The sequence below is a fragment of the Cupressus sempervirens genome, chromosome 3 (assembly GCF_028749045.1).
Source record: "Cupressus sempervirens isolate cs-2001-9-10 chromosome 3, ASM2874904v1, whole genome shotgun sequence".
NCBI lineage: Eukaryota > Viridiplantae > Streptophyta > Pinopsida > Cupressales > Cupressaceae > Cupressus > Cupressus sempervirens.
Window position 1 is genome coordinate 1,067,460,216 of NC_143120.1, and position 72,089 is coordinate 1,067,532,304.

Consider the following 72,089-nt stretch of genomic DNA (forward strand, 5'->3'; position numbering starts at 1 on the left):
GTAAACTGCATGCTTTCCCAATCCTTACCAACTTAGGATCATCCTTTGTTCCTAAATTATATGAATCACATTCATCACTCCCCTTTTCTTTAGTGATTCTTTTATTAAACGCAGACTCATCATGATCAAAGATGTGCTCCAACTCGATCATCCCCTTGGGAATAGTATTGGCTTTCAAGTTCAAGATTCCATCTTCATCTTGAGTTGTGATATCCTTAGGTGCATCATCTAGGGTGTCATCTATTTCTTGTCCCTTAAAGTGGTCGCTGCACATAATAAACTCTAGTATATGTTGATCATCCTAAAAAGCTTGGAAGTTTGTGATATTGTCAAGAATAGACAAAGTAGCAACCAATTCAATTGAAAATCATTTCAACTTTGTTCCTTTAACTGGTTGCAATGCACTTGCTGAAATATTAAGGGCGTTGGCTACCATGTTTTCCTCCTTGGAATAGACTTTATGTTCAAATCTTTGAAATGATCTAATAGATCCAATACCCTTTTCCTATAGGCAAGTAATCTCTTGTCATTACAAGAATACAGTGATTTTACTTGTCAGATAACTAATTGAGAATCTCCTTCGACGATGAGAGTTGTAACTCCTTTCTCAAGTGCAAAGAGAAGTCCTCGAATCAATGCTTCATATTCTGCAACATTGTTAGTACATCTAAATTACAATCAATATGTTGTGTAGAAAGTTTTACCTTTTGGACCAACTAGCTCAATACCTACACCAGCTCCTGATTTGTATTTGGAACCGTTGAAGCAAAGTGTCCAATTTGAGCTTTCCTTGGGTTTTTTAACCTTATGCTTATTTTTCCTCAATTTCTCTTTTACCTAATATTTAAAGGATTTTTTCTTAGGAACCCATTGTAATTTTTTGGGAGGTGGACTTGATGATTCTCCGTTGTGAATTCCTGATAGAGGAGGTGTATGTTTTTCTTGTTTGTCTTGAATTTCCCCTATTAGTTCTTTAACTTCTTCCACTTTAGGCAGAGGATGAATGACCATTGAAGTTCATCCCTTGCCTTTTATATACCATCTTCTTCTTTGTACTTTGATAATTTTGGGTGGAGGAGAAGACAAACCTCCGCCATCTGAAGAGGTGTCACTATATGATGCATTCAAATCTTCAATTTCCCCTTCAATCTCTTCAATAGCATTAGATATGTTTGTAGGACTTTGAATTTTTGTACATTCATTTTGTGGGTCATTGACTTTCTTTACTTCAACCATTTGTGTTAATACCTTAGCAACTGCTTCTTGACATGATGAACATTTGAACTCTGAATGGCTAACTTTATGCAATCAACAAAATCCTGGAAGGAGGAGAATATTGGGATCAACTTCTTCTCTTAGACATTGTAAATTAGCCATCATATGGTCTATGAATTGTGTTATGACCTCATCTTTCAGGGTTGAACTCATGGGGTCCATATCTTGATCATATGGTTTTCTAGTTGAAATTGTGTCAAAAACCATCACCTTGTAGGAGCCTAAATCTATTTGTAAGAAAGCTACCTCATTAGGAGCATTGTAATCTATGATCATCTTCTTTAACTTTGGCTCTTCATCTATTTTTATTTGATTGTTCAGACCTTTCCATGGTAACCAAAGCTAAGTGAAATCTGTGGAAAACCATCCCCTTAGACACTTTGTTCATTCTCTACTGATGAGTAATCCATATGTCTCTGGGATATCAACCACATGTATATTGATGATGTCTTGGATTCATGGGTCAACTGTCAATTGTATCTGCACATCCTTTAATGCACCTATGACTTTCACCTATATTTTTTCCAACTATATCACTATCTAGTTGGTAGGTTGAGGGGTGACCCCTAGCTTTTGTGCTATGGATAATGACATGACATTACATGAAGCTCTTGAATCAATAAGGCAATTATGAAGATTCTTCTTGTATATTCTGATATTGAGCAAAAATAGGGGCACCTCTACCTTGTCTATAAACATAGTGGGCAATGCCTCACAACATTAACTTGTTGCAGTACCATCTTTTGAGGGGTAGTATTCACATTGTGGGTAGTCTTTATATGATCCAGGGTCTTATGATCACTTCTCATTGTTGTGGATAGTTTTGCAACATGTCAAACGTGGACATATTGGCCTTTTTTCATTTCAACTCCTCCACCGCACTGTATTTTTTAGTAGACCAAGCAGGATTTTTCAATATTGTTGCTACATTCATTTGGTTCTGATTTTGTTGTCCTCCAGATGGTGGTTTAACTGGTGATAGGTTGTTGCTTACTCTTGGATCAGGAGGAGTTGGTTGTAGTGCTAGAGGAATTCCATTTATCAAAGGTTCCTTCCGACTTCTCAAGTTGTACGTATTCTAATTGTCATTGCGAAAGGCAAACATCTCTTCATGCTAAAGGTCTAGCTCTTGGCTAAATGGGAATGAAAACTCTTCATCAACTAACTATTGTACCTATGGCTTCTGTGTGGAGTCATAGGATTCTAATAGCATAGCATTAAATTGCACAGGAGGTGTATTGTCATTTACTTGAGAGCTTTGAGCCATCTCTTGATTTCCATTATAGTACGAACCATCATTGTTTGATGCATGGTGATCGTCATCATGCTAATTAATATCTGCATACTGAATGTTGTTATTCTTATTATCTATAGGAATACTTCCATTATTTGGATAAGTGTTCCACTATCGATTCTGTCTCTAGAAGCCATTATTTAAATTAGGAGGATTGAAGTTGTTTCCTCTATTATTGTTTCCTGCATTTTTGTTGTTTTCATTGAAGTTTATGTTGTAATTTTGGCCATAATTGTTGTTGTAAGGACTAGTATTGTTTCTTTGGAAGTTGTTGTTCTGTCCTTGTGACAACCTAAGATGAGTCAATTCATTGTTCATTTGTGACATAGTCTTTTTCATCTGACCAAATTCAGAGATAAAGTTATTTTTTGCTTGAGCGGGGACTACTACCTTTTACTCGAAGAAGGCAATTTTTGGAGGTTCATACCCTGGATATGTTAGAGCGGGATTTTGTGGAGCAGGTGCCTGTTGTAATGGAATGGGATTCATAGGTACAAATTGACTAGGCACAATGGGTACTCCGACAGGGTATGTTGGGGTTGTCATAATAGCTTGGGCTAGAAGCATCAATCCTCCTCCATTAGGATTGGCTTGCTTAGTAAAAGTTATTGTTTTTGCGAAGACCTTTCCTAATGTGTCGATATCTACTATAGGAAGCCTTATTAAAAAGCTAGAAGTAAGAGGGTCCATAGCATTTAGATAAATCTGAATAGCTACTTCAACTGGTATAGTATAGGGTGTTTCCAACCTGTGATATGCCATATGAAAGTGATGATTGAAGCACGAAATTGTCTTAGCTGGATCCCTTTTAATTGATATGAATTGTTGATGTATCTCCACTGGGTTGACAAAAGTTTTAAATTGTTCTAGGAAAAAGTTTTCAAAGGTGTCCCAATCTCCAATACATCTCGATGGCAAATTGGCGTACCAATTGTAGGCAACTTCCCCCAAAGAGTAGGGGAATAAATGAAGGACCACATTCTCATTGGCAATCTGCTTTCAGTTGCAAATTTCTTTGAATATTTTAATGTGGTCTTAAGAAATTTATGTTTCTTCATAAATGAATCTTGGGCAAAAATTTTTGGGATTCTTAGGGAGGTCATGGAGTGCACCTCTCAAGTTTATTAATGAGTCTATAGTGTTTGCAAAAAAGGCCATCAGAGGATTTGGCAGACCTAAGGGTGGTTGTTGAGGTGGAACTATTGGAGTATGTGGTGGTTCACTAGGTGGTTGGAGTGGAGGTGGAGTTGAGGAAGATGATGAAAGTTCGAATGAAAGTGATTGAATTTGGGGTATTCCTTTATCACTACGTGGTTTGTGGAAGTGGGTAAGCTCAAGAAACTCGTGTGCACTTGGTAAAGATCTTAACACTCGCTGAAATGGGGATTCTGAATCAAAACCCTCCAGTTTGCTCCAACTCTGGAAAAAGTGCACCTTTGTAGAAGTACACTTTCTATCGAATCAGGCGAACCTCAAAATTTTGTGCACCTGCATAGTTGCAAATCTATGAAGTTGTGGACTTGCAGAGCTATGCACCTACACACCTGAATTTCTCAAAAATTCAAAAAAAAATTTGAACTTGTGGGAAGCACAGATTTTTGCAAAAGTGTAAAATTTTGAAACTTTGGCAAATTTTCCCTCTCTTTTTTAGAATCAATAGTGTGGCCCTCCCTCTAGTGCCACTTTTTTTGAGCTGTCATTATGCACGATGCTAAATGGTAGGAATTCTTGCGAACTCCTCTCTTGAAAAGCTAATTTTGTGAATCAACTCCAAAGTTCTAGGTTGTCTTGCAACCTACTAGAATTCGTTTAGTTGATGATAAATGTGATTGTTCACAAGGAGGCCTTTGTTGGTTCATTTTGATTTTGGATGAGATGAAGAATCTGCACACTGCTTCAAAATAACACACAAAAAGAACTATATTTTTTATTTTTTATATTTTTTTATGAATACAATCTAATAATGCAACAAGTATGAAGCCCTATTCTAACAAGGGGTTTAGTAAAGAAAATAACATGAAATTGAAATCCTAACAGATATAAGCTATAAAAAATAACATGTCTATGAGTTAAGCTTTCAAAGAAATCGGTAGGTAACCAATGAAAGAAGGAGTAGTGCTTCCTCAATTCCACTAATGCAATCATCGGTGAGAAACTTAGTGATCATATGATGTTTCACTCTTCATCAAATCACATGGCCATAGAAAGTGCACTCATGCAAGAAAAAAAGTTATGCAGGCACAATTCAATGATTTCTTCTCAAGCTAGTTACATCAGTGGAATTCGTCAAAGTCGTAGTAAACACTAGAATTAATGAATAGCACAACCAGAAATAAAGCAATAAACCTTTGGTTCAATCACAATTCCATGAACATAAATTCACAAAACAATGACACATTTAAGCAAGAATTACTACACTCCAAATGCAAGCACCAAAAGCATAATTTTATTGCAAAATAATGGCGGCCCCAATTATATATTACAATGGAGTATTTATAAGAAATCGTCTCCTCAATTTGTGTTGAGAGTGAGAGATGTCTTAATGCAATAAAATACTTTTAATTTAATAAAACAAACTAATTATATACAAACTAACAATCTAACTGGTGCTAAGTAGGACTCCATCCATTTTGTATTTATTAATTAGATGCATGAGCCTTTACATGTAAAAAACAAAGAATTTATGAGAGGAGGAAGAATAAGAAAGCCTTTAGTCAAAGTGGAAGCATCTAGAAGTGCAAAAAATGGAAGTTGATCCTTCACTGGGCAGTTTGTTGGAGTTAAAATATCGTCAAAATGCATTTTCAATTCATGGAAAGCTCTATTTTTGCAACTGGCAGTTAACTATCAGCACACCTGTGGACCTGAACACCTCAAAATGGTTCAAAATCTCAAAATTTTACTGATTGTCAAAATTGAAATTCTAGCTTTTGGGATTTGTTCCCCTTCATCCCAAATTTATGTTTGGATGTTTGCCCTTGAATTTCTCTATAATCTCAATAATTTTAGTCACATCTGGTAAATCTAGAGCCTCATATTTATCTTTGGCCTTATGTCTATAGTTGTCTACCTTAATTTGAGTCTCAGCAAAATCCTCGAGTTTGGTATCCAACTCTAATAGGGCTTCCTCTGTTCTAAAAGCCTACTAGATGTCTTCATCATTAGCAACTTCCTCAAAAATATTCTTGAGAATCTCCACTACTACCTCTATAGGCAACAACTTCTCCCATTCCTCATCTTCAAAAATCTCTAAACATGCATCACTATAATGCCTCTCTACTTCCAAAATTTGCTCTCGGGCTTGGTCCTTGAGCCGATGGATCTCTGCATGTAATATTTCCATTACTTTATTACTATCTGCAATCTTCTCTATCCAATCATCAATCAAATCCAACTCTTCCACTGTATACACATCTACCAAAAATCGTGTAGCTTTGCCCCTTTATGGCTTGCAAAACTTGTAAGTCCTTACTCCAAGCCCTTACTTCATCCAGTTTACTAAAATCTTGCTTCAAAATTGCTACCATCTTATTTACATTCTCTTGTGTAGCATGCAGTAATTTAAAATTTCCTTGGATGATCAAAATGCCCTTCTCTTCAAAACTTTCCCACCATTGTTGAAAGGCTTTCAAAAATGGGTCCAAATGCACCTCTCCCCCTTCTTTAAGTATAGTCTTTAAGGTCTCCTTGGGGTGCTCAAGGTCTAGAGGACCAACAACTTTGGCTAAATATCCTCTTAGGATTTCATTTTTCCTTCATAGTGTTCAAAGTTCAACCTCTTCCTATTACATATTCCTAAAAACTTCTTTGATCCTCGTGGTTACCATCAATCTGGCCATATCCAATGTGGGCCTCCCAAGCATGACCTCTTTGATTTCATAATCCTGTGGACCGAGGCTTTCTACATCTATATGAGCAGGAGGGACAAACACTTGTGCCAAAAAATCCTGATACCGGGTACTGTTGACAAATGCCAACAGTCTCGCTTCATGTGATGAAGATTTGGATTTATTCAAAATCTCGGCCAACTCAATAATATCCTCCTCATCTACCCAGAATTGTGGTTTCATGCTCCTCATTATTTCCTTTCTTAGCCACCTTGGAACCCATTCACTTGAAGGCCTACCTTGAGAGGATGAAGGAGTATGTTTAGCTACTTCCTTCCCCTTATCACTCCTCTTGAAAGTTCTTTCTCTTTGTGAGGGCTCTTCTTCTATGGACTCTGTCTTTGTATACCCTATAGTTTGCACATCAGTGTCTTGGGAAGCTAGTTGAGAATATTCTACCATTTTTCCCTCCTTTGACACTTCATTAGTCACCATTTTCTATGGCTCCTCCTCTTGCAAAGGTTCCTTTTGAACCTGTTCTTCTTCAGAATTTAAAGGTAGAGGAGTAACTGAGACTTTATCTACCATTGTGACTTGTTGAGGGAGTAAGATTGAGACCCTATGATTTTGGTGACATTTGCATCTAGTCTTCTTGTTGGGGTTCACCTGTAGGCATATCCCTAATCTTATCCCCAACCAATTCTATTCCCATGGGCATAACATCAAAATTTGACATTTTAAACATGTCATCGCCCTCAACATCCTGCTCATCCACCCACTATTGTACTTCATCTTCTGAAGAAGTTACTTCCAAAGGTTCCTTTGGGGTAGATGGTAGTGTCACCATGGAACTTCTTCTCTTCTCTTATTTCAAGACTCTAGCTAGTCGAGTTCTTCTCTGTGAAGGAACATCTTCCTCCTCATCTTCCTCTACTTCTTCTTCTTCTCCCTCGGGAATAGTTTCAGGGATAGATGGGAAGGGAACCATTCTTTTCATCACTCGTTGCCTGTTCTTCATGTGGATCTTAATCTTTTTTTGTTTCTTGGAGGAAAAAGGGGATGCTAGTTTTTCTTGTGGAGGAGGAATAGAGACCTATTGAATTTCTCCCTTAGTTTGACTAGGCACAACTAGAGGCAATTGTGGATCTGTTTGGACTTGAGTAGCTGCAGTATCCTGTGATCCTTGCACATATGTTTCTTGCTGCTAAGGAGGTGCTTGCACTTCACCCTCTTCTATCTTGTCCCTTTAAGGATAATTCCTCTTTCTTTTTCCCTTTCCTTTCCTCTCCAGAGGATGATAGTATCCAATTGGGTGATCAAGTTGGTATACTATTTTTGGCCTGATAGGAGACTAGGTTGCAAAGGTAGGAATGGTAACTTTCTTTCCTCTACCTTTCTTTGGGAGGGCTTGCACATGAAAAATCATGGTATCAGGTATTGGATCAAGTTGAAATGGTCTCTTGATCCAATCCTTTATCATCCTAATGACATGCCTTGCCCGATGATTAATATCATTGGTCTCTTCACTGTTAACCTCGACGTTCATTATGGGTCTCTCTCTATTTTTGTCTGAGTTGAACAGAGGGTCTAGTGGCTCCCCTAAATCTTGCTTTAGTATCTCCTAAGGGATTTGAACCTTCAAAGAATTTTCATCCAAATATAAAGTCATCCTACAATAGTCCTTAATATAGACATTGTAGTCATTTGTTGCATTCATCCAGTGGTCTTCAATGGCCTCTTCATGGTGGAATTCCTTGCTAGCTAAACTCTCAACTTTCTCAATGTTGTCAAAACAAGACCTAGGAGAATTGTACTCCTCAAGAGGATATTGCTCCCACTCCCATTCAAAAGATGAAATATCCCATTTTTGCTTCACTTGATATGGTCCTATGACCAAGGGCCATGTCCAACATGGTCTTCTATTTTTTGACCCTGTCATATGCAGACTCAAGATCTATCATGCAATCTCCAACAAAACTAGTCTATCACAAGGATATCTAGGGAGCTTTTTCAGGTTGACAGTGACACCAGCTACTTGTAGATATGTGAATGTTTTGAATTGGATTTAGTAGGCCCTAAGAGATGTTATATGTGCTATTGCATCATCAGATAATCTTTTCACATAGTCTCCCGCTATGAATTGGATGATCGCGAATATGAACACATCATTCATGATTTTGTACTCTTTGCTTTCTCCCGAGAGCTTCTTCCTCACTAGTTGAGGGTAGACAATGTATGACCAGGCATTGGGATCTTGCATGTTGCCCCTCTTGTACAGTCCAGAATAATTTGTTGCCCTTGCCACTAGTAGATATACCATGTATGAATTCATATAGAACTTCTTATCCTTGACTACCCCCAATTGTTGACACAAGTTTTCACTTAATATGGTGGCCCAGTCAAGTGGCATCCTTGTCATCTTTATTGTCTCAATGAAATTCACCATGCAAACATTCAGGTGCCCAACTGCCAGTAGACCCATGAGCCTACTCAGAAGAATGATAGAGTATCCAATATCTTCCTTCATATACCCCCTTGTCATATCCACTTTTCCTATTATCCTACCTAGAGGAGTCTTTTCAATAAGATAGGAGGACTAGATGATCACAGTTGCCTCACTTAGGTGTTCCATATACCACCTTTATGCTGCCTCATAAGAAAGTTTGATGAATTGATCTGCCCTAGGGAGATGAAAGACCCTTTCAATGTTGCTAGGTGGGAGGTCAAGCACAACTTCTCCAGTCATGCTCTTCACCACCTTTTCCTCAGGAGCAAAGTGTTGAGCTAGTGTCATGATTAACCCTTAAGACTACACTGATGTTGGGTGTGAAGCTATGTTCACTAACCCTGATTGGATTAATGCAGATACTAAAGCCGATCTCTCTATGGGTTTGTTGAAAATTCTCAAGAATTCTCCCAGATCAGTGTGTCCCAAATCAGTATATTTTATTTCTATGTAATCATCTTAGAACCTTAATTTGGAGGTGACCCCTTGGAACTTGAAAACCATGGGCTTCAATGACATTTTCTCACCAGATGAGGATGCCATTATATCTGCATGCCAAAATGAAGATGTCCATTAGCTCAAAAAGACAAGATTATGAAAATGTTTAATCTTATTCAAAAAAAAACCCAAAAAGTCAAATGCATGAAAAATAAAGAAAAATATGCTATGTCCCCTTTTTTAAAACAAATTTTAAAATATAAGGTGTGCCCCTGCACACCAGATTAGGTGTGCAAGTGCACACCTCCTTTTATTTTTATTTTTGCGTTCTTTAGTTGTCTTATGGGTGCGCACTTGCACACCAAAATCAAGTGTGCAAGGGCACACCCTTTTTCCTTGGTGTGTTTTTTTGCCATTTGGGGGGGTTTTTTTTAGAGGTGCACAACTGAGCACCCCTTTTGATTTTTGCATTTGTTTTTGTGTATTTAGCATGGGTTTTTTTTTAAATTATGCGTTTGTGTTTTAGAGGTGCATTTTTGTACACCAAGTCAAGTGGGCAACTGCGCACCCTTATGTGTTTGTGTCCCTGTGCAAGGAGATGCAGGTGGTGCACTAGACTGAGGAATGCAGGTGTGGTGGAAGGGATTCAATGGAGTTCAAAGTCATCAGAGCTACAAATGAAGTGAGTTTTGAAGGATCACAATGCACAAAAGAAAAGAAAAAATAATGAGAATAAAAGGGGTGGGGGGGTTTATATAGCCCCATCCTCCTTTGGTGGTGTGCTAGTGTGCAGTTGCACATTAGATCAAGTGCACAATTTTTAATTTTCAATTTTATTTTATTTCTTTGTTTTTTGACTTTTTGACTTTGGATGAGGACTTAGAGCCTCAAAATTGGCTCAAATCTGAAAAAAAAGTAAGGGGTTCCCATTCCTATTAGGGAATGGAGCGTGCATTGTGGAACCACAATAATGACCATGTCTAATCTTGAAAGTATTGCTAGTTATATTTGGCTAGGGGCTAGTTTTATCTATAGTGAGGTGGAGGGAGCGTCAAGAGTTGTGGTTACCTTCTAGAACCCAAGTGTAGGCAAAGGGAATTTTATACATTCTTCTAAAAAATTACCTTATTACTGAACATAGGAAAGATGATAAGATTTGGAATGTCATTAATGTGTGTGCTCCAAACTCAAGACAAGGAAGAGGTTGTCTCTAGGAGGAACTATATATTTTCCTGTCCCAAACCAAGATCACTTTTTATATGGGAGATTTTAACTCCCCACTATACCCCTCTGAGAAAGCTGCAAGAGCAACAGATTTTATAGATAGTATGAAGGATTTAGCTTAGTTCATAAATAAAAATGATTCAATGGACATGGAGATGCATGGTGTCAAGTTTACTTGGCTAAAAAATAGGAAGGGGGTTGACCTTATCCAAGTCAAACTGGATAGACTTCTTGTCCTAGCTAGTTGGGAGGGTTTGACTTCTTCTTCTCTCACAGAATTACCTAGGATAGTCTACCATCACACCCCTATCATTTTTAATTGGAAATAGGAGATGCAGGGGGCCCAAGACCTTTTAGATATGAAATAATGTGGAAATCTCATCTTGACTTGTGTGCTTGAGTGGTAAGGTGGTGGGGCATAAGAGTTGAAGGAATTGTAATGTTTAGACTTTCTACCAAACTAGATAATATTAGAAGGAATGTTTGACCATGGCAAAAAAAGTACTTTAGTGATATCTTTAAGATAAAGAAGGAGGTGGAAAGGAAGTTAAAGGAGCTCTAGAAAATGATGGGGGAGGGCTTGGCCTTAGAAGACATGATTCTAGAAGGGGAAAACTGTAGGAGGGTGTGGAATGATACGATGGTTAGAGAGGAGACCTTTTGGAAGAAAAGATCAAGGGTTTTATGGCTCAAACTAGGAGATAGAAATACTCTATTTTTCCATAGATCGGCCTCCATCCACAAAAGTAGAAACACCATATATGTTGTGAATGACCATAATAATACAAAGCTAATAAAAACATAAGAGATTGGTAGTTGGGCTAGCACATATTTCAAAAATTCTTATACAGAGCATAGAACCATGAATGAGGAGGATAGACTATGGTTGATTAATTCCATACACATAGTGATTTTGGAGGAGGAGAATGAGGAATTGACACAACTAGTCATTGAGAAGGAAGTTCACAAAGATGTTTTCTCCATGAAAGCCTATAAGTCCCGGGGCCTTGATAGTTTCCCCCTAACCTTTTTCCAAACATTTTTTGGAAATGATTAAGATTGATCTACTCTGGGCTGTATGTGATTTCTTTAGAACTAGGAAGCTTCGAACGTGACTTAATAAAATGCTTATTGTTCTGATCCACAAAGTCAAGGACTCAGGGGGCTCTATGTAATTTCAAGTCAATTAGCCTATGCAACACTACTAATGAGAATTTTTTCTAAGACAATGACGAATAGATTAAGTTGTTGTTGCACAAATTTATTGGGAACACCCATAACAGGTTTGTCCTAGGTTGTCAGATCCTTGATGCTATTATAACTACTCATGAGGTGCTTCACTCAATGGAGAAGATTGGTAATCCTAGTATGGCATTGAAGTTAGATATATCGAAAGCTTATGATAGGATAAATTGGACTTTTTTGTATGAAATCATGGTGAAAACTAGTTTTAGCCAGGGAGTTAAAAAATTGGTTAAATTGATGATAGAGACTATTAATTATTTAGCGTTGGTGAATGGATCGCCTTAGCAAAACTTTAGTGGGGAGAGAGGCCTAAGACATGGTGACCCTATTTCTCCTTATCTATTCATTATGGTTGCTGAAGTGTTGGGAAGAGTGTTCTTGAGAAAGATGGAAGGAGGGGAGATAAAAGGTATTAAACTTGCTACCTCACTACCAAATAAGGTTATCCAACAGTTTGTGGATGACACTTTCCTAATTGGGGACTCCTTAGTGGTAGAAGCAAAAGCTTGGAAATTTTTCCTAGAGATATATGTTGTCAATGCAGGACAAAAAAATAATTTGGATAAAAGTAAGGTGTTTTTCTTCAACACTATGCCTAATATCTAGAGGAGGATCATAAATATCCTAGGTTGCAATAATGCCTCACTCCCTGATCCATACCTAGGGCTTCCTTTGACTATGAAAGAAGTAAGTAATAATTTTTGGAGTACCATTTTGGAAAAGATGCAAAAATTGATTGGGTGGAAAGGTAAAACCTTGAGTAGTGCAGGTAAGATACAAATTTTGACTTCATCTCTTCAAGGAATCCTAGTTTACTTCCTCTCCTTGTTCAAAATCACCCTGAGTATGGTGGAGAAACTAGAGAAAATCCAAAGAAATTTCCTTTGGTCAAGGGGAGGAGAGAAAAATAGATTAAGCCTGGTGAGTTGGGAAATAATTTTTAGACCTAAAAGTAGAGGAGGTTTAGGAATTAGAAGGATTTCTTATTTGAATAATGTTCTTCTTACTAAGGTGGGGTGGAAACTAATGAAGGATTAGGCTAATTGGTGTAAGATTTTAAAAGCTAAGTATTTGGGAATTTGATTTTTACTCATTGCATTTGGAGAAATGACCTCCCATTGGGATCAAATATTTGAGGTAATATACTAAAAAACAAAAGTTTACTTAGGAAAGGAGCGAGGTGGCTGGTGGGAGATGGCCTCCAAGAGTAGGTGGGGAATAAGGTGTTCAATTTTATTGGTCTAGGGAGGAAGTGGAAAAAGTTAGAACCACAATAGAACTTCTTAGATAGCGAGTAGCTAGTTGAGGAGCTAAATGAGTTCCTCAAAGGCTACATAATCCTAAGAGTGACTCAAAATGATACCTTGATTTGGAAGGTGACCACGATGAGGGATTTTATAGTTAGTTCTAGTTTAGCCATTTGATCTCAAAGGTCAATATTTTCTGGTGGACCTCCATACATGGGAAGATCCTTACCATTGATAATCTAAGGAAAAGAGGTTTCCAATTACCTAACAGATGCTACCTTTGTAAGAGAGTGAAAGAGAATATTCCTCATATGTTCCTAGAGTATAACTATGCTATTAACATATGGGGTAGGTTGTTACAAAAGTTGGATATGGTTTGGGTGTTTGAAAATGGGATGGACCAATTTGGTGAGAGTTGGCAATCCCTGTTCACCCCCCCAACCCCCCCCCCCCCCCCCCCCCCAATGTTTGCTAGGGCATTTAGAAGGAGAGATATAATAGAGCTTTTAGAAATGAAGAGAGAAGTGAGGAGATTGTTACAGATATTATATGCAAGCTTCTAGTGGAAAATATGAAAAACTTCAAGTGGAGGAAACTGACGATCCCCCCCCAACTAGATGGAATAAAGGATAGCCAAAAATTGGAATCTTGAAGAAGGGTTCATGAAGATTGATAATTCCAAGCAACTTGCTAGGGAAAGGACAAGATGGAGATCCTCTAGGGAGAACTGGATTAAGTTTAATTTTGATAGAGCTGCGAGGATGGAGGGATCATCTGGAGGGGGTATAATTAGTGACAATGAGGGTAGAATATTTTTGGCCAATGCTAGATACCTAGGGAAAGTCTCAAAAAATATTGCGAAAGCAATGACTCTATTATGGGGTTTGAAAATGGTAATCAGTGTAGGATGGGAGAATGTGGAGATAGAAGGTGACTCAAAAATTCTAATTAAAACTATGAAAGGCACCATGAATGAAGGTTGGACAATCAAAAGGGTTGTTGAAGATATTAGGAATTTATTAATGATCTTGACAAGATTTGATTTGCACCATATTTTTTGGGAGTGTAATGGGGTGGCAGACGGGATGGCGACGTTAGGACTGAATGTGCAGGGTCTATGATGCTAGAGATAATTTAGAGTCTTACCAAACTTGGTAAGATTTTTAGTGAACAATGACATTAAATCATGACTAAGTTTAGTTGGGGGGATTTTTTGATTAATAATAACAACTCGTTGTCAAGTGGGCTGATGAGGCAAAGTCATTATGGACAAATGGCAAGGTATGATGAAAAGGGTACTTGTGATAATAATTTTGCATGGTTCAAAAGGGAAAGGATATCAAAATATGATACAAATGTATTTCTAATGATTTTCTTATGCATGTCCTCGTACTTGGTGCTGAGTAAAAGTTCAAATTTTAAAGGGTTTGGGTTTATTGGGAATGATGAAAAAGATTGGAGTTGGGGCAATGACAGTCGACACATGACAACTAAGCCAAGATGTGAGGCTGCTATTCATAACAATAAAGGCCTTTATGAATACTGAAAGCCACCCATTTTTTTGCCAAAGTATGACTGCATTGTTAGTAATTGCCTCTGGTTTTCAAAAATAGAGAGATTTCTGGTGAAAGTTGTTGAGATGGGTGGTGATCTTCTATGCATTGAGCCTTTGATGATTGAGGACAATGCTTGTAAATCGCTGGTTTGGTATATGCTTAAAGAGGGAGGGTTTATCCTGTTCATGGAGGTGTTGAATGTATATGATCAAAGTTGTTCTATGTAATTCATTAACTCGTGGGAAGATAAAAAAGGTTTCTATTAATGGTATTTCATTCCATATTTTTGAAGAAATAATCTCTTTGGTAATGGGCCTTGCAATGAAGGGTAGAAAGTGACAGAAGGTAACTAGGGTTGTTGATGAAGTGAGCCTAAATTGTTTATTTCTGGAGGGTGAAGAACCCATTCGTCATAGGGGAGGGTTTATGAGGGAGAAGCTTCCAAAGCCTTGGAATGAAGTCTTCTTGGTGTTGATGAAGTATTTAATGCTTGAAGGGAGGTATGATGTTTGCTACTATTATCATTTTCCTCTTATGAACCATTTCCGTCACCATGATTATATTTCTATTCTATTTACACAATTTGGTTGATACGGTTGTCAGTGTTAAGGAAAAAATGAGGAAGGGGGTAAATTATATTATTCTCCATCAAAGGTTGATGTTCCACCTATATTAATTTCACCTTGCTCTATTACCCCCTAGGATTGTCAAGGTTGATATCCTTGCTCTCCCTAACCCCTGCCCCACCAAATCCCACTTAGAATTACTAGACCTAGAGCCGCTACCCCCCAACCTTCTCCTAGTGGGTCCCCTATGGAGAGGAAGATTCCCCCTGGTAAAAAAGTGAAGTCAGAGAAAGGTAAAGAGAAAGAGGTGGAGGACTCTAAGGATGAGGGGAGAGGTGGTAGGAATCACAAAATCCAATGCAAAAAGGAAGTTGAGGTTTGGGGCCTTGTAAGAGGAGGATTTTGATTTGGAGGAGATGACCCACCCTAAACAAAGATTAAAATAAAAGACTTTGAATTTTGGTGGGGGGAATATGGAGGAGGAGGTGGAGGTTTCAAACTCTTCAATGTCTAGTTCAAGAGCTGTGACTAAAGGTAGGAAAGAGACAACTCATGTTTTGACTTCCATTGTGCTGGGGTGCATAGACCTCATGCAAGATCAGTTCCTTGCCATGGTGGAAAGAGTGTCCTCACCTGCTAGGGTTATAACCAAAGACACTGTTATCACTAAAGCCCCAAATTTTCAAGAAGTCGCTAAGGATTTGGTCGATGGTAATTAGCGTGGAAAGCAAGAGGTACCCAAGGAGGCTTAGAAATTGGCTAGCAAAGAGCTATGGGAGAGAGTGTATGTTAGAGGAAAGAATGAGACTTCTGGCTAAATTCACAATCAAGGTGACACATGCTACAACTACTACATTGCATCTACTAAAGGATAACTAGGAGGGAGATTTGACCAATGAAGATTCCAGAATGTTGTTCGACTTCCTGGCTGAGGACTGGGCCAACATCGTCCTTAAAGGGAAGGATGAGAAGAAGCCCAATTAGGGCCTTTTCCTCTTTGTTTTCTATGTTATTTATTTGTTGGCTCATGAACTCTATTAGTTTGAAGGTGACTATGCTTTTGTTTATAAACTTTTACAGTTTATTTTGTAATGGTATAGGCAATAGTAGTATGATGACTAGTAAATCTCTTATTCTGATATTTTCGGGTGATGTTTTTGTGATTAAAAGCATTAGGGGGTAATTTTGTCTAGTGGTTATTTGCTGGTTGTTGACTAGTTTGTCTATTGTAAGGGCCAACCCCCTTGTTTTGTTTACTTTTTAATTCAAAAACAAACAATACATTGTTCAATTGATCAATCAATCATTTGACAATTGATGCCAAGCATTGGAAACATGACAAATAAAGAATATCTATAGGACAAATCAAACATTGTCTTCACCTTACATGACATTGCCAAAAGAGGACATTTCATTCTAAACCAAAGCAAAAAAATCACCAGTAACTCTCTTGTAGAACATTGACATAATATGACAAAGAAATTTAAGTACACTACTTTCCACTTTATCAATTAAAATAGACAAGACATCTTAGCATTTATCAATTACAATACATAATTACTAACAAATGTTCCAACAAAATGTATGCAAGCAATTGAAAGATGACACCATGGAGAAACAATATTCCACATTGGGAAGATCATGCCAAATACTTCCTTTATAGCTACTCATGCAATATAGTTCTACACATCTTTTCCATTAATATGTTATTGTAGCTACATAGCTATAATTCAACATTGTCCTATTGTCGATATAGTAATAAGCTTATGAAAAATATGTTATTGACAACTTTGCTGATATTTAAATTTGATGTATTCTCTCACACTTCTTTCATTTGTTACTTTTCTTATAACAAAATCAATAAACATAAATAATACACCAACATAAACTAGATGCTATGTGTCCTCATTAAAATAGTTTATACATTCAATTGTATAACAATTTTTTCATCATTCCATATGATATCATCAAAGTGACAAGAAAATTTAGAAAGAAAAATGAAAATTATGAAGTGCAAATGTGATCTCAAATAGTAATGAATGAAATGATATAATTTTCATACATTTAAATTTATTTTCAACAAGAGCTCTTGGTGAGCTGGAGTCCCTTGTCATGAGCCCAAATTAAAAGGATATATGAATATTCAAATAACTTATTATACAATGATAATAACTAAAGAATTTTAAAACATGTATTAAAACACATGCAAAATAGTCACTTTGGCATGACCCCTCTTGATAGTAATTATAAGATTAAAATAGTTTATCTCAATAGATTAAATAGAAGTCAAATATTAAATAGAATAATAATAATAGTAAATCTAATATTATTATAATAAAATATATTAACTGTAATAATAAAATATTTTATTATAGTTACTAAAATAATAATGCAACCACATATATCTTATTAAATAAATAGTTATATAATGTTATAATAAAATAACATCATAATATGATTCTCTATATAATAATACCTTTCAGACCAAGGAAGAATATGATAGAAATATAATATAAAAATACAATATAAAAATTACTATATTATATATTATTTTTAAATTGGTTATACTCCCGCTAGTATTAAAGTCAATGATAATTAATAAATAGCAAACCTTTATGATAGAGAATGACCTCTTATGAAGGGGCACAAACACTGTATAGGTACACCTTTCAAATACACCTATCCAGTTAGAACAATATAAATTGGAAATTGATTGCATCTAAGAAAAAAGGTCATGGGATATATATATATATATGAAGATTGCCGCCACAAATATATTCATGGGAATAATAGAAAACTAGGTCAGAGAATAATATATGATGACTAAGAAGCAAAGAAGGAAAGTAGTGACTATGAAGAATTATGGAGAAGCTAGTATACACATGCAGAATTACTTACAGTCAAACAACAATTATTGTTGGAGATTATTTATTTGTAGCTGTCTATGTATTGAAGAATAAACTTGAAGTTGATACACAAGCTTATAGATGTTGCCTTTGAAGTGCTCATACTTTTCACAACTATGTTGGATGATTGTAGACCCAAAACAAATATTTGTGTGATGATGGAAAAATAATTTGTTAACTGCTTAGAGAGGGCTCATGTGAAAATGAAAGTGGCATGAAACTTTCATGGAGGGAATAAGAATGAAGAGGGGCGTAAGTAATGCAACCACACCGGATGAACGGCGAGGGATGTGATGTAGGTTTGGAATATGTGCAGCATCCATTTTCATTGGAATCTTGAGTATTACTGCTGGTATTTCAACTCATAGGATCAATATTCTTGAAGGCAGGCCTCTAACTCGCATTTCCATGTGATGATTACAAAAATCTCTAAAAACTATTTATTCAATCAAATAGTGATGGTTCATGTTATCAATCTTGGTTTATTCATCAACTAGTAGATTCTAACATATTTCAATAGCTTTGAGCTTTTTAATCAAAAACATATTTGCCCAGAGCAATTATTGAAGTAATTATTTAAGAAAAAGCCATAAATAAATGAATGACCTAAAAAGGATCATTACAAGGGGTATTAGAGCATGATCCTGCCATCCTGTGGGTATATTGATTGGGACAAAAGAAATAATGTCTACGGATTATATCTTCTTCAATGAGACAATCACACTTATGATAAAAATCACGAAAGGACTTCACAAACCAAATAATATTGAAATGGTAATTGCCTACTTGATTCAATCAAGAACTGTGACAAGAATGGTATGTCCTCCAATGGGACAATTAGCTATTGCATATCTCACCAGGAGACTCAACATTCTTAAATATTAATGATAACAGTGTAGAACTATCACATATCACCAGAATATTAAAAATTATAATTGATCATCAGCCATACGAGCTTCGACAGCAGCAATCTTCGAGTGTACTAATGTAATCAAACGATGTCCAACATGTTTTGCCACAGATATCATAGCAAGAACAAAACTTGGATCAAGTCCTGCACCCCCTCGTTTGGTCAGCCCACATACACGGCCCAATTTTTTAATGGATACTGAAACTGTTGAGCTCATTTGAGATTCCTCTTCTAAAGTTGCATCCACTATAAAGGCCTATATTTTCGTCAACTTATACTATACCCACACAATTATTAATAAATCCTACACTTTACAAACCTCAAGAGGGTTCACTTCTAAAGCGAAAAATAATTTAGAGGCTAATATTTGATGAATTTGATATCTACTTTGAGTGCTAGTTATCTAGACTGCACATATAACAACAAATAGATTGGTCAGCTGTCTAGTGCAAAAAGATATTGTAGAGACTCAAACAATCTTGACAATTAGTGTGTAACCTAAGAATTGAATTAGAGAGAAGATGAAAACATGGGCTCTTCTAAGAAAACCAATAAGCAATAAGAAAAATAAGAAATGACAAGAAATATAAGCCATCATATGACCCGCCTCAATGCTACTACAGTGATTCCAATATTGATAATGGTTAAAACTCACACCATGCTAATGTGTATTGAAGCATTAGAACACCATAAGAGGACATGCATTTTATTCGGCAAGTGCAAACCTTCTAGAAAGCTAACTTGGGAGGATACAAGTTTGTTACTGTCATAGATATTGCAACATACTATTGTCACACATTATAAATTATAGCAAACATGGTAGAGAAAAAGGCAAAAAGATATGGAAAAGAATGGAGGAAGCATCACCAAAACTTCATTCTAATGCATCATCATATTTTATATTGTTTCAACTAATGTGAATATACGCCAATAGGATACGAGTTGATCCCTTGTATATTGACATAACTTCCAGCACAAGTTGCCAATAGTATGGGGAGACGGCTGCGTGGATAGAGTTATAAGGAAGGACCAACATTAATAAATGAGCCGTATAAAATGAATAGCATTCTCTCCTAAAATGATAAACTGACCATCTTGGAGGCCAAAGTCTGCAAATTGATGGCAGAAGATTTCACATTTCTAGCAAGACATTAGGTGCAAGCACAAGCCAACATACAAGTAGCAGATGATTGGATGAAGGTTGGAAATAGAGGGTAATACCAAGTGCAACGAAAGTGGAAATCAAAGGTGATGATATGTGAAGCTAGGGAAGTGTAGCCATCACAACCTTAAGCAAATTATCATTTGAATAGTCAATCATGCCCTCCATACCCATGTAGTGAGAGAAGGGGGAGGATTAACACTAATCCTAAATAGTAAGTGACAAAGAACATTATAAGGTATGCCATTGGATAGTTAATTTTATTGTTTTAAAGGTTAAAAACACATGATCAACATAGTATTAAATGGGACAACGTAATGTTACATAACCATTAATGGGATAATGACATTTTTTGTATATATATCCAAGATACGGAATAAAATAAACAAAATAATCACTCGACGTCAACCAATAACATAGATGTTAGGGGTGAACAAAACCAAAGTCTCAGTTACCCATAAATTAAGGAGCCTATAATAATGACAAAAAATAAAATAATCCTGAGATAGTGTCAAGCCCTAAAGACATGGAGTTAGCAAGAGTCACCGAGCCAAATCATGGAGTTTTAAAATACTGATGGATTTGGAAAGTGTCGAGCCATATATATATTATGCCAATAATGGTGTTTAGACCAATAAAGGATTAAATAATTTGTAGTTTGCAAATTATCAATAAGTAGACCATCAATCAAATTTCTGTTAACTATTAACTTTTACATTTTATTTATTTATATATTTGTAAATATGATAGACAATAATACATTAGGGACAAGGAAAAACATACGGCAAAATTACAAATATCTTCCCACAAATAGATACACTACATCATGACACAGTAAAAGGGAAGCAACAACTACTTTAAGCTACGTGGGCACGTATATATTCTTACCTATAGAGACAAAAACGAGTAGATAATAATCCTAAATTTGCATTTTTAGAACATCTCCCTTGTGGATAACTACTCTTAATGTTGCATCTCCGAGCAATGACTCACTTTCACCCTCTATATCTTCAAAGGACTTTTCATTGGATACATGTTCGAGAGATGCAACTTCATCATCACCCTCATCTACTCAGATCATGTATAATCCTCCACAGGTAAGAAACATAAAACTACCAATGGCCATACATACAAATCAAAAGCTTGGAAAAAGATAGAGCATACATTTTAATAATTGTCAAACAGAAGAAATACATAAAGTTGTTCGAGAAAGCTAATAATTAGAATCTTCATCTCTTTCTTTCTGAATAAGGCGACAATAAAGATAAAAGATTTGAAGCCATTAAACTATGTCAATCTTTAATTTGAACAGTAACTGGCACCAACTGTGTCAATAATGAGGAGTATAAAAGCAGGCATACAATGTTAGCATTTTAGTACACATTTGAAAGTATATCTGGTAGTGAGAGAAAGATTCTTATTCATTAGATTAACACTTATTTTCTCATCCACATTATGATCTCTTAAGATAGAGAGCTGGTGGAGGGAGAGGCAGAGTAAATTCGAGCACTTGACGGATATCCTCCAGGGAACCACTTGTAGCTTGTTTCACACACCCTCTGCACCATCAATCTACCATCTCAAGATGATCGTAATAAGGAGAGAGAAAGTTGTCTATGCATTATAAGAAGAAATCTTCCAAATAATTATCTTCTCATCCACATTATGATATCTTAAGATAGGGAGTGGGTGGAGGGAGAGGCAGAGTAAATTTGAGCACATGATGGATATCCTCAAGGGAACCACTTGTAGCTTGTTTCACGTGCCCTTTGCACCGTCAATCTACCATCTCAAGATGATCGTAATAAAGAGAGAGAAAGATTTCTGTGCCAAAAAAAACTATGTTCATTATATTAATCTTCTCATCCACATTATGATATCCTAAGGTAGGGAGTGGGTGGAGGGAGAGGCAGAGTAAATTTGAGCACATGATGGATATCCTCCAGGGAACCGCTTGTAGCTTGTTTCATGCATCCTTTGCACCGTAAATCTACCATCTTATGATGATCGTAATAAGGAGAGAGAGAAAGATTCCTTCCAAAGGATTATGTAAATGAGAAGAAGGATCAACACAAGACTCATCTTTCTTTAGAACTATTATATGCTAATAATTATTTGTGTTGCAGGTCCATGATCAAAAGGCATATTAGGGAAGTATATTTTATACATCATTTCCTTTACTCTACTTCATTGTGAAAATCAACAAAGAATGTATGATGTGTTTGCATCATGTATGCTTTGTGTTTTTATGCATTCATGTGTCTACTTCGTGCTTGCTTCGTGTCTTCTTGCATTAATGTGTATACCTCGTGTCTACTTTGTGTCTTCATGCATTAATGTTTATACATTGTATCTATTTATGTTTCATAATTTTGTTAGCATAATCATTATTTTAATAATCCAAGTAAAATGATCAAGGACTAGGCCATTGATTCAAGATTATAAGTTGAGTAGAAATTAGGAATTGCTTGAGGGAAAGCAATTTGAGGAAGGGCGGACTTGTCATGAGCCCAAATTAAAAGGATATATGAATATTCAAATAACATATTATACAATGATAATAACTAAAGAATTTTAAAACATGTATTAAAACACATGCAAAATAGTCACTTTGGCATGACCCCTCTTGATAGTAATTATAAGATTAAAATAGTTTATCTCAATAGATTAAATAGAAGTCAAATATTAAATAGAATAATAATAATAGTAAATCTAATATTATAATAATAAAATATATTAACTGTAATAATAAAATATTTTATTATAGTTACTAAAATAATAATACAACCACATATATCTCATTAAATAAATAATTATACAATGTTATAATAAAATAACATCATAATATGATTCTCTATATAATAATACCTTTCAGACCAAGGAAGAATATAATAGAAATATAATATAAAAATACAATATAAAAATTACTATATTATATATTATTTTTAAATTGGTTATACTCCCGCTAGTGATTAAAGTCAATGATAATTAATAAATAGCAAACCTTTATGATAGAGACTGACCTCTTATGAAGGGGCATGAACACTGTATAAACACACCTTTCAAATACACCTATCCAGTTAGAACAATATAAATTGGAAATTGATTGCATCTAAGGAAAAAGGTCATGGGATATATATGTATGAAGATTGCCGCCACAAATATATTCATGGGAATAATAGAAAACTAGGTCAGAGAATAATATATGATGACTAAGAAGCAAATAAGGGAAGTAGTGACTAAGAAGAATTAGGGAGAAGCTAGTATACACATGCAAAATTACTTACAGTCAAACAACAATTAATGCTAGAGATTATTTATTTGTAGCTCTCTATGTATTAAAGAAGAAACTTGCGGTTGATACACAAGCTTATAGATGCTGCCTTTGAACTGCTCATACTTTTCACAACTATGTTGGATGATTGTAGACCCAAAACAAATATTTGTGTGATGATGGAAAAAGAATTTGTTAACTACTTAGAGAGGGCTCATGTGAAAGTGAAAGTGGCATGAAACTTTCATGGAGGGAATAAGAATGAAGAGGGGCGTAAGTAATGCAGCTACACCAGATGAACGACGAGGGATGTGATGTAGGTTTGGAATATGTGCAGCATCCATTTTCATTGGAATCTTGAGTATTACTACTGGTATTTCAACTCATAGGATCAATGTTCTTGAAGGCAACCCTCTAACTCACATTGCCAGGTGATGATTATGAAAATCTCTACAAACTATTTATTCAATCAAACAGTGATGGTTTATGTTATCAATCTTGGTTTATTCATAAATTAGTAGATTCTAACATATTTCAATTGCTTTGAGCTTTTTAATCAAAAACATATTTGCCCAGAGCAATTATTGAAGTAATTATTTAAGAAAAAGCCATAAATAAATGAATGACCTAAAAAGGGTCATTACATCCCTACCTTTCAAGAAATGAGAGGAGGGATGAAGTTGGAACGCATAAAGTAGATTTTAAATTTTGAAATAAGTAGTAAGAATTGTTAAAATACATTTTATATATTAATATAGTAATTAAACATGTGCATTGAGTAGTAAAATGCCAAATTAGTTGATATACCATTGTTCAAAAAATTTAAAATAAAATCTAGAAAAATTATAATAATTATAAAAATATACTAATTTCTTGATATTTGAATGCAATTTTATTTTTGCATTTTACTTTATCTTCATTTGCCAATATTTATGTCATTTCATTTTTGTCACTTTTACTTCACACATGTTAATATTGTATTTCTTAAACAATATATAAATGATTAATTAAAAAATAGACACACACAAAACCAACTTTGAAGCATGTTTCAATATGTATTTACAAATAAATATAATTTTTTTCACAAATAGATACATAATATATAAGATCAAAAGAAAAGGAAAAATAGATATTTTTTAAAATAGTATAAATTATGTGAATGAAAAAAATACAAAATATATTCTACAATTTTATTTTTCTTTTTATTTTATGTCTACAAATTCTTACTATCATATTAATGTGAGCATCATTGAAATTGTTACTGGCCATATTAATGGGATTAGTAAAGATGCTAATTTCTTTTGGAATATGTTGTCCTCTAACATTCTTTGGCAGATTTGGAAATGCAGGAATGAGGAAAAATGCCAAGGTAAGCCAAGGGTTCTTACTGAGTTTTTTCGAAAACTCACACATTTTAAAATATTCTTGCAGGTGCAAAACACCATGGTTATTGAAAATGACAAATTAAGCAGATTTCTTAAAGATGGACAGACTTCTTTCTTTGTTCACGATCTTAAGTATGACTATCAGTGGCGAAGGACTATGGATAATCTGCGGATGTTTGAGCACATGTGTTGGAAGCTAATCCAAGCTATTAAGAGGAACCATAATGCCAGGAAGGAGGATATCTATATGTTGTCCCAGATTCAGGAACAAAAAACTATTGTTTCGATGGAAGGCCCGCTCAGTTGGACTGCTTGGGTTGATCTTTATTGTGATATCTTGTACTAGCCTTCTGTTGTTCGGCTTTTGTTGTTCTTTGATGTTCTTTAGCTGATCTTTTGTTACCTTGGCTCTGGTTTGAGGCTTTGCCTTTTTTGTAGTGCTCGAAGTCCTGTGTAACTTTTTTTGATCTCTTTATATCTAATAGCAAAAAAAAAATTACTATGATAAAAAATTAAATGCTTTTAAAATATATCATAATTTTTTTAAAAAATAAAACAAATTGTTAAAACAAACCCTCTTGCTTCTTGCTTATTGCTTAGTAGCATACCTAAAAATTTAATTCATTTTTTTTGAAAAATAAGCTGAGAGGTATCCAATTTCAACATAATTAGTGTAAGTTTATTTGTTTTTTATATACTATCCCTTAATACATAGAAATCTTAAATCTGTCCAAAAAAATACATAGTAATATTAAATTTTAAAACTCTTCTTTAGTTTTATGAGATTGAAAAATTTCAATAAATCAAATTTAGAGAATTATTTACTTCATCACATCCAAACATGAAATATACAAATTAAAGAAAATTGAAGCAATAAAAAAAATCATAGTAATAAAATAAGCAATGGTAATAAATGTTTTGAATTTGTTTTTATTTTATGTCCTAATTAGTAGCATTATCATAAGAAGATTGTAAACCATATTTTGTAAAGTGGAACAAATCCACCTTACATTGAGGAGGAACTAGTTGTAAATAAAAAAACACCAGTTTACATTGAGTTAAACTATCCATTGCATGCAACTTTAAAGATTTTAATTATATTTAGTCTCTCTAACTGTTAAGATTCTATATTTTAATTCTGTGACAAGTAAATGAACACCAATTTTTTTAAAAAATGAAAAATGTTTACATTGAAGATTGCTACAATTGTAGAAAGCCTCTCCGCTTAATAAATGTGTATAAATAATGAAAATTTCTAAATTTTGTTTGTACTAAAAAAGACAATTGGATGGTGATGTGTCTAAAGCAGGAACGACTTAGAAACTTCTTTGAAGAAAATAATTTTTTTATTGAGCCCTACCTTAAATTTTTTCTGATTTTTTACTGACAAAAATAGAAATAAAAGCCCACGAAATTATCTACAGGCCAATAAGAAAATTAAAATTTGTCTATTTAAAAATCAAATCTTGCAAAGATTAAAAAATATTAGTCTTTTCCTTGAAAATTAATTCGGATTGTCGTGGGGGCAAATCGGAACATTAGTTCCTTATTAGTCCCTGCCTTATAGTCACGGAACTAATGTTTTTGTTTTACCCCCCTCAATTTCTTTTTTTCCAACAAGTATCATATGTCTAAAGTTTTAAACTTCATATTTTTAAATTTATTTAACAGATGAAAAAAAGTGTTTTTTGATTGGAGGAGGACTATTTTCCTGGGGTATAAATCCCATTTTCTGAACTGAAAAATCGGAAAAAAAAAATGCAAAGATAAGAATGCAATTAATATTGTTGTCATAATTTGTTTAATATCTTGTACGGCCAGTGTGCTTCCCTTAAATGCCTCACTTTGAAAAACGTGCGTGACTGCCATTCACAACTGAAGATCGTCTTGACTAGACAGGGCATACAAACCTTGAGCTCTGCCCAACGATTTAGAGGTGGGGTTGGGGCCTTCTGTCAAGTGGTCATCAATCACAACTATTGATCCGAAGTAAGTGCGTGAATGACAATAATGATGATTAAACTCCTCCACTGCAAGCTAGGAAGAAAAAGGGCAGTCCAACATGATGCTCGATAATTGCTATAATTGAAGGTGCTTGTTGCAAGCTTTCTTTATCTCAGGGTTTGGTAAAAATCCCAACTTATCCTTGCCTTTAAATTAACATTTTTCGATTCTGCCAAAAGTACTTTGCCATGTATTCAGCGGTCGGATTAAATTTTGCTTCCAGTGCAAAGACTTGTACGCAATGAGTATTGGGCTTGAAAGGAATGGAATTTGGTGGTCTTTGGAGCTGAATTTGAGTTGTTTTTGTGGTTTGATTTCTTGATGCTGTCAGGAGGGAGAAGGGTGTAGAAGTAAGCATAGATAGGAAGGATGGGATCGACGGCGACCCTTGTAAATAAGGCCACTAGTGACCTGCTCCTTACCCCTGATTGGACCATGAACCTTGAAATCTGTGATGTCATTAATACCAATCACGGGTGAGTTGAGATTAAATGATGTTTAGATTGTGTTTGGCTTTTATTTTCTTCAGCTTAAGATATTAAAGCGTTTCGTTTTGGCTTGGTTTTGAGATTTTGATGAGGATTGTTCATTATAGTTGTATTAAATAATATACTTTTAGTTATTTACACAGTTTATTTATGGAAATATTATAAATGTAAGAATTGATTTTTAAGAATTTATAAATATTGATGATTTATTTTGTTTTAATATGTGGATAAAGATTTTAATTTATGTTTTATAATTTATTATGTGGAGAGGTGTAACTAGTGATAATATAGAGTGAAATATAATTTATTAATTTTAAAAGTAAATATCCTTAAAACTAAACTGTTGAGAACGTAAGAATTATTAATTAAAAAAATTCATTTTATTTAGGCGTTTGACCTCTAGCTATTTCGTTTTCAATGCTAATTAATTTAACGGATTCTAAATAATTTGATATAGCTAAAGAAATAATTATAATATTTTATTTATAAATTAGTGTATTGAGATTTAATAAATATCAAATGTATTTGACAAAATAAGTGCATTCTAATGTTTGTTTATTATTAATAGTTGTATATGACTGTGCTCTCTTATGCAAAGAGGTTCTAATTATTATTCTCTTTTAAATACAATGAACAAAGTTTTGGGAGCTTCATACAACTAATGAAGTTTCAATTGTATTAGTATTATTAAATTTGTTCGCTTTAAGGATAATAGTATTCTTGTAGTTGGCTTTATTGTAGTCACCAAAAAATAAAATTAGTTGACCTTATTGTAATCACCAAAAAATAAAATTATTATTAAACTATAGAGAAGTTGCATCAAACACATTACTAACCACTACAAACCCCACTATACTTGCAAAGAGCTCTTGTTCCTCATAAGAATGGACTCCAATAATTTTGTGACCAAACTCAGCCTGGGCATCAACTTCTAGCGACACGCCTCCCAAAAACAATTCTTCCTTTTTTTCTTAATTGTACAATTTTCTGTTTTCATTAAAAAAACGACAAATATATACAGACGCATCATAATTGAATTCATGGAAGAGAACCAGTTGTACGATCACGCTGATTTCGTGTTCAGCCTTTTGCAGTCACATCGCTTCTTTATTTGTGACAGCTGTTGCCACAGATTCCACTCGATTCTTGTTTAAAACTATGATCAGAACCCATCTCTGCATGCATTTTGCAGCATTTGAACAGGTTCAGCTAAAATCTGAAGTCGAATTTTTCCAGGTAAAAATCTTCTATTCATTCGGTTCAATGCACACTTTTATCCTTCCATTTTCACTGAATTCTAAGAATGGCTTTTGTGTATCGACCGTAACTCTACTTCAAATGAATATCCGGTACCCTGTAAATATGAAATTCAGTTTGCAATGTTTGATTATATTTATGTTTTGTTGCACGGACTCAATGTGTGAACGCCCTTTTGGCTTTTTGTCTAGAAATGGGCAGTTTAGGTGCAGTTGCTCAACTCAATTCCGGCACCACAATACCATTGGTTGGTCTTGGAACCGCTTCAGACACACAGAACCACGATGAAATTAAGAGAGCAGTAGCTGCAGCTTTGGAGGTAAGTGTTTTGTTTTCCTCTCTCTTACATGCATGCTTTTTACTTCCTGCAGAGAATTCATTACCATTTTACAGGAACACCTGATAACAGCGTTGTCCATGAAATTCTCTTTTTTCTCCCCTCTGATTTACTGCTTAAACACAGCCTTACAGACTAAATCTGTTAAATAAGTAGACACGTCGAGAACAGATTGTATAAAGTTTGCTCATTTGTGGACATTAGTAACGATTCTTTTCTTGATTAGGATAGTCATTTTTAATTTGTGATTTAAGTAAAAAAATCTTGATAATTCTTTATATGCAACTCCAGGTAGGGTATAGACACTTTGATACGGCCAGTCTTTATGGGTCAGAGATTGCATTGGGGGACGCTCTCAAGGAGGCCTTTCAAAATGGGGTGGTCAAAAGGGATGAGGTTTTTGTCACCACTAAACTGTGGAGCGAAGATTTTGAAGATCCTGTCTCTGCTTTGAAGACGAGTTTAAAGTAGGTGGTTTTTCTATTCCTGGTTTGTTTGTTTTCCTGTGAGATTAGATTCTGTGATAGTGTTGTATTGGGGTTGAGAGCTCGTCAAACCCTTTTCCTGTTCATCATAAAATTAGTAGGTGAATTTCTCATTGTTGTAATGAACAGATTGAACACTCACTTCTTTGGCATACTCAAATGTCAAGGTTGTAGGCTAATGGGTTTACTTGTTCTTGGTAAATGAATCATTTAACATAAAGTCATAATTTGATATTTAAAAGGAAATAAAATTTACCCTACAAATAATTTAGGATCTAATGAATTATAAAATGATTACTAACAATCAGATCTAAATCAATATGAAATGAGACAGTAAATGTAAATGATAAATGAAAGTGGTTTGAAGGGGTTCAACGTGTGAGCTCTATAGTGACTTTTGAATGACAATAAAAGAATTCTGCCTTCTATTGCGCTTGGTGACCGATTCAGCATTCTGGATATGAATCTATGACTGTCAGGCTGGGAAGGTCTTTGCGTGCAATTTAGTCTGTGGACTCCTTGCCTACATGCAGTTTTTCCATTGATAAATGTCCTTCATTTTCTGTTTGTCTCTTCCCATACATGTGTCTGAGTAAAAAAGATTGTTGACAAGGACCTTGGAGATGCTAATTTATCCAAATGGATTCTGATATAGGAGCATAATGGGTGAGTTGACAATCGGCATCAACTAAAAATATTTTCCATTTTGTTTGTTTCAATTTTGACGTTGTAGTTGCAACTTCATTGGATGACATGTATGTAAAATGTGGAAGCAAAGACAAGGCCCACAAACATTTTGATAGCATGCATCTACATGCTATCATCTCATGATGGAGTTTTCTAACAAAGTTTGGTTCGTCATCCAAACATTGGTTGATAGAATGCCTCAAAGAGATATCATCCCACTAATTGCAAGTTTGTAGGATATGAATTGAATGGAATTACTAAAAATTCTTTAGAAACAGCCAAGCAAATCCAATGGTAGGTGTAAAGCCAACCTTAGCCATCCTTAATAAATACGTGTCAAGCTGAAAGCAATGGAGAGAGCTTTAGTAACACAGGGAAGAGGAAAGAAAACAATGGGAACTGAAGGAACACTGAGAGAAAATGAATATCGCTGCATAGACAAAGAATGGCAGTTGGGAGGGGGTAGGTTCAATGAGAATTTGAAAAGACTTAGAGGAGGAATTCAAATTGATGGCAGATTGAAAAATGGGAAGGAGACTGCATGGTGGTGGATAGACCCATTAAATAGAGGGGCTATGAAGTGAAAAATGGGGAGAGGGAGAGGCAACCAAAGAAGGAACGAATTGGATTGGAAGGGGATAGAATAATGTGTGTAGCTGTGTGGAAAGGTGGGAATCAGTGGTTGTGTATAGAAGGAGAAATGATGAAACAAGCTCAAGGGAGGAGAAGGCTTGGTGGTTAGCAAAATGAGTGCAGAGTGAGGTGTAAAGACAGAGATATGGAGGGATTAATGTGTAATCATATAGAGAAAAGGGAATAGCAGATTGGGTGCCAGGACCCACAGGTGAAGTGTGAAGTTGTGTCAACAGATCATCAATCATTAGGTAGCTCACACTTCAGAGTATGAAGCAGTTTTGTCAAAAGGGTCGTTCCAGCCTCCAGGTATGCAAAGTATTGATTGGTTGAGAGCTTGAAGCCACAAAGAAGAGAGTTGTTTTCATTCTTTGACTGATATTGGGAAGAGAGCTGTGGGAGGTGGAGATTCCCATTGAAGGAGAGTTGCAGCTGGAAGGTGAAAAAAGTAAGAGTAGAACACATGAATGAAGAGAAAAGAGAGGAGGAAATAGTCATGATGGATCATTTGTTGGTGAATTAAAGTGATGCAGAATAAATTACCTTGCAGGTTGAGGTAGTGAAAGAAGAGGTAGATCAGAAAGAATAGGTTAATGAAAGTCCGGTATTTGGTCAAGGACTGGAGGACTATAGTGCATTGCTTGGAGAGGAGATTGAGAGAATTCAAGAGTTGTTTAGTGCAGCAGCAGAGAAAGTTGCAGTAAGTGGATGCATAAACCATGCATATTTGTGCAGCTCTGTAATTGTATCTTTGAAAACTAAGATTCTTTGATAGGTTGATCCTCAAATATTTCCCCAATTCTTTCTTCAAACACAATCTCATGTTGTAGTGCCACATTAAATGTTCTGCATCTTTTACTTCCATTTCGACAACTTGCCCATTTATCTTGCATGTCAATTTGTTCATCTCCAAGGCTTGAAATTGGTTGTCTTAGGATGGCTTGAAATTCTTCATTTGAATCCTCTTTTTGTGGCAAGGATGAACATTCATTAAGGATTTCCTTTTCTTGAAGTACATTGAATAACTTTTTCCCTGTTACAATTGACTTGAATTACTTCTCTTGCTTGTTTGATGAATTTTGACATTTCTTTGCATCACTTCCTTCTTGTGCTAAGTCTTCTACTTAAAACCTTGATGGTCTCCCCTCATGGAAACATCTTGTGGCTCTTCATTTTCTATCAATTCTAAACCTTGATCTTCATTTGCGAGAACCTTGCTTGATTGAAGGTCTTCCATTTTGACTTCTACCTCACAGTATTCTTCCTTTGGTGCAACACTTAAGAAATCATCATCTAGGCTCAATCATGGTACCTTCTTGTAACTTAATGTTTTTACTGTCAGATGATTTTGATACCAAACTCATTTTCTTGAGGGATATACTCCATATTTTGTCTGTAATGCATTTCTCGGAAGACTCTGATAATTCAAACTGGCATTTGACTTGATTGATGAATTCTTCACATAGTGAACATGTAAATTCTGAATGGACTGTGTTATGGATCCTACACCAAGAAGGCAATAACATCTCTTGTAGGCATACTCCATCACTTATGTTAAGTTGCTCAATCGTCTTCTTGAATCTTGTGAATGCTTTAGTTCAAACTTCTGGAATACTGAAGTCATTGAGCTCTGCAAATAGCACTGTGATGATGTGAGTTTTGTGATCACTTCAACATGCAGAATAAAGTACTGAAGTATCCTATTCTCTCTTCAACAAAAATCTCATATGCTATAAAATACGGTGATTGTGCGATCAAGTAAGACAACCCCAAGGTAGTCGCTGCAAACTTGCGACTTTGTGTTGGATATATCTCAGTTTTATGATATGATTTATTGGTAATCACAAAGGGAATCATGCTGTTGTTTCATGGACATCAACTTTTCAATGGGAATGTTTTGGCAATTTTGAGCTCTTCAACTACTTCTAATGAAATAAATTGCAAAAAGGAATTGGGTTTAGAAAGCTAAGCCAACTCTAACAATGCAAGAAGTTTAGATGAACTTGACACTGTTACTTGTAATCAATAAGTGCCAAAAGGTATGAACACAGGTTTCACCATGATTCACCAACAATAATATCTTTCATTCATCTACTTAAACAACTTCTACTTCTGATAAGTAGGAGACTTGCTGTGGAAATGATCTCCTACTAATCATTTGATGAACTTAAGGGGCTTTCTAATAAATGGTTCATAAGGCACAACACTTGGTGAAGGTTTTGCAAATGGGGTTGCAAGCAGAGTGAGTTTAACCATGGAGGAAACTCCGTGGTTAAGTGCGCTGGGATGGGTGACCTCCTGGGAAGTCCCGGTGCTTTATCTCTATGAGCATCACCTAGATCCAATGAGTGCTAAGGGTTCCATTTATTCTCATGACAGATGGATTCGTGCTGAATCACTACTCATGAAATATGGGTCAATGAGTTTGACTCAAAAGCTACACAGTTAAATCTTGATAGCAATATCACAACTTCTACTTCTATTCAACATAAAGTAATCCTATTCTAAGTGAGAAGTATGAAACCATGCAATGCTCCAAAATAATACAAGTATCCACAATGAAATCAACAATGAATCCACAATTACTTTGGGCAATATTCAACAACAATTTTTCCAAATGTCTCCTTAATAACTTGAGCATGCCTTATATAGAGATCTCAAGTACAATGAATGACTTAGATGGATCGAAGATCAATAGCCCAGATTAATCTAAGCAACCTTAGTTAGGGTTAGTTACAACTACTACCTACAACCATTAAATGCTGACCTATGAGAAAATCACATTGCCTTTGAATACATATCCATTTGAGGATGGACCAATGAGAAAATCCAATAGAGTAAAATATTAATTTCCTTCCTCACACCACTTGGACTAACTAGAATGGTGGAGATGAAGGTGCACCACCTGAACATGCTTATTTTTCTTTAACTCCACTTCTCCCTCCTTGTTTTGGAAACCTTCCCATTAAGGTGTTCTTGAAGTTGTTTTTATCTTGACATTTTGGCTTTATCTTTCTTCATGACTTTGAACTAGAGCTTGATTTGCATCTTGATTTTCTCATTCAAGGAGATGTGCATCGTTACAATTCAATGGTGAACTAGAGCTTGATTTGCATCTTGATTTTCTCATTCAAGGAGATGTGTATAGTTACAATTCAATCATCACCATTGGTTGAGGTTTCCAACAAATATGGATATACAACATTAGTCATCGTATCAATGATGCTTTCTTCTTTCATCTTTCTTTGCCATTGCCATGATTTCTCCTCCAAGCCTTGGAATTATTGAGTTTTTCGTTGCATTTGCACTTCCATAATCTTGATCTTCTTCGCTCGGTCTAGGAGGACTTGCAAGTGCCTTGCCTGAGGTTCTGAAGTCGTGATGTACTTCCTTTCTCCATATTGCCCATTATATTGTAATGACTCCTTGCTTTATGCGTGGATCCGTGCAAAACCAGAGAAAGATTTGTGTTGTAAAATATTTTTGAGAAGATAATCATTAACATTTTTAATGAAGACTTGAAATAAAATGACTTGTGAATTACTCTTTCTTTGTAGATTTACTCTGTAAAACTCTTGACAACCTTATCACCTATCTGTCTTACACAAACAAATTTCTGATTTTTCAATTTGAATTCTGATTTCTAAACCCGATTACTATCTGAATGGATGCTTGAATTCATCCTACTTGCTGTGTTTGGCGAATCTTCTAATTTTTTCCTCCTAATTCACTTCTGGTCTATTGTAGTCCACATCTCTTGATTGCAGACTTTTGATCTTAATCCCTGATTTTGTCTCTTTGTTTACTTCTCAATCTGTTTACTATCCTTTACAATCACCTCCTTATTGATCAGTCTGGCATGTTTATCATTGGCCTGCTCTGCCTTTAATCAAATGGTTTTTTGAGTTTAAATTGTGATTGACAGTTTGCATTCCTCTTTATAGGCTTCCCATGGAGAGATGCCTCTCTTAGGCCTACAAGGCTGACTTGATATTGCATTAAAACATTTAAATCACGACTCTCCCATAGGCCGACTTGACTTGGAGGTTTGAAATTTTTGCTTTAATATCAATTGAGCTTTTAAAAGCAATAAATAGAGCCTAAGAAAATGTGCAGAACTTTGGCATTTCTTGGGCTTAAGCCCCAAGTCCAACCTTTGAGTGGAAATCAGGGTTGTTTTGGCTTTGAGTCCCAAGATTTGGACAGAAATTAACACTTGCTTGAGTTCCAACTCAAGATTTGAGCCAAATTGTGAATGCCTTTTGGCTTCAATTCAAAACTATGTAATGTCCAAAGTTTTGATATAAGTGACTTAGTTAAGTTAATTAATTAAGTGGCCCCAAAATCTAAAATAATATCCAGTGTTACACGAGGACTCGCACTCCCCTCCCAAACCTTGAAGTACTCGTCCTTGAGACTTCCCCGCAGCGGGTACTCATGTACCCAAGTACCCCCACCTACGCCATTACACAACCATGCTGCTGCTGGTATGGGGACTTGGATTTCTATTTGACTTTTGTTTTTTGAATGTTACTATTGGGTATGTAATATGTTACTATGTTGAATGTTCAATGGTTCTAGTTCATGTTGCAATTTGGCTATGTTCAAGTATTTTAATTTGGTATGTTCTACTGAAAGATCATTTCATAACAAGCATTTCAAGTTCTATATGTATACTATAAAACACTCCTCCTTGCCCCGTCCTCCCCTTGCCACTGTCCCCTAGCCGTTCCCCTGCCATCCCGAAAATGAGGCCCATTTTTGGAGTGATGGAAAGGAGAGGGAAGTATGATCATCACCAAGCACAATCAGTTTGTGATCCACTATCGCATATGCAACCATCTTTGGTGATCTGTTTTCTTTTATAATCAAGCCTATGTTTGTATGTATGGGTTCCCATAAGTAAAGGAACAATGTCAAAACCTTTATTACTTATCTCAAATTCCCCCACATATGGTGGTATGAAATGAAGTTTTCCCCAATTCCAAGCTCATTATTTTGGTGTGTATCTTCTTATATAAGTTCGATTTGTTTTGTCAATTTTTTTGAGTAACTTTTGTATTTCTAGAATATCAATAAAGACCTTAATGAGCTCTAACAACAGAAATCTTATTCTTTTGAGTGAACTTTAGTGACTGATGCAGGGTAGAAGGGTACCTCTCATTGCATGGATCCATGCTAATTGACCCAACATCATTTGGAATGAAGTATCTCAAGTAATCAATCCTATGGTAATTGGTAATGTTGTGGTTTCTAAAGGTTATCTAATCGTATTATCAAAACGTTTGATTGTGATCTTAGATTTTTTGTAAGTAGTATCTTTGTTGAGCTTTTTCAAACAATCCTCACTACATATGTTAAGGTTAGATCCATTGTCACTAAGGGATAGTTTATTCGTTCTTATCATACCCAAATAATATCTTAGTTACCGATTTGTGAAATGAATCCAATTTGGGCACGTGAATTGGATTTGTGGATCCGAGATTTTTTTTTCTCAATTATTATTCGTGGAGGATTCGTGTGTATATATAAATAAATAAATATATACATATATATACTAAAAAATGATACACACACACACACATATATATGTACACTAAAAAATGAGAGAAATATATATAATTCTAAAACTAAATCATTTCATAGTATGAATCTATGATTCTAGTATACTTGATAATTGATTTATTTTCACGATTATAAAGAAAATCAACACATTCACATTGAATTATTGAATTACAAAATGAAATTAATGATCCTTGAGGATCCTTGGGCTGTGGCTTGGATCCTTGATGATCTAGGCAGGATCCTTGATTCTACTTGTGGATCCTTAGGCTGTGGCTTGGATCCTTGAGGATACGGGCTGGATCCTTGATTCTGCCTATGGATCCGTCAGGAATGAATGAATGCTCATCAATCAATAACCATAAAATCTATCAATGTAATGATGTACGTGGTTGGTGTTGGAAGCATGAATGTTGATGATTTTCCTATTGGGGAGTATTGTAGATATGTTACTATGATGATATGTTACATTCATGACTGAGTTTGTCATTGATGTCAACATAGCAGTTTTCTATAGTATTTGACAGAAGAACAACGGGAAGATCAAGTTTGTATGGATGGCTAGTTGAGTATTCTCACTATCCGAGGTTATAGGAGATACTTCTGAGTATCTAGTATATGCAGTTAACGTCAGGTGAAGAAATGTTAAGTCTGGAAGAAGTTATGTAAGTTTTGGTGATGTTTATTCTGAGATAGAGTTTACAGAGGTATGTTCTGGTAAACTTGTTATATCTTTTAGCAGAATTGTTATTTCGAGAATTGAGGTTGAGGATGTGTAGAAGACATGTTGATGATGATGTGGTTAAGCTTGCTCGTCATAATATTGCGTGTATGAAAAGTTATTCAAGTTGGAAGGCGGAAGATTAGTGGTATCGCTAAGTGTAACGTGTTCTTAATGTGGTCCTATAATAATTAATTGAGAAGGTGCAACAACCGACTCAGGGAATTGTTTTATGGATTCCGTATAAAGGAAGGACATTTTCCTTTATCAAACATGACATGAAGTGATTGTAAGCAGTACAAAAAGCGGAGTGCGAAGTTAAGCAGAGTAGAGCGGAAGTGAAGGAAACTTTATTGCCGAGGTTTTATTGTGTGATTCGAGGTTTGATATTTGAATCCGAGGTTGGTGACCTGGTCTACAAGGTTTGAAAGTGATTGGTTCAGTTGACAAAACAGAGGAAGGAGGAACTTAACAGGAGATTACTTGTTTGAGCAGTGAGCTCTTCTTGTAATTGAAATTGCATGTTTGGGTAGTGGGCTCTTCTTGCATACATCCTAATAGGGTTGGAATCTCTTAATAGGAATTCAAAGTCTCCTAGCAGAGACTCTATGTACTAAATGTTGTAATAGACTCCTAATAGGGTCCATCCTCTAACAAGGAATATTTATATTAGTACATCATCTTGTGGGCATCATTCCCACTGGGGTTTTCCCTCTAATCAAGGGTTTCCCTAGTTAACATATTTGGTGTAATTGTTTATGTACATCTTGTTATGGTTGTTGTTTGCTTTGGTTGAATGGATAAGATTGTTTAAGGATAGTAAATGTTTTAATTATTGGATAATTGATTCACCCCCCCTCTTAGTTATCTTGGTGGACTATTGTTTCTAAAAATTGGTATCAGAGCATCATATCCTTGAAGATAAAAGTTTAACAACTTTGGGAGATCCATGGCGAGCATGTTTAGGAAAGATAGTCCTCAATTTGACAAAGGAAATTTTGACACCCGAATGGTGCAAATTCTTGGCGAGTTATCAGATTTGTGTAAAGAGCAGAGCATTGAGTTTTCAAATCCAGAATCCTTCTGTTGTATACAAAAGAATAGAAGCTCAAGCAAAGATAGATCCAGATGTGAAGAAGACATAATGATAAAGGAAGGTATTGATCTACTTATGAAGAGAGAACCAGAAGGTATGAAAATTCTTGTTTGTTGGCCATGGAAAGAGTTTGGTCTTTTTTCATCCAGATGTCCTAAGAGATTAAGAAGAACTAGAAAGAGTTTTCTTTTTGATGAAGATGAAGAATTTAAAGCAAGTGTGGAAAGATTCTTGAATGACTGTGATAATGAGCCTAGATTGATTAATGAAGAGGAAGTAATAGAAGAGACAACTTTGGTGACTATTATGGAAAGTGCAAATGTAAGAGTTGATGAGAAATTTAGAATACAAGAAAGAATAGTTTATTACAATTCTGATGATGATGTTGTCACTAAGCTAAGAAATGATGAAGTATTTCTTGAGACTAACAGTGATTTGCAGAATAAAGGAGAGTTAAGGCAAGAACAAAACTCAGAACCTTTAGCAGAGTCGAGAGTTGAGATAGCAACTCCTACTTCGGGAAAGAATATGATAAAGAATCACCCATCCGAGTAGATCATCGGAAGCAAAGATAAAGGTGTGATGACAAGAAGCAGAGTTAATGAAGAACTATGTTTGATATCTCAAGTTGTACGAAAGAATGCAAATGAAGAATGTAAAGATGATCATTGGAAATAAGCTATGAAAGAAGAATTGGATCAGATAGTAAAGAATGAGACATGGGAATTGGTCCCCAGACCAACAGATAAGAATGTGATAGGAACTAAATGGGTATTCAGGGACAAGATGAATGAATAAGGAGAAGTTGTAAGAAACAGAGCAAGGCTGATATGTAAAGGTTACTCACAGCAAGAAGGAATAGACTATGATGAGACCTATGCTCTTTTGGCTAGAATAGAAGCAGCAAGATTATTCTTAGCATATGCAACATACACGAAATTCAAAGTATATCAGATGGATGGCAAGTCAGCATTTCTGAATGGTGAACTTGAAGAAGTGGTATACATTGAACAGCCTGAAGGTTGTCCTTTGACAGATGACAAGGACATAGTATGCAGATTAAAGAAAGCATTGTATGGCTTGAAGCAAGCATCAAGAACCTGGTATGCAAGGTTGGACAAACGTTTGACAAAGATTGGATATAACAAAGGTATGGCAGATAGTAATCTCTATTGGAAAGAAATTGATGATGGACTAATGATTTTGGTAATTTTTTTGATGATATCATATTTGAAGGAAATGATAAGGAAAGTGAAAAGTTTGCAAAAGAAATGAAGAAAGAATTTGAAATGAGTATGATAGGAGAAATGAAATATTTTCTAGGATTACGGATTGTACAGAATAAAGAAGGAATCTTTATTTCTCAGAGTAAGTACTTGAAGGATTTACTGAAAAGGTTTGGTTCAGAAACATGTAAACCCTGTTGGAACACCTATAGTAACTGGACATAAGTTACCTACAAAGGATGAGACACTTATTGTTGAGCAGAAGAAGTACAGATCTATGATCGGAGGTTTGCAATATCTGACTCACACAAGGCTGGATATAGCAAATGCAATTGGAATTGTTGCAAGATTCCAAGATGATCTCAAAGAAGCATGCTATACAGCAAACAAAAGGATATTTAGATACCTGAAAGGAATACTTGAGTTGGGATTGTGGTATGACAGATCTAATGTTTTCACTCTAAGTGCTTATACTCATGCTGATTGTATAGGCAGTATGGATGATAGAAAGAGCAACAGTGGTGGAGCCTTCTTTCTTGGAGGAAGATTGGTTTCTTGGTTGAGCAAGAAGTAGGATTGTGCCTCACAAAGTACAATAGAAGTAGAATATGTTGCAACAACAAACAACTGTAATCAAGTTGTTTGGATGAAGCAGATGCTGAAAGATATAAGGATAGAATTCAGTGAACCTGTTGTCATACATTGTGACAACAGAAGCATAGTAAATATGTCTAAGAATCCAGAGTTGCATTCTAAGACCAAGCACATTTCTATCAAGTATCACATGTTGAGAGAGAAAGTTGCAGAAAAGGAAATTAGATTGGAGTATGTGAGCACTAAAGAGCAGATTGCAGATATATTCACTAAGCCTCTTCCCAAAGAGACTTTTGAGTATTTGCGAGGTATGCTAGGGATAATGCCCCTTCCTACATCAGAGTAGAAGATGCAAGAGTGCATTAGTCTAGTGTTACAGAGCACTATTGTTTGTCTGGACTGAATGCTGATGCTTCATGTATGGGAGAGTATTTGTGATGGACAGAGTCATCAAGGACTCTTGTTGGATGTTTTTGAACAGTGTCTTTGGACACTTGAGCTAGCAAGAATGAGTTGCTACAGAGTTTTGATGGATGTTGAAACCTTTGACATTGATGTCAATGGGGGAGAATATTAGCATGAAAAACATGTTGGGGAGAAGATTCAAGTTGGGGAGAAGATTAGCAAAGAAAACAATTTGATAGAATGATTGGTGAAGAGGATTTGAAAAGAAAGGCTAACAGTCTTTTGTAATTGGTATTCTTGGAACTAGATGTTTTTCATCTATGTTTCCATCAATGCCAAAGGGGGAGATTGTTGGAAGGATGAATGCTGATGATATTCCTATGGGGGAGTATTGTAGGTATGTTACTATGATGATATGTTACATTCATGATTGAGTTTTTTATTGATGTCAACATAGCAGTTTTCTGTAGTATTTGACAAAAGAACAATGGAAAGATCAAGTTGGTATGGACGTCTAGTTGAGTATTCTCACTATCCAAGGTTATAGGAGATACTTCTGAGTATCTACTATATGCAGTAAACGTCGAGTGAAGAAATGTTAAGTTTGGAAGAAGTTATGTAAGTTTTGGTGATGTCTATTCTAAGATAGAGTTTACAGAGGCATGTTTTGGTAAACTTGGTATATCTCGTAGCAGAATTGTTATTTTGAGAATCGAGGTTGAGTATGTGTAGAAGACATGTTGATGATGATGTGGTTAAGCTCGCTTGTCATAATATTGTGTGTACAGAAAGTTATTCAAGTTGCAAGGTGGAAGATTAATGTTATCGCTAAGTGTAATGTGTTCTTAATGTGGTCCTATAATAATTAATTGAGAAGGTGTAACAACCGACTCAGGGAATTGTTTTATGGATTCCGTATAAAGGACGGACATTTTCCTTTATCAAACATGACATGAAGAAGTGATTGTAAGCAGTACAAAGAGCGGAATGCGAAGTTGTGCAGAGCAGAGTGGAAGTGAAGGAAACTTCATTGCTGAGGTTTTATTGTGTGATCCGAGGTTTGATATTTGGATCTAAGGTTTGTGACTTGGTCTACAAAGTCTAACAGTGATTGGTTCAGTTGACAGAACAGAGGAAGGAGGAACTTAATAGTAGATTACTCGTTTGAGTAGTGAGCTCTTCTTGTAAATGAAATTGCATGTTTGGGCAGTGGGATCTTCTTGAATACATTGTACTACAACTCCTAACAAGGTTGGAATCTCCTAACAGGGATTCATAGTTTCCTAACAGGGACTCTATGTACTAAATGTTGTAATAGACTCCTAATAGGGTCCATCCTCTAACAAGTAATATTTATATTAGTACATCATCTTGTGGGCATCATTCCTGATGGGACTCCAAATTTTGGCAAAATTTAAGACCTCCATTTATGAAATAATGTTGGAGACTTGATAAAAAATTGACAACAATGTTGGTTTGCTAAAAAATAATAATTTAAAGATGCAGTAGTGATGATTCTTACTATGCTGTTTGCATCGTTCAATATAAGTCTACAAAACATGGATCGGTGTTTAGTGTGATGTGCGGCATAGAGATATTGATCCACAAAGCACCAACTATGCATCTAGAGAGGATAGTCGTGGTAGTAGGAAACAATCAAAGCACATGAACATCTTTTGCCTCAACAATTATTAATGACATCTTTGACACACAGCTAGGATCACAAAATGTTTTGTCAATTTCATTTGGCCTCCTATTCTGCCATAGAAATACCCACCTCCAAATAAATTGTCAGACTTGCAGTCACATATTGTATATGCATTTGGACATCTCGCATATGAAGCTTCTACCTAAAATTTCTTATAATATGCACATATGTCAATGAACTAAAAACTGTATGTACCACACTAGCATGAAGATTTCCTTGAATCCATTTATCTGCCAATATAGGTCGAGTCACATGAAGTGTTTTAAAGATTAAATAATTCCAGATAATCTTCATGGAGGCTCAACACTAGATTTGCTTGGTTGAGGATTATGAAAGTGATCACATCTATTATTTAAAACTGTTTATTTTGTCAAAAGAATGGCAAGAGCTGGCCAACAAAAGCTCACATTTAAAGTACCTATATTCAAGCCTTGTCCTCCACACTACTACATACAGGGAATCTCAGACAGCTTGTTGCAAGCAAATGTCTTTAATATTGTCTCCTCTCAGTATTTGATTTTACCAGTGTTACATGCTCCACATACTGAACTTCTTGAAGCCCCTTGGCAACCATAACTATGAGGAAATATACAACTAATCACATTTCAATCTAATTGAAGCTCAGGCATTTCATATCATATACCACACAGACAAGACTGTCCTCCAAATAGGAGAATGATATCTACAGAATTGATGATGCTTCACCTTTTCAACACTCAACTAGACATGAAGGTTATTGCACCAATGAAGGCCTGATTGTTTGCCCATGTTGATGTAATATTGTTGTCGAAAGAACAATCAGATATTCATTGAACTCACGCCCATACCCAACACAGTTCAAAAATACATATGAATAATGATGCAAACTAGGTTTGAATTCGGGTATCAAATACTCCACACAGAGTGGGCTTGTGGAGGTATGGAGCACGATGATGATGTCTTCACACCTTATCGATTGCAATTTGAAGCCATAGGTACGGGGAAATACACTAAAAATGATCTCTGCCCGTCGGTTGTATACTGCTGTCACTGAGAGGAAAGACGAAAGCTTCAAACAGTCACATTTCCAGCATACATAGATATTAATGGGAATGCATAACCCAAATGGAGATGCCATGTACCCACGTCAAACTTGTCAACGCCACCAAATATGCACAGAGTGAATAATGGTATGGGAAGAGTATATGGATGGAATAAGTCTCCAATCATAGCACTATACAGGAAGGAATCAACTCTTCAGGCCTGTGTGAACAGAGCCGCAGGAATATTAAATTCCTTATATTGTAGAAGATGGGGTTATATTAAAATAACATGATAAAAGATTCGATTATGTTTAGAGATCATTGTATAATTTATTTAAAAAGGAGCCCCTTAAACATGAAATAGAGGAGCTTACGGGAGAATGAAATATTATCACCAAATATATTCAAAGGACCAAGACAAAGAGACTTAGGGCAATCAAATATTAAAGTGATATTCATTGACAATTTTTCGAAGTTAAGTGATTACGATAAATAAAATTATCACTTGATAAAATACGTTATTAACTGTTGTAAATGATATATGATATGATTAATTAATCAGGAGGTGTAATATCTATTTAAAAGAAATATGACTTTTCATTTGAAAAGTTACATCCAAAGACATATAGAGGATATAAATAAGGTCAGAAGTTGGAGAGGAACACTGATTCAATATATTCGGAAAAACATTCATATTCAGGAAAAATTATTTTACATTACTTGTACGGATGGATAAGGAGTTTAATATGATTTTGTAATATAAATTCCATTATTTTATTTTAATAATAAAATAAAATGTGTTTTGTTTATTTTTAAAGGCGTGGAGATTTAAACTACAAATGAATCATCCTTTGCAATTATTATTTAGAATACTGCATACAATTTAAATGTCAAATAAGTGGACAAGGTCATTTAGTATTTAAATTTGATCGTCACAGATATTGTGAAATATTAAATTGTTTCCATATCTGTGTCTGGACTAATTTAAGATTGCATAATATTTGGTCTGTCGCATCTTGATTATTTAACTGTTGGCAGCATAAGTGCATAAGAACTTCATAAAGTTGTACGTAAAATTCACTAAAGTTGACTCTATTGGCCAGAGGAGCAGAGGCACTGGTCTTTTTATTATTGAAGTTAGAAAATCTATAACTTCCTTCCTACAAGCATCAAATTAATTATTATTCAATTATACAAAAACATTCAACCATTATCTAGCATCTAGTTTTCATTTTAATTGAGTTCGAGGAGGACCTTGCCAGTCGGAGAACTCCAAAAGTTTAAATTCGTTATAGAAAAGCCTTGAACTAGGCAGTCAACGTTTGAGGTGAAGGTTTACCCGCCTGGGTGTGGCGGAGCCTAAAGTGCAGGGGAATCAAGGCGATTCTCGTTCATTGGCCAGAACTGATTGAGAAGTCCTATTGGAGAAGTGGTAGGCTCTTGGATTTCCAATCTGCAGTTTTGGGAAACAACAGATTGGCGATTTTGCTGGGAAGAGTTGCTCGCAATACAGGTTACGAAGTTACCCATAATTTCTAAGTTCGTAGATCAGTATCAGAAAGAAGTTATATCAGTTTGTTTAGAAGTGTACTTTGTTGGAAGTGAGAACCCAGGAAGATCAATAAATTCCTCAAAAGAGGTGGCGACTCTAATCAATAAAGTTTCAGTTGGTAACTCTGCTGAGGGAGAGGACTTAGAAGGAGATGATTTGATTACCTAACATGGAGAAAGTATACTATGATCAGGAGGTGGATCTATGTTACACCATGGAGGAAGAATACATACACCTTTTAGATGAATTTTTCAATTTAGAAAGATATGAAGGCGAGACATTGACACATTTGTTTATAAGAATGTTGAATATTTTTCAGGAGGTACCTTCAGAGATCATGCCTCCATGCAAGGAATTGATAAGAAAGTTTCGTGAGTTGGGAATCTTACCAAAAGATCCTGATTTGATGCTTCTCTTCCAAATATTGGATGAAAGTCCGAGTTATATATCTCCTTTGGATGCATATTTGAATTTAGAAAAGCAAGAAGATGAATCTGTAACACAATTCTTCATAAGGATGTTTAATGCCTATCAAGAAATACCTTTGGAATATAGACCTCCATCATCTGATCTTCTCTACAGGATGCAGGAATTAGGCCTCTTATATGATCATCAGTTTCTTAACTTTCTAAAACTTATGGATAATGAACTAGTTCCAGAGGAGAATGAATTCAAGACTGAAGTAACATATAAGTCTAATGAAGTTTCAGATACAAATGGAGATGAAAATTTTGAACATTCTGAAGGAGAATCAACCCATGATGATACTTATATGCCTACAGGTGATAGTGAATGTGAAAATGAGGAAGAGGATTCTCTAGGTGTAGAGGAAATTTCAGCCTTGTTAGATCTAGAATATCAGAAGCATGTTGAGAAAAATAGCTCAATTTTTTTCTCAATCCACCAAGGTGCACAAGTTGATGGATCGGTACACGTTCAGGAGGTACTAGATGAAGGAGATAATCTTCCGAAGAATCAGATAGTGAAGATGAAATAGGATTGCATTCAATGTATGAACCTGAGGAAGTTCCAAGAGATAATGAAGATATTAGTCTTGTTGATGAAACATATGATGATTCGGATCATGAAGGCATGCCTGAATTCTCCATGTACCTAAACCAATTGTTTGAAGAAGTAATAGAAGACAGATCTGAATTCACTATATTCTCAAATCCATTGTTTGAGGAGGATTTTCCATGCAGCCAAATCCATCAGCACCATGATGAAGATAGTGGGTCTGATTTTGAAATTGATGAAACTCACGAAGTGTATTCAGAAGGTGAAGCATCTTTCAGCTCATCCCATGAGCAGGAGCTGCAGCAAATATGTAAAGGAGCGATAGAATCAGAAAGGTGTAGTGAGGAGAGTATGTTTGAGCATGATTCTGAAAATTATCCAGGTATCCCATCTGATCTTGATATAAAAGCAATAACAGTTGATGAAGATAAACCATTCTCAACGCCTTATTGTGAGGATAAGAAATATCCGGAGTGTGGGAACAAAGCATATTGTGTGCAAGGAGATGTTCAAAACCGTGATCTAAATGTTTGCATGACTGATCAAAACCATGACTATGAGGATCCTCCATTCAGCAAAAATCATAGGGCACCTGATGACTTCTCAAAAGATAAATGTAAGATACATACTAGAGAATGCATTGATCAAACAAATCTATTAAGTGTTGTCCATAAAAACGATGCATCAACTTCAGCAAGGGTTCAGATGTTGGGGTTGAATGATTCGGAAATTTATCCATTTTTTAATACTCTTGTTGATGAAGAAAGGGTGAATTCTGATCCTAAACAAATGATGAAGGGAAAACATATCATGATCAGCAGGTTGAAAGTGTTACTTGATCAGAGTAAGGTGTTTGATAGAGGAAAGAATCAAAGTACATTTTTTTGGGGGCCTGGGGCCACCCAATTTCACCGTGCATCATAATTAGCATGGATGCTCGGTCTGCTCCTCCAGAGATAGCTGGAATCTCATTACGTCCACAAGTGGCATATGTCCCCAACAAGAGCCACCGATGGAGCCTTAATTTTAGTCTCCATTTTTATTATGAAGAGTGAGCAAAGATGGGAAGACTCCTTATACAAAAGAAAAACAATTGAGGGAAAAACACAATCACACTCAAAATTGATCCTATTATTCAATAATCAAAGATTCTGTACAAAGATCTTAAAGCTTGAGTGGATTAGCAAAACAATTTAGATATTACTAACTCCTTGAGAGTTCAAGCATAGTCTCTTTAATTCATACAATACAATAGAGACTCTAAGTATCTCATAGTTACTAAATTAAAGATAGAGATAATCTAAATGCCTAGCATCTAAACAGATATAATTTTACTGAAGCAGAAGTACAATGATCAGATTTAGATGCGATGATTACAGTATCAATATAGTCATCTCTTGAGTATCACTGATAAAAAATACAACTCACACTCAGAAGAATGCAGTGACCTTTTCAATGCTAAAGTTGCACTTTAGTTTTTCCAATGCCCAAAATCATTTCTATAAATTCAATCGTCAGTGAACCAGATATAGCACCAGTTTGAGAGGAAGACATATGAAGATACAAAATGTACCAGCAACATGTCTCTCATAAATGATAAGGAAACGTCCTTAAAGCAATACATTAGATCTGTATAATGAAAGTTAGTGATTGAATTAAGAGGTGTTTATATCAAACCAAAGAGGCAGCGAATTATAATGCTAAAGTGTTTATAACCTGTATAGGTGCGATATAAATATTATACAGTAGTCAAGGACTATAACACTTAGTTTGAAATCTTTTTCATTCCCTTTGCAATGTAACATCTCCAAAAACTGCAATATAAGGAACTCATAGTCGAGTGAAGACGGAAGAGATGTCAACGGTTGGTGAGAATATTAAAGAAGTAACACAAATAAATATGAATGGAGATATGATCGAAGACCTGTAGGCGGATAAGATATTTTTGAAGAGTTTATGTGCATAAAATATGGTGGACAGGCTCAGAATTGAGGATTGTTACAGGATGAACATCTTCAGGCAGAAGTATCTAGGCTGTCCATTAGCAGGTGCCAGGACAAGGAAGGAATAACTATACAGGAGTTTTCAGCGCTTGTGGATATACGAACCTGGAGAGTGCAAAGCTAAATTCCACCATAATGCATTTTGAAAGCATAAATACTTGGTCGGCGATTAACAATTTACCAAGAAGCCTAATAAGTATATAAGGAGTATGACTTTTGAATTCCTCTGAAGACTAAGTAATATTTGATTTAACAGGACCTAATTTCTGAAGTCTACATGCCATCGAGAGTTAAAGTTATTTTATTAAAACAATAAAATAAGATGAAAGAATATTAGAAGATGATTTTACTACATTACTTTATTTTGTTTATGAAGTAATGCTATATGAGATTAAGAAAGGATATATCTGAAGTAGCCATTTGTTAAATCTGAAGTGGTGTGATTAATTGAGGAAGTAAAAGGGAAAATGAATATGACTTTTCATTTTCTGATCTTCTCTACAGGATGCGGGAATTAGTTCAAGGCTTTTCTATAGCAAATTTAAAATAAAAGATATAGATAAGAGAGTGTAGCAAGACATAGTAAACATTGTAATATCTGGACATTCACATTCATATTCAAGAGAAATTATTTTACTTGTATGGAGGAATAAGGGGATTATTATGATTTTGTAATATAAATTCCATTATTTTATTTTTATAATAAAATAAATTTTTTTTTTGCTTATTATTAAAGGTGTGGAGATTTAAACTACAAGGGAATCATCCTTTGTAATTATTTTTGGAATTTTGTATACAATTCAAATGTCGGATAAGTGGACATGGTCATTTAGTATTTTAAATTTGATTATCATAGATATTGTGAAATAAATAATTGTTTCCGTATTTGTGTCTAGTTTGTCACCCAGAGGAGTTAAAGTTCAATCTGAACTAAATTGCATATATATTTGATCTATCACATCTTGATTATTTAATTGTTGGTAGTTAAAGTGTGTAAAGCATTATAAAGTTGTACATGATAATTCACTGAAGTTGACTCTATTGCCCAGATGAGCAGAGGCACTAGTTTTTTTATTATTGAATTGAGAAAATCTATATATTCCTTCTACAAGCATCAAATCATTATTAACAAATGTTATACAAAACATCCAACCATTATTTAGTTTTCATTTTAATTGAGTTCGAGGACCTTGCTAGCCGGAGAACTCCAAAAGTTTAAATTTGCTATAGAAAAGCCTTGAACTAGACAGTCAGTGTTTGAGGTGAAGGTTTACCCGCCTGGGTGTAGCAAAGCTTGAAGTGCAGGGGAATCGAGAAGTATTCCTATTCATTGGTCAGAACTGATTGCGGAATCCTATCGTAGAAGTGGCAGGTTCTTGGATTTCCAATCTGCGGTTTTGGGAACCAACAATTCCCACCGGGTTTTTTGTTAGAAAGAATAGTCCACCAAGATAACTAGGGGGGCGAGGTGAATCAGTTATCCAACAATTAAAACATTTATCAACCAAAGTAAACAACAACCATAATAAGATGCATATAGACAGTTACATCAGATGTGTTAACTAGGGAAACCCTTGATCAGAGGGAAAACCTCGGTGGGAATGATGCCCACAAGATGATGCACTAATATAAATATTCCTTGTTAGAGGATGGACTCTGTTAGGAGTCTATTACAACATTTAGTACATAGAGTCCCTGTTGGGAGACTTTGAATCCCTGTTAGAAGTTGTATTACGAGGTAATTGGTAAATACTTGCTTATAAATAACAGAGACCGAAAGGTCAATTTATACAAAAGAATGAGACGATGTTTCCTTAGGAAATGATCGTAAAGAATAGAAACATTCTATTCCAGAGAAAGCAAACTAAAGCTAAAGCTATTTACAAGATAACCATTAACTAATAATAGACGTCTTATCTATTATTGTAATACCCTCCCTTAATGGTTAATCTATCTAACACACCAAGCTGTCCTCTGAATTTGACAAACTTATCGGGACCAAGAGGCTTGGTGAGAATGTCTGCAGTTTGATCTGTGGTAGGAACATACTGCAGATCTATAGTCCCGTCTTCAACCAGCTGTCGTATGTAATGACAATGAACATCCACATGCTTGGTTCGTTCATGGAAGACTGGATTCCGTGCTAACTTGATAACGCCTTCGTTATCAACAAACAGAGTAGTCGGTCCTGCTGGTGACATCTGCATATCCCCTAGCATCCAACGAAGCCAGACAGCTTCACATCCTGCCTTAACAGTCCCTCTGTATTCAGCCTCTGTAGAAGAGAGAGAAACTGCCTGCTGCTTCTTGCTGGTCCATGTGATTGCACCGGATCCCAAACTAAACACATATCCAGATATTGACTTTTTATCATCAACAGAGCCTGCCCAATCTGAATCTGTGAACCCACTGAGTTTAGGATTAGAACTCCGAGAATACAGAAGTCCATAATCAGAAGTGCCCTTCACATAACGAAGCACATGCTTTGCTGGCATCCAATGATCAGCCTTAGGAGCTGTCATAAAGCGTGAAATATAGCTGACTGCGAAGCTGATATCAGGCCTAGTAGCAGATAGGTAGATGAGGCTGCCTACTAGTTGCTTATACGTAGTATCATCAACGAAAGGAGAATCAGACTTGGCTGATAACTTGAGACCTTTCTCCATAGGTGTAGATGCAGGTTTGCAATCCTGCATTCGGAATTTGTCTAACAAGGCCCTAGCATATTTGGACTGAGAGATGAATATACCAGAAGACTGTTGCCAAACTTCAACACCTAAGCAATAATGCATGAGCCCAAGGTCAGTCATATCAAAAGACTGGCATAAGTGTTGTTTGATTCCCTGAATCAAAGATGCCGAACTGCCAGTGATGATCAGATCATCCACATAGATAACCAGAAGGATGATGTCACTGTCAGTAGTCTTGATGTACAGATTTGAGTTTGAAGAACTCCTCTTGAAGCCTTGATCACTGAGGTACGTATCAATCTTGATGTACCATGCCCGAGGGGCCTGCTTCAAACCATAGAGAGCTTTTACCAATCTGAGAACCTGATGGTCTTTACCAGCAACCTTGAAACCAGGAGGCTGCGTCATGTAGACCTCTTCATGGAGATCACCATTCAGGAAAGCACTCTTTACGTCCATCTGATGGACCTTCCAACCAAACTGTGCTGCCATGGCTAGGACTAATCTGATGGTGCTCATCTTTGCAGTAGGAGCAAAGGTCTCCTCATAATCAATGCCCTAACGCTGAGAAAAGCCCTTTGCCACTAAACGAGCTTTGTACTTATCCAAAGTACCATCTGATTTGTATTTGATTTTGTAGACCCATTTGCAGCTAATGGGTTTCTTCCCTGGGGGAAGATCAGAAAGGACCCAAGTGTTGTTCTTCAGCAGGCTCTGGTGTTCAGATTGCATGGCCTGTTCCTACTCTGGAATTCCTTTAGCCTCGGAATATGTTTGAGGTTCAAACACAATGTGAATGTTGGCCATAAGAGCAAAGTTAACAGAATCTCTAGTTTTGCTCTTTTTCCGAGTAGTTCTCAATGAGCTCATCATCATGAAGATTAGCAAGTGTCTTAGCCCACCACTTAGGCCGGAGAGGAGAATGACCAACAATAGTACTAGGAGATGCTTGATCAGTAGGATCCTGATCAGAAGAATCTGGATCAAACTCTGGTGAAGCATCTTCAAAACGAGGTGATCCTGCAGGAGAAGCCGGAGGTGGCTGTACAGGTATCACTGGCAGGACTGGAGCTGTAGGAGCTACTGGAGCCCTCCCATCAGGTGGACCTAATGGAATCCGAACTCCCAAATCATGAACCTGCATAGGCTGGTCTGCTGGATCAGGAACAGGAGAAACAGGCATGAATGGTCCTCGCTGCTCATCAAAGACTACATCGCGGCTGTATATGAGACAAGATGTCTCAACATCAATAAGGCGGTAGGCTTTGTGAAGACTGCTATATCCAGCAAGCATTAGTTTCTGACTCTTGGCATCCAACTTGGTGCGTGAAGCATCAGGGATCCAAACAAAAGCAAGAGAGCCAAAAACCTTCAGGTGACTGATTCTGGGCTTGCGGCCTGACCAGGCCTCTTCCGGAGTTTTACCTTTGATCGCCACTGTGGGTGACCGGTTCAACAGATAAACTATAGTATTAACTGCTTCTGCCCAAAAACGTTTCGGAACATGTCTGTGTTCGAGCATGGAACGAGCCATCTCGGTGATTGTCCTGTTTCGACGTTCAACTACACTGTTCTGTTGTGGCGTGTGGGGTGTGGTGAACTGGCGTTGGATGCCATGTGTATCCAAGAAGCTGGAGAAAACATTAGAACAAAATTCCCCCCCATTGTCTGATCTAAGAGTAATAATAGATTTCCCAGACTCTTTTTCAACTAAGGGTTTAAACTTCTGAAATACAATAAATGCATCGAATTTCTTTTTAAGGAAATACACCCACATTTTTCTACTGAAATCATCTACAAACAACAGAAAATACCTGTACCCAAGAACAGAAGGAGTGGCCATAGGGCCGCAGATATCAGCATGAACAAGCTGAAGTACTTGAGAAGCTCGCCAAGAATCGCCACTGGGGAAAGGTGTGCGATGTTGCTTCCCAGCCTGACATGTGTCACAAACTCCAAGGTGTTGGGTTTGAATCTCTGGCAAACCAAGAACAAGCTCATCCCGAGCAAGTTGTGAGAGATAATGCACATTTAAGTGCCCATATCGCTGATGCCAAAGTGTGCTGATGGAAGATCGCCGAGCAGCCATAGCTAAGTCCTGAGAATCACCAGAATCAGTAAGTCTGAAAAGACCATGATCCTCAAGACAAACTGCAATAGTAGACTTAGTCGCCCGATCAGTGATGGTGCACTGATGTGAACTGAAGGTGACTGCCAAGTGTGGAGAATGTCGCAGCAACTGACTGACCGAGAGTAGATTTAGTTCCATCCCTGGAACGTAGTACACATCAAGGAATATGAGCTTCCTCTCAACAGACTGAATTTGAATGTTGCCTTTACCAACAACCGTGTACTCTTCTCCACCACCAAAGATAACAGAATCTGAATAAGACTGGTAGTCAATAAACCAATCTCTGCGGTGAGTGAAATGTCGAGAGGCACCTGAATCAATGTACCAGGCAGATGACTGTACATGATCTGCGGGTCTTTTAGCCATGAAGGCGTAAAAGGCAGATTCCGCCTGCTCAGTGTGCTCTGCACTGTTCGCTTTGAGTTGCGAACCTGATTGCTTAGACTGGGCAGCTAAGCGTTTCCGACATGCAACCTTCATGTGACCATACTTGTGGCAATAGTTGCATTGAATGTTCTTCTTTTTGGTCCCATCGGATGCTGGAGCAGAAGACTTCTGCTGAGATGGTTGCTGAAACTTGCCCTTATCCTTCTGAAAGGATTTCGCAGCAAAGGCTTGCTCAGTGGAGGTGGAACTGGAGCTGCTACTGAACTGTTGTTTCCACCGATCTTGCTGAAGTAGCAGGGTGCAGAGATCAGTGAACTTTAGATCAACACCAGTAGATGTGATGTTGAGAGTCGATAAAATGCTCATAGGAATTTGGTAAACTCCGAAGATGATTACCACAATATCCTCTTCCTCCATCTTGCGACCGATGGCAAGTAACTGATCACGGATTTCCTGAATCTGATTCAGGTGTGCCTGGAGCGAGGTGCGCTCATCCATGACAATAGAAAACAGAGTGTTTTTCAGAAAGAAGGCTCTGCTCTTGTCGGAAGTCTCATGAAGACCTTTTAGATGTGTCTATATTTCGGCCGCTATCTTGCCGGATGGAATCTGAGAAAGCTGGTCATCAGCTACGGATAGTTTGAGAAGCATTACTGCCTCTCGATTGTTCAGATCCCATGTATCTTGATCAGGACCTGGAGAAGTCGGACATTGCTTAACACCTAGAACAAGTTGATCGGTGTTTCGATATTCGAAGATTGCGATGATGCGCTGCTTCCAGGTTCCATAATTGCGACCATTGAATTTGGAATTATGCTCGAGCAGAATATTTGTTAGAGATGCCATGGCACGTTTTTCAATGAAAAATTGTGAAAATCTGTGAAGGCACGTTCTTCAAGGCAAAAATACGGAAGACCCAGAAGAATCAGAGAATGACCCAAAAGAGAGCTCGAAAAACCCAGAAGGAATCTGCTGTCGTTTTTTGAATCCGCTGGCTCGAAAATGGAGACACAAAAATCGAGGCACCCAGAAAAAACGGACGACAACCCAGTTGAGCTCTCGAAAAACCCATCAAGAATTTGCAAACAAAAAAATTTTTTGGACCCCAAAAATTAGGGTTTCGAAAAAAAACGGCCCTAGCTGAAAAAAGCTTGAAAAAACTTCAGATTTCTTGATGAAAAATGGTTGAATCTGCTTCCCAGAGCACGATGACAGACTGAGACGGCTAAGAGCATGAAGATTTGATACAGAAACATGTAGATTTTCACCCCAAAAACGCGAGCCTCCAAAAAATGGCCACGATTTCCACGCGATTTGCAGACTCGTAATTCGGGAATTTCTCCAAGCAGAAAAACCCTAGGTGGGTTTTGGAGAAATTAGCTGAAATAATTTTGGAAAAATTTAAACAAATAATTTCAAGAAGAAATTATAAATTTTTCCGAAAAAATTTAAGTATTTAGCTCTGATACCATATTACGAGGTAATTGGTAAATACTTGCTTATAAATAACAGAGACCGAAAGGTCAATTTATACAAAAGAATGAGACGATGTTTCCTTAGGAAATGATCATAAAGAATAGAAACATTCTATTCCAAAGAAAGCAAAAAACGAAAGCAAACTAAAGCTAAAGATATTTACAAGATAACCATTAACTAATAATAGACGTCTTATCTATTATTGTAATAAGTTGTGCCAACCCTGTTAGGAGTTGTAGTACAATGTATGCAAGAAGAGCTCACTGCCCAAACATGCAATTTCAGCTACAAGAAGAGCTCACTGCTCAAACATGCAATTTATTGTTATGTTCTTCTTTTCTTTGTTCTGTCAACCAAACCAAACACTATCAGACCTTGTAGAGCAGGTCACAAACCTCGGATCCAAATATCAAACCTCGGATCACTTAGCAAAACCTCGGCAATGAGGTTTCCTTCACTTTTGCTCCGTTCTGCTCAACTTCGCATTCTGCTCTCTGCTGCTTACAAATATCATCCACATCCATACACATCCATTTCATGATAAAGGAAAATGTCCTTTATATCGAGTCCATAAAAAAATTCCCTGAGTCAGCGGTTAGACCTTCTCAATTAATCATTATAGGACCACATTAAGAACATGTTACACTTAGCAATAACATTAATCTTCTGCCTTGCAAGTTGAATAACTTTTCGTACACGCAATATTATGACGAGTGAACTTAGCTACGTCATCACCAACATGTCTTCTACACATCCTCAACTTTGATTCTCGGAATAACAATTCTACTAAGAGATATACCAAGTTTACTAGAACATGCCTCTGTAAACTCTATCTCAGAACAAACATCACCAAAACTTACATAACTTCTTCCAAACTTATCATTTCTTCATCCGATGTTAACTGCATACACTAGATACTCAAACATATCTCCCATAAACTCAGATAGTGATAATACTCAACTAGCCATCCGTACCAACTTGATCTTTCCATTGTTCTTCTATGAGATACCACAGAAGACTGCTATGTTGACATCAATGGCAAACTTAGTCATGAATGTAACATATCGTCATAGTAACATATCTACAATACTCCCCCATAGGAATATCATCAACATTCATGCTTCCGACAATCTCTTAACAGTTTCCCTCTGATCAAGGGTTTCCTTAGTGAACATATCTAGTGTAATTGTCTATGTGCATCTTGTTATGGTTGCTGTTTACTTTGGTTGAATGGATAAGATTGTTTAAGGATAATAAATGTTTTAATTATTGGATAATTGATTCACCCCCCCCAGTTATCTTGGTGGACTATTGTTTCTAACAATTGGCAGGGGCTTAATTCTATTAACTTGTGAATATTCGTGAGAAGATCCTATTGGGTAACATGCTTGACAATCAAAGTTAGGTTTTTTGGAATTACATGTTTGTAAAACTGTGATGACTTAGATCCATGAACTGGGTTTCTTAGAACTAGGCCAGTCTAGTCTCTATTATTTGTGTGTGCACAGTTTTGACCTTTAATGAAAGTTTCTTTAGTTTTTTTTTTCCAACTCTGCTTGCATGTGTCTAGGACAAAATGGAGTGCTTACAAGCATCTTGGGGAGTTTCCACAAGGGAAGGCATGGAACTTTCTTGATGGTGAGGCAAACCCCTTTGCCAAGTTCACAATGATTGAAGATGCATAAGACAACAAATGCAAATGCCTAGTATAGTATCTATTGTTCAAAAGTGGGGATGATTCTTTTTTATAATTCTTTATGATTGAAGACATTTTTCAGTGTTACACCAGTGCGGGGGACGTCAGGACAAGTGTCGGGTGTGGGAAGAAAAAGGGCCTCAATTTGGGGATGGCGGGGGGTGCGACGACGGGGGTGGAGAGGGGGGGGCGGGGAGTGGGAGGGAAGATTGCATAATATACATATATGACTGGCAATGCTAATTACGAAATGATACTTCAATATAACATACTAAATATCATTGAATATAGACAATTGAAATGCGATTCATGAACCATAAGTTCAAACTTGAAACTTGAAATTTCATAACCATTACCAATAACCATTGAACTTAGTAAAATTATAAATACTAAAACTTTTAAACATAATAATGATAATGATAAATGCAAAATATAAAACATACATAGTGCGGTGTAACATGTAAGTCAACCATTGACTATCAATTTATTAGAGGACAAAGATGAAAGATTCAAAATTCATTAATCAAATATGAATATCATAAATCATAAGATTCTCATGATGACAATGAGCCGAGTAGTATGAAACAATGAAATGAAATAATGCATCATGGCCATATCAAAGTGAGTACAATCAACAAAATGACAAAAACAATAAAAAAACACCCACACCCAATTAGGGCTCCCATGCTTAAAAAAACAATAGAAAACAAAAGAAAAAAATTTATTTTCTTTTTGACTTTTCATGCAACACGCTGGCCGTACCCTGTACGCACCCGAGTGCTCACCCCCACACCCTCGCACCCTGGATGCATCCACGTCCCCGCGTCACACCCGGGTGTACCGACTGGTGCGATTGCGTTTTGGCAGTGGTGGGGGTACTCAGGGGCGTGACGTACCCACACCAAGGACGTATGCGCACCCGGTGTGTAGGGTTTTTGACCCGAGTGCACGAACTTGGGTTACATTGCATTTTTTTAGGCATTCTTTGATGATACCTTTTAATAATAAATTCTGATCATTTTTTTGTCCAAACAAACAACCTAGGTTCTCATGTTGAGGCATTTGGCACATTATCCAATGGATAGCAGTTAGAAATTTGAAAAGGTCGGCTTGAGGAAGCAAGAAAATAGATTTTGAAATATGGGACAAGGCTGTGGGTGCAGTTCTATCTGGAGGACATGACTGCATCTGTGGCCTAGTCTAGTAGGGGAAGTCCTAGAGAGGAGAAACCAATCTCTTACATCAATTCGTTTGATAGATTCTGGGACAAGGTGGAACTTGTGTAAAATAAGACAAACTGAGTGGCAAGATGATGTATCTACAACAAGGCCAAAGTGAGAGTGCATTTTCTCTTACTTAATTTATTAATGCTTTCCGTTGGGGGTTTCTTTGGACATTCCATTCATTTTCTATTATATTTTTGTAATTCTCATATCCCATTGTTTTGTTTTTGGTTATGTATAGATATCAATGTAGTTAGATTTCAATTTAGTGCTACTCTTTCTTCCATGGGAAAAGGGAAGAAGGGAATAAAAGCTGTCAAGTTTGCTCTATTCATCAAGGGCAGCATCTCTCCAGCCGACTAAATCAACTAGATTTGACAGTTTGTTTGATTTTATTAATTAAAATTAAAATCACTATGCAACTTGTCTGCAAAATTTATTTTAATTAATAAAATCAAACAAAATGTCAAATCTGGTAAGTTTAGTTGCTTGGATGAATGTTGACTTCATCAAGCACACACCTTCTTGTTGGCCTGTTCTGAAGACCTTTAAGTGTCTTTGTTTTGGTTATGCGTAGACATTGATATAGTTAGTCTTTTTAGTCAATCTATAATATATTAAGTTTCCAAAGGTCATCTCGCTCAATGTATTGACCTAAACACTTTCTGTTGTTTGAACTCTGAAATCTGCCAAGTGCCTAGAGGCTGTTGATTGGAGCCCACTGGGAGAGGGGTAAACAGTGCAAACCCCTCTGGTATAAGGCTGTCTCCCTGAATCCATCAAACAAGTGCTCTCCCTTTTTATCATTAATTTCATGTTGTATGCAGGAATATGCAGCTGGAATATGTAGATCTTTACCTTATCCACTGGCCAGTACACCTGAGAAAGGGAGCCTCACTTCCAGTCCCTAAGGAGGAAGACTATCTACCCTTAGATATGAAATCTACATGGAAAGGAATGGAGCAGTGTGTTGAGCTGAGTCTCACTAAAGCTATTGGTGTAAGCAACTTCTCCAGTAAGAAGATTGAATCTCTTTTAAGCCATGCCAAGATATTCCCCTCTGTCAATCAGGTATTAAATGCTTTAAAGATGTTGGCATTCAGCTAATTATTTTGGTATTTTATTTTCCATTAAGGGAATTTATGGCAAAACTATTGGGACAGGTAGAAATGCATCCAATGTGGCAGCAGAGAAAACTGAGAGACTACTGCAGTACATTGAATATTCATGTTAGTGCATGGTCTCCTCTCGGAGGATCACCTACTTCTCAGTGTGCAGTTAGTGTCATGGATCACCCTATTATCAAAGATATTTCAGAAAAGCATGGGAAAACTGCAGCCCAGGTATTGATTTCAACCTATATATGTCTTTGTCTATGAGGAATGTTTGGGCTTGGATCAGAGGGGAGCCAATGTTTGATGGTGTCAAGGAAATAGAGCCGAAGAACTGCTTTCCAATCTATTATAATGGCTACACTAGGCACCACTCACCACTATAATCGTAGATTAATTGTAGAAATTCAATTAGTTTGATTAATATTGCAAATTTAATTAGTTAGTATTCTATGTATTTGGATCTCTTACTAGAATCTTTTGGGCCGCATTGTTAAAGTTTAACTAAATGTGACTAACTGTTAAATTAGATCGCTCCTTGATGAAATGTATTTCTCAAGCTTTTTGTTTTGCTATCTTTCATACATTTCAAGGTGGTTATATGTGTTCATTTAGCTTCCATTCTGCATGTCAAGATGAAGAATTTTTTCCGAAAGCTTAGAAAATCACAGTAGAAATCAGTCTAAATATGAATTTGACAATGTGCAAACCATTGGCTTGGCCTGCTAATTTCATATTCAGATTGTCCACTCATCAAAATGATTCAATTCTGGGTAAAGACATGTTAATGGTATTAATAGGGTGATTCCAAATTAAATCCATCTCGAGTATTGAGTAGTCTGGTTTATATTTGAAGGGTGCTTTTGTTAAATTGTTGTTTCTACCAATGGATAACAAGAGTCCTTGCTATTCTGGAGTCACTCTGGTAACCCTTTTGTTGTGTGAGTGCTTTGATTTTCTGTATTATTTTGCAGGTTATATTGAGATGGGAATTAGAACAGGGAGTAAGCGTGCTGCCCAAGAGCTACAACAAAGAAAGAATAGCTCAGAATTTTCAGGTGTTTGATTGGTCTCTGACTGCGGATGACCATGCAAAAATTGGCACCCTTGAGCAGAGGAAAGGCAACAGGGGAGAGGATTTTGTGAACTCTACCACGAGCCCTTATAAATCTGCTGAAGAGTTATGGGATGGCGAGATCTAATAAGCTAATAAGTAGTGGTTTTTCCTTTTCTCACAGCATGAATCAGCAGAGAATATGTTGTTTAACCTCAAACCTCTAGAAATGTTTATGAGAAGAAGATAGTAACTATTCTATATGAACATATGTTGGATATAACTCTTTTCGTTGTGCTATTGACAGATGCATCATGGTTGGAACTTAGGTGATTAGCTGTGCTTTTGGGCTATTCCATGTGTTTTGCTTGATAGCATCTGGTCATTTGTATTGTTTTCCATTCTATTACCATGATCTGTAATAGAAATGCTGTTTTAATCACAGAGAGCAATGGTTGTTTGAATACCCATGTTTCAATTTATGTCAAAGATCAGGATATTTCTATTAATTTAATTTGCAGAGTAAAGACATATATAGAAATTGTAGGTTGAGTTGAAATAGCATCCAGATACATGAAACACATTGAACTGATTACAGATAACTAGAGCTACAGATTACGTCAAATCTGAGTTGGGCATCACGTAGGAGCATAGAAAGTATGCAGTGTGTATAGATTAGCGTTGGGAAATTTAGCAATATTGGCAATAAGCAAAGCACGGATGGCGTAATGGAGAGAACCCAATAGTTGAACAGGTCCAATAATTGTGGGACTACTGACAAATTAAATGACCATTTGTTTTGAGAAATAGGCAAGGAGAGGACCTAATAGTTTAGCAGGGCCAAATTTCCAATACATATGGTAATACTTTTTTTTATAAGTTCATTCTACCAAGGGGGCAGATCCCTTACAAAGCTTCAGATGACTTAATTATCCATCTACAAAATGACAAAATGCCCAGGGTGTTAACTCTCTCCTCCTAAGGGGCATAGAGGAGATCACTGTAAGTCCAACATAGCTACCAAAGGCCATCGTATTATATGCTTCCAGACCTTCATGGTAAAGCTTTAATGCCTTAAAACGTGATTTTCTTCCCAGCAACAGTGTCTGCATCAAAGACTCCAACAATGAGACCTTACTTCTCCAGAGATCCTTCCGAACGAGTTTGTGGACATAAATGGAGCCATCCTGTTCTGTAGCCTGAATCAAGGCAGTGAAGAAGCGCTCAGAAGATAGCCATCATAAGTGTGGCAAGGAAGACTCCGGCCCCATAAGCTTCTAGATTATGCCTCAAACCAATTGTGCATTAACAATAAAATATCTTTTGGTTTGCACCTCTGTAAACTCTAGTAAGCAATCATGACACCCCAAAAGGCTTCTGCCTAGCCATTACTTCTCTGACCTAGCCCCACTCTTATGTCTATTTAATCTAGTCCCAAGGGAGAAGAATGATGCAGAGAGAACAAAGCAGAATCCCAAAGTTTCACCATAAAATGCTCGCATAGCATGGAGACAAATTCTTGAATTCCTCGTCAGTTTTAATGCCACCTATTTACTGCATGTGTCTGGGAGAGACCCTTCGGACATATCTAGACTACTCAAAAAGCCAAGCTTGCCAAAGCTTGTCCTATATTCACTAACCGATGCTTGCCCTATATTCACATTCCAAATAGGCAGCCTCATCCAACAAGATCTTTTGGAGATCTATCCATTCATTTGATCCCTGAATTACTGCTTCACTTTTATTTATTTTCAAAATAACCCCCACATTAGCCAAATGGTCTGCTACTTTTTTGCCTCCCAGTACACGACCGATACGGAAGTCACGATGTTGCTTAGTTGTTCAATGATATTATTAATATTCCTTCGGATCTTCTAGTTGGGACATCCACCATTCTTGACTGTGTTTTTAATGATTTGAGAATCTCCCTTGACATCCAAACAGCCAATTCCCCGCTTAGCAGAATGTTTCAATCCTTGCTCCAGAGCATATGCTTTAGCCACATTTTTGGAGTTGATACCATTGAAACCAAACATCCCGAATACAAATTCACCACACTCATCTCTGATTACACATCCATGTTCAGCCTTGTCAGGGTTGCCTTTTTCAACCCTGTCAAAGTTTAATTTGTACCTGCCAATACTTAACTGAGTCCACAAAACTGATCTTTTGGCAAAAGTTTTGCAGGAGATTTAAATGTTAGGGGTACATAATTGGCCATTTAAGCTTGGATTCTCTTGTCCCATTCATTGATGAATTCTTTTTTTTCCCATGTGCCTTACCATTCATTGTCTCACAAATTACATTTCTAGTCTTGTCAGTTACAAGTCTCCGACCCAATGGTGTTTCCTTAGAAAGTTCATTGGTTGCTTTCCTTCCATATACGCCAAGTGAGTAGAGAGGGTGCAATTATCCATAAACCAGCCCCAATGATTTCTATTTGAAGCTTGGCCAGCTAAGAATGAAATTATCAAGTGCATCGTCCTTCACACTAGACCATTCAAGTCACATGACTAGTCCCAACACCCTTCTGTAAAAGAAAATTCAAGGAGATGATTAGAGCTTCCCTAGTGATGCATACAAAGCACATAAGTGCTGGGTCACCCTTCCGAAAAATAGCATTTAAGGAGGAGATGATTAGAGCTTCCCTCTTGATGCATACATAGCACACAAATGCTAGGTTTGACAATACCATATGTTTTCTTCTTTTCCATTTTAGTATTCTTCCATACAGGGCAGTCCAAAGAAACACCCCAACCTTAGGGGACACCAGTTTATCCCCACAATGTCTAGATGGCCCATCAGTTTTGGTCCAAGTCACTATTTGAAGCCTATATCCTAATTTGGTCGAGTATTCACCAAACTTGGATGCACTCCAAACGATTTCATCCTCTCTATTCCTTTTGAGAGACACCCTTCCAGTAGCAAAAATAGATTCAAGCTTGACACGAGCTTCAAGGGGGAAGTTAGGCACATTGATAGATATCCATTCATACACCCCACTAATAGGGGGAGTTTCCGAAGATAGTTGGCCACAAACTCCCCATGTCTTAATTTTTCCATTTTCATCCATCCTTGAAAATTATACATTTTGTCTATTTGCTAAATCAGAAACAAAACCACGTTACAACCAAAGATGGCTAGGGAAAACAAGTAGAAGGTCATGATTTGTTCGACCAACCAATGTACAAAATCACAGCTGGAATGTATATAAACAACGGTAGCCACTTGTATGCGTGATATTTATAACTTCTACTAAGCAATTCCAAAGCTAAGTTAAAACGAATATATAGTAAACCTTGTATTGAATATTGAGAATATATTTACATTTGATGACATTTAATAATTTGATATAATGATTGTGAGATGTAATATGAGAGTATGAAAGATTAAGCATTATGTGTTCCTACATATTATTAAGTGGAACTCAAGATAAGGAAAGAGATAAGTTGTCATTATTGTATCTTGAGAACTCTTATATGTTTATGTAGTTAAATTTTATTTTTATTTCTGTAAGAGCTATGTGCCTTGATTTGTTCTTTCGAGAACATTATTACAAGAAAAGGGAGATTGATTTCAGACTCAGAGGGAGTTTGACACCTCTTTAAAGGTAACATTGGATGAGCACTTATGAAGATTGATATTCATAGGGAGTATGAAAGTCCATGTGTATGACTACATGGTTTTAATGGGTCAACCCCCAGTGTACATCATGAGGAAGTGATGACTTCCGAATGATTATCATTTGCATTTGCAAAAGTTATTGAAAAGTGAAAAGTGACACTCTCACAATAACTTAATTTTCTATTATGATGGATATCTTATGATGTCTATGTAGATCATGATAGGTTATATTTTGCATGATGGATGTTCATATGGTACGCATTATGAGAATTGTGTGCACATACCTTATGAACATTTTGAGTACATGATGAATGTTATGCAAATTGATGTTCAAGAGGCCATTACACAGAGTACTTGGTGAATATTATATGAGATGACATTCAAGGGGCCATTACTCATAGTACTTGGTGAATATCTTGCAATTCGACATTCGGGAGGCCATTGCTCAGAGAGTACATGGTGAATGTCATATGAGATGACATTAAGAAGACCATTACTCTTAATAACATTACTCAGAGTATTTGGTGAATATCATTTGTTGATATTCGGGAGGCCAATACTCATGAAATCAAATGTGATATCAAAATGTTGAATATCTTTTAATCAAATATATTATTATATTACATTGAGGTAATATATGGTCATGTGTTTATCGTCCCTAACTAAAGGGGAGTGTTAATGTTAGTGTAGTTTCAATTGGATAAAACTCACTATAGATACATACGTATGAGATATATATTTAATGAGATACATGAGATATATTACATATGTTATATTATATATATTATATTTATTTATATATAGATATGTGTGTGTTATAAATAACAAACCATTATATTAAATACAAATGAATTAACATGTCTCATGAAGAGACATGTCTATCCATATTTCATCTAATATAAGAGGTGGCTGCCATTTGGAAAGTACATATTGCAAAGGAAATGCTACTACATTTTGCAGAAATCCTCCATTCATTAACATTGACTTCTCTCAAAGAAACATCTCCAAATAGAAAAGTTGTAACATCCAGTTTTTCTAGGTCTAAATTAACATTTAACATAAGCGTAGAATTCCGTTATAACTTTGAATTCATAGGAAGGCAGTTGCATCATTCATGTTCATGTGAAGAAGATTAATGTTAAAGTTAGTTAAACAAAATTGCTTAACTAAATACTTCAAATACTTTTTAATGAAATTACTTCAGAAATTGAAATCACATACCTCGGAAAAACTGAGACTGTAATTCATTTAAGTATGCTTCTGCAACCACCCAAGTTAGTCCACAAATATACTATAACAATTTCTCAAATCGATTGGTATCTCAAAAATCATTTGATGAATACCACTAAATACCATTATAACTTAAATTAGGGCATCATATATCATCTTCCCAATTAGGGCATCAATTACCATTGGTTTATTTATGGCTTTTGGTATTGCTTTACCACTTAGGGCTTCCGTGACCACGGATTCAATTTAGGGCTTCCGCATCCACGGATTTAACTAGGGTTTTCGATACCACGGATTCAGTTAGGGCTTCAAATACCACCATATCAATTAAGGTTCCCGCTGTCACACAATCAATTAGGGCTTCGGATTTCTTTTCCTTCCGATTGCTTATCTATGACAAATTCTCAAAATTAGATAATTACTTATATTCAATATTCATTTATATGAAGTAAAATGATGATAACAATGAAATACCTCAATTTAATCTTACCTTCTCATAAACAAAAATGATAATACTTGTTTCTAATAGACAATTGATTTCATGGCTTATCTCTGTTTGACGCATATCTGATATCTTGAGAGAAGCGAAACATTGCCAGGGGCTTTACCACCCAACCTCGGACCACAATATATATCCCTACACAATCTCTTAATGAGAAAGGCCCTCCCTACCTGGAATTGACAGGGAACATCTTACCATTCACTAGGCATCATGATATATAACACGCCATACGACTTGGCAGCAGGAGATCATCATAATAGGAATATGCATGAGCTATTATTAATGATATGTATTAAAATGTCATAACTGATATTACTGATTCTTATTGTTGATGAATCTTTCCTCATGCCCCCTCAATCTCATCAGACCCTCCAAGCCTGTGATTTCCAGGTGCTTGTTTAATATCAATAAATTCACTCTTGCAGGGTATGAATGTTTGTAATACATTCTGAACTGAATATCCATATCTTTCATACATGTTTAATACTCTCTTATGAATAAAGAAACATTTATGGTTTAAGATAGTTTTCCAAGAACAAGAATTCTTTTACTGACCATCTCGATTCAGTCTGCAATTGTATTAATGAAAAAGAGACACATTGAACATTCTTGATTCAACAGTTGCATTAGAAAGAAAAAAAAAAATGATTGGCCATTCTAAATTCGGCAACATTCTTACTTGTCTCCTATGCTTATATCTTCAACCAATTTTTAATATCTATATCCTTGAAAAACAAACTCTCAATACACACAGATACAGCAGATGAATTCATATTATATCCAACTGGCAAACTAGAAAAGAACAACTTATTGCACTCACTAACCATCAATAGATCTTTAGATTGGTGTCTCCTCGGTGCCTGAATCCATTACATCTTATACTTAATCATGAGATTATGATTCTGCATTCTTAGATCCTCCTTGATACTCGGACTGAATCTTTATTATTAGTTTTGATGGATTGAGACAGAATAGTTCATATCACATTTTTACTGATAAATGACACGGGCTGATATTGGTATGATTTATAAACAAAGCATGGTTGAATGCAGTGGTATTATCAGACAAATAGAATGATATCAGAAGTCTTATTATTTTCTTAATCCACACTATCACAAGCTTCACTTACTGTTATTGCTAAACAGGGTTCACATATTCTGTTGGTATTTTATAAACATGGTAAGCTCAAGTGTAATGTTAAGACTCAATTTGCACACATAACCCCTTCACACTTATTTCAACCTGACTCTGAATGATGACAGGTGAAAAAATGATAAGAAAAACGTGAGCAAGAAGTTAAAATCGTTTTTGGTTTACCCTTACTTGTCTGCAGATTACAGTACGCCCAGCTGGGTGAAGTCTTGAGCATAAACTAAATCCTGTCGCTCAGAAAGTATGCAAGAACGGCTTCATGTTAACTCGGTTGTATGAATTCATGGTGAACCAAAATGTTATGACAGGCGATGATTGTTTGGGCAGAGAGGTTGTTGGGTATTAGAGGAAGCTTGGAACAAATAACTCATACCAGAGAGAGAGACTTGCATTCATCACCAACTCGGGTTACGGGAAGACAATATCGGAGATCATGGCGGGAGCAAAAATAGACGCGAGTGTTGTGTTTCTTCCAAAACGACAAGGCAGCATATAAAGATATTTATCGGCTATCCATCTTCTGCCGTTACAAGATTGAAATGCGATTGAAATTCCCATCGATTAGAAAATATGAAATGTTGGAACAAGGGGGGAAAGGTTTTAATAATATAAATATAATTTGAAAATTTATTAAAATCTTATAAAAACATCATTCTATTAATTTATTAACATATAAAGATGCCAAAGTATTTTTATATTCAAATACACATTTATAAACTATTATTACAAATAATACAACGAAAGATTCTTAAAATCTTTTAAGAATACATTTTATATTTAAACTTAATTAATTAAGTTTAATTAATTATTAACAACTCATGCAGTTCCAGAGATCAGTCTTGTTACAAATCGCTTGGTCCCGATGCCTGTCTGTCCAATGACGGTGATGCCCTGCCTAATTCTTTTCTGACAATGCTTCCACCCCCTTCGACAAACTCCCTGCAAGGAATTTCTCTGTAATTAAATTATACATTATAAATAATCATATTAGTTAACCTTTCGTCTTAATTCCATGAATTCGCGATTAATGAATAACTAGCATGTCATCTTCACTAGCTATCTTACCATTTTGCCAGATTATATCAAATTAAACTACCAACTGACTTCATGTGAACTTCAACGTCTATATTTCAAGCTAAGTCAAAAATTGGGATGTAACATACCATTCCCCTTGAGGTTCATCGTCCTCGATGAACTGAAAATTGCAACAATCATTATAAAGGAGTATTTTAAAATTGAAATGTAACATACCATTTCCCTTGTGATTCATCATCCTCGATAAACTCTGCATTGTAGACACTAAAAGAATATTCCACATACAAGATATATATATATATATATATATATATATATATATATATATATATATATATATATATATATATATATATAACATTGTGATATCATTTCTTTTCTCAATTGGGTCAGAATGAAAATCATAATCGAACCTCAAGATCCATTTTTACTTTACAGTTTCCAGAAAGATACTTGTATGGTAACATAAAATTAAACATGCACTCACCTGAGTTCACTTTACTGTAATGATGGTCATCTCAGCATCGGTTGAGTTGATTCTGTTTCATATTCCTATCATACTTATGTAGGCACTCACCATATCATTAGTTCAATTTCAATTTGAAATGTTCATTTAAAAGGATTTTCAGGGTTCAATGACCGAAAGTAAGATAAGTATTCAAAATTGAAATTCTTCAACCAGCAAGTCTAGATCATAACTTGATCATAATTTAAGTCACTCATACATACCATCTGACACAAAGTCCTCATTAATGGATAGATCATCCTTGCAACTTACAGATTACTTGTAATAGGTTAGTGAATCCATGTTTTTCCATCTTGACCTTCAAGCCCAATATTTCATTAGAATAATCATTTCATGGTAGGATATCTCCAAAACAATATACAACAGCTCAATAAGTATAGTCAAATTCGCATGTGTATTATATATGTATAACAATGTGTCAAAGGGTAAAAACATGATATACTAAGCAAGCTCATTAAATCAAGATCATAAGTATCTGAAACAATTCATAAGATCCTCATCATTCAATTGTAAATACTTGGAAATTCATCTTTTCCATTACTATGATTCAAGCTTTCGTGCCCTTCTCATCAAAAGTTTACATCGGTAAACAAACATTGCTAGTTCCAACTCCTTACTGGAGCACATAATGATCTTTTCGTTTAACCAACATTAGAAAGAATCATGGTTCACAGTTTTGTTTTCATTCAATTCAGGTTCAAATTGGTAACAATTTATTTCTTTCATTAATTTGGGTCGACAAACCCGTTCATTGTGGATTTAGATATCATTTTATCAACATTTTAAACTGTGTTTGGATTGCGCAAGTCTAGGCATCAGGACCCTTTTAATCTTCCCATTCTCGACAAAGAATGGCCCTCCCACCAGGGATAATATATATGTAACATTCTGGTCCTGCCACTGAGTAATCAGGCGGGTTGAAGTCCCAACAATTATTCGACAAAATAACTAAAGCATCAGGACAATCAACAAGATCAATTGCTTCGGAAAATCTGCCTAATTCCACCTTGGCCAAGGATTTCAAAATTTGGGTCATCAAACCCAATCTCCACCACTCAGCTTGCCAATCCTTTTCATCTTTTTAAAATTGTTTATACATTTGTTCACTTTATATCATTTCAACCTTCCTGGCTATTCTGAATTATTTTCCATTGTGTTTTTCCAGTTTTGATTGCAATATCCAAATATGCAAAAATAAATCATTTTCAACATTTACGTTTTCAATTTCTTAGAAACAGTGCTGGACCCAAGGTTTCAAGGTTGAACCCAACGCTCTGATACCATATGTAACATCTAGTTTTTCTAGGTCTAAATTAACATTTAACATAAGCGTAGAATTCAGTTATAGCTTTGATTTCATAGGAAGGTAGTTACATCATTCATGTTCATGTGAAGAAGATTACCGTTAAAGTCAGTTAAACAAAATTGCTTAACTAAATACTTGAAATACTTTTTAATGAAATTACTTCAGAAATTGAAATCACATACCTCAGAAAAACTGAGACTGAAATTCATCTAAGTATGCTTTTGCAACCGCCCGAGTTAGTCCACAAATATACTATAACAATTTCTCAAATCAACTGCTATCTCAAAAATCATTTGATGAATACCACTAAATACCATTATAACTTAAATTAGGGCATCACATATCATCTTCCCAATTAGGGCATCAATTACCATTGGTTTATTTGTGGCTTTTGGTATTGCTTTACCACTTAGGGCTTTCGCGACCACGGATTCAATTTAGGGCTTCCGCAACAATAGATTTAGCTAGGGTTTCTATGATGACAGATTCAATTTAGGGCTTCCGCATCCACGGATTTAACTAGGGTTTCCGATACCACGGATTTAATTAGGGCTTCTAGTACCACCATATCAATTAAGGTTCTTGCTGTCACACAATCAATTAGGGCTTCGGATTTCTTTTCCTTCCGATTGCTTATCTGTGACAATTTCTCAAAATTAGATAATTACTTATATTCAATATTCATTTATATGAAGTAAAATGATGATAACAATGAAATACCTCAATTTAATCTTACCTTCTCATAAACAAAAATGATAATACCTGTTTTTGATAGACAATTGATTTCATGGCTTATCTCTGTTTGACACATATCTGATATCTTGAGAGAGGTGAAACATTGCCAGGGGCTTTACCACCCAACCTCGGACCACAATATATATCCCCACACGATCTCTTAACGAGAAAGGCCCTCCCTACCCGAAATTGATAGGGAACATCTTACCATTCATTAGGCATCATGATATATAACATGCCATATGACTTGGTAGCAGGAGATCATCATAATAGGAATATGCATGAGCTATTATTAATGATATGTATTAAAATGTCATAACTGATATTACTGATTCTTATTGTTGATGAATCTTTCCTCATGCCCCCTCAATCTCATCAACCCTCCAAGCCCGTGATTTCCAGGTTCCAAGCCCGTGATTTCCAGGTGCTGGTTTAATATCAATAAATTCACTCTTGCAGGGTATGAATGTTTGTAATACATTCTGAACTGAATATCCATATCTTTTATACATGTTTAATACTCTCTTATGAATAAAGAAACATTTATGGTTTAAGACAGTTTTCCAAGAACAAGAATTCTTTTACTGACCATCTCGATTTAGTTTGCAATTGTATTAATGAAAAAGAGACACATTGAACATTCTTGATTCAACAGTTGCATTAGAAAGAAAAATAAAAATAAAAATTGGCCATTCTAAATTCGGCAACATTCTTACTTGTCTCCTATGCTTATTTCTTCAACCAATTTTTAATATCTATATCCTTAAAAAACAAACTCTTAATACACACAGATACAACAGATGAACTCATATTATATCCAACTGGCAAACTAGAAAAGAACAACTTATTGCCCTCACTAACCATCAATAGATCTTTAGATTGGTGTCTCCTCGGTGCTTGAATCCATTACATCTTATACTTAATCATGAGATTATGATTCTGCATTCTCAGATCTTCCTTGATACTCAGACTTAATCTTTATTATTAGTTTTGATGGATTGAGACAGAACAATTCATATCACAATTTTTACTGATAAATGAAACGGGCTGATATTGGTATGATTTATAAACAAAGCATGGTTGAATGCAGTGGTATTATCAAACAAATAGAATGAGATCATAAGTCTTATTATTTCCTTAATCCACACTATCACAAGCTTCACTTACTATTATTGCTAAACAGGGTTCACATATTCTGTTGGTATTCTATAAACATGGTAAGGTCAAGTGTAATGTTAAGACTCAATCTGCACACATAACCCCTTCACACTTATTTCAACCCGACTCAGAATGATGACAGGAAAAAAAATGATAAGAAAAACGTGAACAAGAAGTTAAAATCGTTTTTGGTTTACCCTTACTTGTCTGCAGATTACAGTACACCCAGCTAGGTGAAGTCTTCAGCATAAACTAAATCTCGTCACTCAGAAAGTATGCAAGAACGACTTCATGTTAACTCGGTTGTATGAATTTGTGGTGAACCAAAATGTTATGACAGGCGATGATTGTTTGGGCAGAGAGGTCGTTGGGTATTAGAGGAAGCTTGGAACAAATAACTCACAGCAGAGAGAAAGAGACTTGCATTCATCACCAACTCAGGTTACGGGAAGACAATATTGGAGACCATGGCGGGAGCAAAAATAAAAGGGAGTGTTGTGTTTCTTCCAAAATGACAAGGCAACATATAAAGATATTGATAAGCTATCCATCTTTTGTCGTTACAAGATTGAAATGCGATTGAAATTTCCATCGGTTGGAAAAAGGGGGGAAAGGTTTTAATAATATAAATATAATTTGAAAATTTATTAAAATCTTATAAAAACATCATTCTATTAATTTATTAACATATAAAGATGCCAAAGTATTTTTATATTCAAATACACATTTATAAACTATTATTAAAAATAATACAACGAAAGATTCTTAAAATCTTTTAAGAATACGTTTTATATTTATACTTAATTAAGTTTAATTAATTATTAACAACTCATGCAATTCCAGAGATGAGTCCTGTTACAAATCGCTTGGTCCCGATGCCTGTGTGTCCAATGACGGTGATGCCCTGCCTAATTCTTTTCTGACAATGCTTCCACCCCCTTCGACAAGCTCCGTGCAAGGAATTTCTCTGTAATTAAATTATACATTATAAATAATCATATTAGTTAACCTTTTGTCTTAATTCCATGAATTCGCGATTAATGAATAACTAGCATGTCATCTTCACTAGCTATCTTACCATTTCGCCAGATTATATCAAATTAAACTACCAACTGACTTCATGTGAACTTCAACGTCTATATTTCAAGTTAGGTCAAAAATTGGGATGTAATAAAAGTATCATTTTTGAATTGGGAATGAATAACAAGAATAACTTCTTAATGCATTGTTATTCCCTTCCACAGTCTTTTACATCTGAGACTTCCAATGTATTTTCTTAGAACTCTACCATTATAACAAGTAAGAAAAGTGAGATGGGATCTGCTTTTTATATTCCATTCTTGCTTTTGAGAAAATTGAACAAGGGTCTTTTAATTGCAATTGAAAAAAATGAGTTCCAATACAAGTCTTGAATAGTTTCGGTCCACTTGTCTTTGAACC

General features: G+C 35.9%; 1 protein-coding gene across 1 annotated transcript; it reads left to right on the forward strand.

Moving 5' to 3' along the window:
• The first annotated feature begins 28,486 nt into the window (after positions 1-28,486).
• Positions 28,487-59,845, forward strand: LOC149570426 (non-functional NADPH-dependent codeinone reductase 2-like). The gene is made up of 6 exons (XM_089823080.1): positions 28,487-28,543; positions 28,756-28,883; positions 29,193-29,368; positions 58,043-58,286; positions 58,379-58,558; positions 59,302-59,845. Exons 2-6 carry the CDS (start codon positions 28,758-28,760, stop codon positions 59,527-59,529), a joined length of 954 nt encoding a protein of 317 aa, XP_089679206.1. The 5' UTR covers positions 28,487-28,543; positions 28,756-28,757; the 3' UTR covers positions 59,530-59,845.
• Positions 59,846-72,089: the final 12,244 nt, after the last annotated feature.

What these genes read in the sequence shown, in the direction of transcription:
- LOC149570426 (XM_089823080.1), top strand. Translation starts at nt 28,758, where the DNA reads ATGGGCAGTTTAGGTGCAGTTGCTCAACTCAATTCCGGCACCACAATA. An exon ending in CAGTAGCTGCAGCTTTGGAG is followed by an intron (nt 28,884 to 29,192) that starts GTAAGTGTTTTG and finishes ATGCAACTCCAG; the next exon opens with GTAGGGTATAGACACTTTGA. An exon ending in GCTTTGAAGACGAGTTTAAA is followed by an intron (nt 29,369 to 58,042) that starts GTAGGTGGTTTT and finishes TGTTGTATGCAG; the next exon opens with GAATATGCAGCTGGAATATG.